At 42.2% G+C, this 72,089-nt stretch overlaps 3 protein-coding genes and 1 non-coding gene across 4 annotated transcripts in view; 2 read left to right on the top strand and 2 right to left on the bottom strand.

The window, feature by feature from the left end:
* LOC141781328 (isocitrate dehydrogenase [NAD] subunit alpha, mitochondrial-like) overlaps positions 1 to 1,575 on the bottom strand; it is a 15,742-nt gene extending 14,167 nt beyond the window's left edge. Inside the window, exons 1-2 of the mRNA XM_074657016.1 lie at positions 1,434 to 1,575; positions 41 to 121 (exon numbers count right to left, since the gene is read on the bottom strand). Of these exons, the coding sequence (XP_074513117.1) occupies positions 41 to 121; positions 1,434 to 1,460 (108 nt within the window). The 5' untranslated portion in view covers positions 1,461 to 1,575. The remainder of the gene's footprint in view (positions 1 to 40; positions 122 to 1,433) is intronic.
* A 1,181-nt stretch (positions 1,576 to 2,756) lies between these two features.
* LOC141761854 (calcium and integrin-binding family member 2-like) lies at positions 2,757 to 6,814 on the top strand. Its single transcript, XM_074625495.1, has 6 exons — positions 2,757 to 3,127; positions 3,413 to 3,447; positions 3,935 to 4,046; positions 4,197 to 4,344; positions 5,101 to 5,296; positions 6,059 to 6,814. The coding sequence occupies exons 1-6, from the start codon at positions 3,077 to 3,079 to the stop codon at positions 6,078 to 6,080; spliced, it is 564 nt and encodes a 187-aa protein (XP_074481596.1). The 5' UTR covers positions 2,757 to 3,076; the 3' UTR covers positions 6,081 to 6,814.
* Positions 6,815 to 12,612: 5,798 nt separating this feature from the next.
* Positions 12,613 to 12,684, top strand: trnaq-cug (transfer RNA glutamine (anticodon CUG)). Its single transcript has one exon. It is a non-coding gene; the product is annotated as a tRNA-Gln (tRNA).
* Positions 12,685 to 20,960: 8,276 nt separating this feature from the next.
* Positions 20,961 to 46,769, bottom strand: hsd11b2 (hydroxysteroid (11-beta) dehydrogenase 2). Its single transcript, XM_074657057.1, has 5 exons — positions 46,290 to 46,769; positions 28,870 to 29,082; positions 26,629 to 26,814; positions 25,712 to 25,849; positions 20,961 to 23,860 (listed from the first exon to the last, which is right to left on the bottom strand). Exons 1-5 carry the CDS (start codon positions 46,576 to 46,578, stop codon positions 23,448 to 23,450), a joined length of 1,239 nt encoding a protein of 412 aa, XP_074513158.1. The 5' UTR covers positions 46,579 to 46,769; the 3' UTR covers positions 20,961 to 23,447.
* Between the last annotated feature and the right edge of the window lie 25,320 nt (positions 46,770 to 72,089).

Below are 72,089 nucleotides of genomic sequence, written 5' to 3' on the forward strand. Positions count from 1 at the left end.
AGTGTGTGTGTGTGTGTGTGTGTGTGTGCGACCTACTCACCCCTCTGCTGGAGCTGGAGAAGGAGGCTGTAGAGAGAGCGGTTCTGGTTCTCCTGGCGGAGCCCGCCACCATCTGGGCCAGCTGGAGAGGTCAAAAAGAAGGTCACATGAAGGTTAAACACTCCGACAGGAAACAACTCTTCATCCTCTTTAACCTGCAGACATTAACCTGACCATAACCATAACTATAACCATAAGACATTAACCTGACCATAACCATAACTATAACCATAAGACATTAACCTGACCATAACCATAACTATAACCATAAGACATTAACCTGACCATAACCATAACTATAACCATAAGACATTAACCTGACCATAACCATAACTATAACCATAAGACATTAACCTGACCATAACCATAACTATAACCATAAGACATTAACCTGACCATAACCATAACTATAACCATAAGACATTCACTCAGTTTCCTGACAGGATTCAGCCACTAAACCTGATCTGAGTTCAGGTGCAGCCGACAGCACTGATCAGAGAACTCAAACGTTAGAAACCTGTTTCACCTGAATTCATTTAGAAGAAGTTGTCGTTTTAAACAGAAGTGTTCTGGACTGAAGCTGTTGGGTTTCTCCTAACAGAAGTGTTCTGGACTGAACCTGTTGGGTTTCTCCTAACAGAAGTGTTCTGGACTGAAGCTGTTGGGTTTCTCCTAACAGAAGTGTTCTGGACTGAACCTGTTGGGTTTCTCCTAACAGAAGTGTTCTGGACTGAACCTGTTGGGTTTCTCCTAACAGAAGTGTTCTGGACTGAAGCTGTTGGGTTTCTCTGGTGTGTTTTCAGCATTTCTAACAGAATCAGTTCATCTTTATTCTGGTCTCTAGATCAGGGCTGACCCTGCTAGCTAACAGCTAACAGCTAACAGCAGCTGACTGTCACCCGGCTGAAGGACACACACACACCTAGCTAACAGCTAACATGCTAACAGGCTAACATGCTAACAGGCTAATATGCTAAAGTGCTAGCATGCTAATATGCTATCGTGCTAAAATGCTAATATGCTAAAATGCTAACATGCTAAAGTGCTAATATGCTAACATGCTAAAGTGCTAATATGCTAAAGTGCTAACATGCTAACAGGCTAACAGGCTAATATGCTAAAGTGCTAGCATGCTAATATGCTATCGTGCTAAAATGCTAATATGCTAAAATGCTAACATGCTAAAGTGCTAATATGCTAACATGCTAAAGTGCTAACATGCTAACAGGCTAACAGGCTAAAGGAGTGTATTAAAGGAGGTTGTCATTCTCCGGATCACCGCAGACTGACAGCAGATCCGCTCACACACACAACACCACTACACTCTGTAATTGATCATCCCTCATCTCTGTGATCAGTTAATTGATCAGTTGATCAGTTGATCAGGTTATTACCATTGACCTCCACGCGCTGCCCGCCATCCTGATGATCACAGATCCTCTAACAGCCGCTGAGAGCAGGAGGTCTCACTCTGATCTGCTGCTGCTTCTTCTTCTTTTGGTAAACCAGCTTAGAGGAGCATTACCGCCACCTGCTGGACTACTGGAGTGTGGAGCAGGAGGTTGTGCAGAAACAAAATAAATAAAATAAATAAAATAAATAAAATAAATAAAATAAATAAAATAATAATGATGAAAACTCTTCTAGTCTGGCTAGAAGAGTAGATTAGAAAAACTGACTTTCATAGTAGAGATAAAGTTGAGGATTTTTATATGATGTGGAAACCTTTCATACATTTTCTGAACAGCCTGACTGTAGATCCTTGTGATCGGATAAGGATCGGTGATTACACCGTCACTCCAAGGTAGATTGTAATTTGTATTATTGCTGGAGCAGGATGAGTGTGAATAGGGAGATAGAACAGGATGATGACTGAATTGTATACTGATTTTTTTAATTCATTATAAGTGTTTTTGTATGTGTATGTACTGTGTGCATATATGTATGTATATGTGTATACAGTATATATATATGTATATATAAATAGATTTTATTTTATTTTATTGTTTTTTATTTTATTTGTTTTACTTGTGTATATTCTTTTTACTTATTTATCTATTTTTTATATGTATAATTTTTTTTCCTGTATCTATACTGGCTTATTTATATTAATATTATGTTTGTTAAGTTTCTTTGTACTGAGAATGTTACTACCGGGGACGTTTGTGAATGTTTGTTCTAATGTTTCAAATGAACAAAAAATAAATAAATAAATAAAAATAATGATGAAAACTCTAGATTCGTTTAACTAAATCAGTTTCTCTTAAAACTGAATAATTTTACAGTAAATGTTATCTGCTGTATTCCCCATATTATATTATATGTGTATATTCGTTCTTCTCTTTGTGCCTCTGAAGGTCAAATAAAGTATAAAATATAATAAAACAATCTAATCTTTCTGAATCTTTACAGTTTATATGTCTTTAGCCTGTCACAGTGTTTCTGTTAACATGTTTGTATGATTATAGATCTGGTCACGTGAGGGTTAAATAATAATTACATTAACTGGCAGACTGGTGTGTTCAGGTGCTTCTGTATTATTCAGCTCTCAGTCGGATTAATCAGAGTTTTCAGGTAAATCTCACAGTTTAAACATAAATATGAGCTGATGTTGAACTACAGAATGTTTTGTTCTTTATTTTTATGTTTTAGTGATTCGTTATATTTTAACACAGATGGACTTCCAGGACACTCTTTCATATAAAACCATCTGCAACTCAACTCAATGGAAGCTGGGTTTTCCGAGCCACCCCTGAAGGCAGCACGCTGGTACCCGCATCATCATCATCATCACCTCATCCTCCTCTTCCTCTGCAGCTGAAACGGAGGCTGAGACCTGGACCTGGACCCGGAGTGTGTGGATGTGGACCAGCTGCTGGACCGGACCATGATGATGATGAATAAGATGATGAAGATGATGATGATGCTGATGATGATGAAGATGATGATGATGAAGATGTGGTTCTGAATGGATGTGAGCGGACCAGAGAGCCTCCAGTGTGATGCAGCTGTGTGATGGGAGAGGCAGCCGAGCAGGATGGGCAACAAGCAGACAACCTTCACCGACGAGCAGCTGGAGGCGTTTCAGGTCCAACATCTGTTCATTCATAATAATAATAATAATAATAATAATAATAATAATAATATATAGTGTATATATAATAATAATATAACAACATTCAGAGATCCATCATCTTAATTAAGGTGAAGAGGAGGTAGAATAGAGCAGGCCTCTGATTGGCTGAGCCCTCTGCATCCTGCTGTACGTGATGATGATGATGATGATGCTGATGATGAAGATGCTGTGAAAGCAGATCCTCTCTGAGCTCCAGCAGCAGCATCTCTGTGACTGTGTGACTGTGTTTGTTTACAGGACTGCACCTTCTTCACCAGGAAAGAGATCCTGCGGTGAGTTTACCGGCAAAACACCTTCATCACCATGATGGAGCCGGGGGGAGGGGGGGGGGGGGTATGAATCTATATATCTCTAATAGAATAAGCAGCTGTGTAGGTTCCGCTGCCTGCAGGCCGGAGAGGAACGTTCCACACTTTAGATGCTTTAAAGAGAAACTCTGAAAATCTGCTTGATTCTTATTCTTCAATTAAAATAGAAAAAGAAGCATTTATGTCAAAATAACCAATAATCAAATAAAGAAGAAGCCGGCGGTATTAAACCGTCAGAACTCAGTGAATGAAAGGACACGATCCTCACGGAGCCACGCCCGCTTCACAAACCTGTCATGTGATGATTATTATGAATATGATTCATCCTGAGGGGAACATGAACGATGAACCACATCTCGTCTCCGTCCGTCCCACAGTAGTTGAGACGTTTCAGAGCTTCCTGTCACATGACCACCCCCCCCACCCCGATAACCACCCCGCTGTGTTGCAGGTTACACGGCAGATATCGTGAGCTGGCGCCTCATTTAGTGCCGCTGGATTACACCAACAGCCCCGACATCAAGGTTCCTCACAGCCTCATCGTCACCATGCCGGAGCTGAAGGTAGAACGCCGATTACCAGCAGTCCTCATCACCTCATCACATCCAACCTGGAAACATGAATCAATGAATGAGTTAGCAGTTTCTTTGGTGTGTATATTTTATATTATCACGAGGTAAGTGTGATTGTTGTGATTTGTTGTGTCCTGACAGGAGAACCCGTTCAGAGACAGAATCGTGGAGACGTTCTCCGAGGACGGACGGGGGAACCTCAGCTTCAACGACTTCGTCGACCTGTTTTCTGCACTCTGTGAAACTTCACCCAGAGAGCTCAAGACCATCTACGCCTTCAAGATCTACGGTAAGATGCTGGACCAGACGGTGGTCCAGATGGTGGTCCAGATGGTGGACCAGATGCTGGTCTAGATGGTGGTCCAGATGGTGGTCTAGATGTTAGTCCACATGTTGGTCCAGATGTTGGTCCATATTATGGTCCAGATGGTGGTCCACATGGTGGTCTAGATGGTGGTCTAGATGTTGGTCCAGATGGTGATCTAGATGTTGGTCCACATGGTGGTCCAGATGGTGGTCCTCAGGTCAGGACTCACTCGTGGTTCTGTGGGGTAACATGGGAAGAGTGTTGAAAAGGAAATCTTCTCAGCGTTTGAAAAGTAGTTCAAGGTCCTGGATCAGGGCTAGAAAGGTCCGGGTCCTGGCTCTGGGTTAGCTGGATCAGGGTCTTGGATCAGGGTTAGCTGGATCAGGGTCCTGGATTAGGGTTAACTTGGTCAGGGTCCTGGATCAGGGTTAACTTGGTCAGGGTCCTGGGTCAGTGTCCTGGATCAGGATTAGCTGGATCAGAGTCCTGGATCAGGGCCAGCTGGATCAGAACTTTATGGGTTGTTGTAGTATAACATAAACATTCTAATCTTCATTAATGGAGGATGCGGGGCAGAGCTGGTGTACTGGTCTGGATCAGACTGTAGGTGTACCTAATAAAGTGGACACTGAGTGCGTTAGGATGCTAATATTATCAGCACTGATGTGATCTGTCTGTCAGACGTTCCTCAGCAGGTTCCTCTCTAACGTTCTGGTTCTGGTTCTGGTTCTGGTCCAGACTTTAACAGGGACAGCTTCATCTGTAAGGAGGACCTGAGGAAGACCCTGAACAAGCTGACCAAAGGAGAGCTGACCCCCGAGGAGGTCACGCTGGTCTGTGACAAATCCATCGAGGAGGCCGACCTCGACGGCGACAGCAAGCTCTCCTTCTCCGACTTCGAGAACATGGTCTCCAAGGCGCCCGACTTCCTGAGGTACCGCAGCCGCTTCCGAGTACTAATACCACGGTTACTTCCGAGTACTAATACCACGGTTACTTCCGAGTACTAATACCACGGTTACTTCCGAGTACTAATACCACGGTTACTTCCGAGTACTAATACCACGGTTACTTCCGAGTACTAATACCACGGTTACTTCCGAGTACTAATACCACGGTTACTTCGGAGTACTAATACTACGGTTACTTCCGAGTACTAATACCACGGTTACTTCCGAGTACTAATACCACGGTTACTTCCGAGTACTAATACTACGGTTACTTCCGAGTACTAATACCACGGTTACTTCCGAGTACTAATACCACGGTTACTTCCGAGTACTAATACCACGGTTACTTCCGAGTACTAATACCACGGTTACTTCCGAGTACTAATACCACGGTTACTTCCGAGTACTAATACCACGGTTACTTCCGAGTACTAATACCACGGTTACTTCCGAGTACTAATACCACGGTTACTTCCGAGTACTAATACTACGGTTACTTCCGAGTACTAATACCACGGTTACTTCCGAGTACTAATACTACGGTTACTTCCGAGTACTAATACCACGGTTACTTCCGAGTACTAATACTACGGTTACTTCCGAGTACTAATACCACGGTTACTTCCGAGTACTAATACTACGGTTACTTCCGAGTACTAATACCACGGTTACTTCCGAGTACTAATACCACGGTTAGTAAACGTGTCTTCAACAGGTAAAACATGTTTTTATGTTTCTGTCTTCAGTAACTTCCACGTACGAATATGAGATCCTGCAGAGGACAGACGTCTCACTCCGACTCCGCTTCCCGATCCTGCCGGTCTTCACCCTCCCACCCGGACCTCAGACCCACCTCGACTCAGTGCCTGTCCTTTCTACCGCCGGCGGAGGAGAGTCTTCTTCTTCTTCTTCTTCTTCTTCTCCAGCAGAACCTGAGACCCGACCCGAGTCTGGTCTGGACTCACCGAAGCGAAGCACAGGCGTTTTCTGCCAACTTAGCATCTCAAAGACAAAGAGTTGTTACTGCATGAACTCTTCCTCTGTAGCGAGTTATAAACAGACGAGGAGCGACAAACCAAGACGGGGCTAATTTTATACCAAGAGAGCGTCTCTGCAGCAGCTGTGATGTCTCCGCCGGACACTTTTGGAGACGCTGCAGAGGACACAGGGCTTTTCTGACTTCAGTGCTTTGCAGGAAGGCCTCATCCAACCGACTGGGATCTTTAAAAACAAAGCACAGTTTAAAGGGCAAAACAGTGAAGAGCTATGCAATCTTTCTCCATGACGTGCATGTTGTAAATTGCTTCTAGCTGTGGTTGGTTTGTTCTCCTGGTATCGTGACACGTTCTGGTGCATAATGACAATCATAGTAAACTGTAGTTCAGTTGATGGAAGGGCTCTCTGTCATCTCACCTGATCTAACCTCTCTCCTGCCGATAGAACAGCTTTCAGTCGTTTTTCTGGCTAGAATCAAAATAAAAGATTCTCCTGTTGCTGCTCGATGCCTCGTGAAGCTTCTTCTCAGAGATCCAGGTTTCAGGTCTGTCCGGTAACGTTACACCAAAACATGAGTTCATCTCACCAAAACAACACAAACACTGATCTCAAAGCTTTCCTTAATGTGTCTCTGTCATCAGCAGGATGTTCCGACCAAATTCCATGAATATAGGATCAACTTTGTCCAAACTATGGCCTTCCACTAGGGACGCACCGATACCAATACCAGTATCCGATACTGTGCTCATGTACTCGTACTCGCAAAACGGCTCCGATACGACTTTACGGCACCGAGACGTTAACCTCTCGTCACCATCTTTCGGGTCCTCGTGCTCCACCCCCCCGACGGTGCGGGCGAGACGGGCCGGTTGTGCGCCCGACTCCGCGGGGCCGGGATCCCACCTCAGACGGCAAGCGCCTGTGACCCGTTCTCAAGAGTTCTCCCATCTCGTCAAATACCAATGTTTGGTCATGATTCCGACGCACCCTTTAGTGTCTGTATGAGACACACCGGGCTTTCAACTAACTCCACTGTAAACCCCTCATCCTCATACAACGGTTCTTATGATATCGGTTATTGATTCATTCATTTTTGCATTTACATCATACAGTCCTTTCAAAATAAACTTCTATCTTCACAGGAAACTACTTAGTTAGGTTTAAGAAAAGATCGACTTGGCTAGGTTGTAGGAAAAGAAGGTGGTTTGGGTTCAAATAACACCGGAAGTGGCGTGAACCGGAAGGTATAGGGAGTGACGCCGTGTAGACTGTCACCAGGAGACCACTAATGGTGCCTCGTGTGAGGCCAGAAGTCAACGTTGATTTATTTGTAACTTCTGTACTTCAGTTACAGAACTTCTGGAATAATTTTAACCCGAACCAACATCTTTAACTAAACCTAACTAGGGAGTTTTATTTTGAAAGGACTGGAGCGGAAACACGTGTCACGTGTTGCTGGACATTAGTAGGAAAACGCACGAAAAAGACGTTGTTGAAAGTCGTACTGAGCGTCACGAAGAAGAAGGGAAATTCGGGGTTTCATGTTTCAGGGTTCAGGGTTCAGGTTTCAGGGTTTGGGTCTCAGGCTGCTATTCAGAGGTGGTTCAGTTCAGGTGCAGACTCGGCGCTGCAGCACTGAACCAGCAGCGGTACATTCATCCTGATTATTCTGAGCAGCCAACTGTGGTGACGACATTGTGTTCCTGCTGCCTCAGCACATCGGCCTTCATCTGCCGGATCACAGCCTGTTGAGTTCACCGGAGGGAGGGAGGTATCAACCACTACTGATCAGCACATCAATCAATACTTCAGTATTCTCTATCTGAGAACGACGTCTACAGGTAGAGAACACTACAGACGGTTGTGGTTCCACCATAGAACCCACCGTACTCCATACAGTCATCATATCAATCTGATGGTTTGTGAATGTAAATCAGCTTTTTATTGTCACACATTGCTTTTGTTCACAGAACAGCATCTCGGTATTTAACCCGTCCTGGTATCAGGAGCAGTTCGGGGCTCCGGTGTTTTGCTCAAGGGCATCTCGAACTGGCACCTCTCCAGCTACCAGTTCACAGGCCATACTTGGTCCATGCGGGGACTTGAACCAGCAACCCTCCGGTTCCCAAGCCAAGTCCTCACGGACTGAGCTGCTGCCGCCCTGGTTTTGTGTTTTGGTGTCTGGTGTTTTGGTGTCTGATGGTTTGGTGTTTTGGTGTCTGGTGTTTTGGTGTCTGATGGTTTGGTGTTTTGGTGTCTGATGGTTTGGTGTCTGATGGTTTGGAGTCTGGTGTTTTGGTGTCTGATGGTTTGATGTCTGATGGTTTGGTGTCTGGTGTTTTGGTGTCTGATGGTTTGGTGTCTGAATGTTTGGTGTTTTGATTTCTGATTGTTTGGTGTCTGATGGTCTGGTGTTTTGGTGTCTGATGGTTTGGTGTCTTGTGTTTTGGTGTCTGATGGTTTGCTGTCTGATGGTTTGGTGTCTGATGGTTTGGTGTCTGGTGTTTTGGTGTTTTGGTGTCTGGTGTTTTGGTGTCTGATGGTTTGGTGTCTGATGGTTTGGTGTCTGATGGTTTGGTGTCTGGTGTTTTGGTGTTTTGGTGTCTGAGGGTTTGGTGTCTGGTGTTTTGGTGTCCGATGGTTTGGTGTCTGATAGTTTGGTGTCTGATGTTTGATGGTTTGGTGTCTAATGGTTTGATGGTTTGGTGTCTGATGGTTTGGTGTCTGGTGTTTTGGTGTTTTGGTGTCTGGTGTTTTGGTGTCTGAGGGTTTGGTGTCTCGTGTTTTGGTGTCCGATGGTTTGGTGTCTGATAGTTTGGTGTCTGATGTTTGATGGTTTGGTGTCTGATGGTTTGGTGTCTGATAGTTTGGTGTCTGATGTTTGATGGTTTGGTGTCTGATGGTTTGGTGTTTTGGTGTCTGATGGTTTGGTGTCTGATAGTTTGGTGTCTGATGTTTGATGGTTTGGTGTCTGATGGTTTGGTGTTTTGGTGTCTGATGGTTTGGTGTTTTGGTGTCTGGTGTTTTGGTGTCTGATGGTTTGGTGTTTTGGTGTCTGGTGTTTTGGTGTTTTGGTGTCTGATGGTTTGGTGTTTTGGTGTTTTGGTGTCTGATGGTTTGGTGTTTTGGTGTCTGATGGTTTGGTGTTTTGGTGTTGTGGTGGTTTGGTGTTTTGGTGTCTGATGGTCTGGTGTTTTGGTGTCTGATGGTTTGGTGTCTTGTGTTTTGGTGTCTGATGGTTTGCTGTCTGATGGTTTGGTGTCTGATGGTTTGGTGTCTGGTGTTTTGGTGTTTTGGTGTCTGGTGTTTTGGTGTCTGATGGTTTGGTGTCTGATGGTTTGGTGTCTGATGGTTTGGTGTCTGGTGTTTTGGTGTTTTGGTGTCTGAGGGTTTGGTGTCTGGTGTTTTGGTGTCCGATGGTTTGGTGTCTGATAGTTTGGTGTCTGATGTTTGATGGTTTGGTGTCTAATGGTTTGATGGTTTGGTGTCTGATGGTTTGGTGTCTGGTGTTTTGGTGTTTTGGTGTCTGGTGTTTTGGTGTCTGAGGGTTTGGTGTCTCGTGTTTTGGTGTCCGATGGTTTGGTGTCTGATAGTTTGGTGTCTGATGTTTGATGGTTTGGTGTCTGATGGTTTGGTGTCTGATAGTTTGGTGTCTGATGTTTGATGGTTTGGTGTCTGATGGTTTGGTGTTTTGGTGTCTGATGGTTTGGTGTTTTGGTGTCTGGTGTTTTGGTGTCTGATGGTTTGGTGTTTTGGTGTCTGGTGTTTTGGTGTTTTGGTGTCTGATGGTTTGGTGTTTTGGTGTTTTGGTGTCTGATGGTTTGGTGTTTTGGTGTCTGATGGTTTGGTGTTTTGGTGTTGTGGTGGTTTGGTGTTTTGGTGTCTGGTGGTTTGGTGTTTTGGTGTCTGGTAGTTTGGTGTCTGGTGGTGTGGTGTTTTGGTGTTGTGGTGGTTTGGTGTCTGAGCTGCAGAGTTGACGCCCGTTAAAGTGTTTCTGTCTCTCAGAATAACGTCTCATGTTTCCGTCACTTCGGGCCGATCGATGGGTTTCCTGCTGAGAGGCGTCGATGGATCCTCAGCTTCAGTTACACATCAATCTAATCTCAGCCACTCTCCTCGGCTCCGTGTTTATATAAAGACAGACAGGAAGTCTGAGCCCGTTCTTCTTCTGCAGCTTTCTATCTGGTTCAGCAGACATGGAGGCACATTCAGGAAAAGTCCTGGTTCTGTCTGGAGCTGAACCAGCTGCTCCAGTTCTCTGATGTTCTGAATCTCTTTAACCATCAGTGTGTATATATATACATATATATATATATATATATATGTTTATATATACGTGAAGTGATAACCTGTTAACAGAAGGACTCCCTGACGGTGGTGGAGAGTCTGTGGCTCAGCTTCATGTTAATGAGGCCGGTTGTCGTTAACCAGGGTTCTAATTGAAGGTCGACATCAGCTCATCCAATCAGCAGGCAGCAATCTCTTCAAATGGTCCAATCACAGGACACCAGCTGCAGCTCATCAGAGATCTATGAAAACAAGCTCTGCAGGACACAAGATCAATACTCAATATACATGTATGTTATACCTGACATAACATTATAATACTATTATCATCAATATCAGTAATATTAGTAACGGAAATTAAAAATAGGTAAAAAAGGACCCACACAAGTTAAATTAATAAATAATGATATCAAAACAACATGTTTAATATGTAAACAGGAAAATAGGAAATAATTCAGTAATTATTTTAGAAGATAGTTTATTATATGAAATGTAATTTAATTTAACTTAATTCAGGTCAGTTTTATTTACTATTATTTAATTTCATAATATTCACTTTGTCAAAACAAGCACAGGCAGTTATGTGAAAAATGACCTGGAAATGGGACATTTTTAAATAAAATAAATATTGAATAATGTTCTTTATAATGAGCAGGGTTGTAAAAATATATTGGATTATTTATCGCATAATTTTTTATTTCTTTAATTATTTATTAATTTATCCATTCATACAATTATTTATTTATTTATTTAATATTGAACATATATTCTCCATATTTGAAACATATATATATATATATAAATAAAATAGTTCCTTCCTGTAGGAAACAGTATTTTGTATAAACAAAAACTTGTCTTTGAAAACTTGAGTGAAAATAAAGAAATGAAAAGACAACAGAAAAAGACAGGAGCATGGTGAGGACAGGTGATGTGTTGTATTACACTGACACCTGGTGGCGGGAGAAGGGACTGTCAGCTCCATTATCAATACACTGATTTATAAACAGGCGGCAGGTGTCTGTCAAAAAATAAATAAATAAATAAATAATACATTAATTAATTAATTAATTAATTAAAGAACAGCAAACAAACAAAACAATTATCATCGTAGTCTTCTTATTTTTAATATTCAAATAATTATTGGCAAAAGTGTGCAAAGTTCAGTTCATTACTTTTTATAGATGCAGATTTTAAATTTTAATAAAACATTGCCTTCCCTCCAGCATTCATTTAGAATATTTTTAATATTCAGTAATACAGTGAAGACTTTTCTGTGTTTAAACACTGGGATTATTATTATTGTTATTATTATTATTATTATTATTATTATTATTATTGTTATTATTATTATTATTATTATTATTATCATCATCATCATCATTATTATCATTATTATTGTTGTTGTTGTTGTTATTATTATTATTGTTATTTTTATTATTATTATTATTATTATTGTTATTATTATTATTATTATCATCATCATCATCATTATTATCATTATTATTATTGTTGTTGTTGTTGTTGTTGTTGTTGTTATTATTATTATCATTATTATTATTATTATTATTATTATTATTGTTATTATTATTATTATTATTATTATCATCATCATCATCATTATTATCATTATTATTGTTGTTGTTGTTGTTATTATTATTATTGTTATTTTTATTATTATTATTATTATTATTGTTATTATTATTATTATTATCATCATCATCATCATTATTATCATTATTATTATTGTTGTTGTTGTTGTTGTTGTTGTTGTTATTATTATTATCATTATTATTATTATTATTATTATTATTTATTCTCTGATAAAAGTGAAGTTTTCTAACCCTCAGAAATCACCAGAATAATATCCAGTATCTGTTGAACATGTAGTACTGAACGTTTTACTACTTTATCACAGTATTTACTTATTCATTTAGTTAATGAATCATAAGAGTTAACTGTGTAACATAGATCTATGTGTTTCTTTAAATAGCAGACCTCCGCCCCCTGCTGACCACACGGTTCCATGGTGTAATGGTTAGCACTCTGGACTCTGAATCCAGCGATCCGAGTTCAAATCTCGGTGGAACCTGATTATTAGTATTATTATTTTCTTCACAGCGTCAGAAAAAACAAAGTTTACTCACTTTAAAAGTAAAGCTGAACTTTAATGTTTCCATCTCAACTCTTCTCCGGTATGACGTTTCTATACAGAATGTTACACGGATCATTTATTTGTCATTTTACTACACAGGGTTACACCATGGAATGTAAGTTGTAACCCCTTCATGATACTCACACATAGAACATACACATATTTATAATTAAATAAAATCAAATTTAACTAAACAAAAAAAAAAGCTGCTCTCTTGTTTACTGCTTGACATGTTTTTATGTATATATATATACACACACATTTATATACATTTGTATATATATATATATATATATTTATATATATATATATATATATTACAAATAAATATAAAATATTATAATATTATAAAACAAATTAAATTTTTTTTATTTATGAAAAAAGATTAATGCAAAAATAAATAAATGAATTCAAAAATTAACAAAAATAATTAAACAGAAGAGTAAATAAATATGAGAATTAATACAAAGACAAATAAATAAAGAAGCAAATTAAAACAGAAACAACAATTTATGTCACATTTTATCAATTAATTAATGGCTACATTTATTTTTTATATTATTTTTGCTGCATTTAATGACATATTTATCTGTTAATGTATCGAGTCATTTATTTATTTATTTATTTTTTACATTTTGGCAGGTTCCTTCCTCCATAAAGGTTAGACTGCTCCCTCCAGATATACTGTATATCCACTATATCTCTCCAATTGATCTTTATTCTCACTTTGTTTAATCTTTTCACATCAGTTTCCATCATGTGTCCCCTCCTCGTCTTCAGTGTAGGAGTCTGAATGTAGATTTACTCCGGAGACTCTCTGCTGTAGGTCTCTGAAGCAGCAATGATGATGATGATGATGATAGTGAGATAATGTGTTTACTGCTGGGCCTCTATGGTGATATTTAATATTTAATATGAGGAGAGCAGCAGGGCAGAGAGGAGGAGAAATGAGCTCACAGTGTGCTGTCCTATATTCAGTGAACAGGACGTCTGCAGCCAAACACATGAAGACATGAAGGGACGTCCTCGCTTTGTTACGGCTGAACTGGGTGAACCACACCGACGCTCTGCTGAGTCCATTAAGCTGTCTCATCACATCAGAGCTTCTAGAAATCATTCTTCTGGGTCCACTTCAGTCCAGTTCAACATTAAGCTACAAATAATGATGAGTTTAATGTGATTAACCTGCAACACAAAGACAGGAAGTAGAGGAAGTACCAACACGTCATCATCACTGTTAGGATAGTGTTTATAGCTAACTGTTGCTATGGTAACCACAAAGACTGAGTTTATAGGCTAGCTGTTTAGAGCTAACTGGACGACTCTACATATCTGATCTTTACTACTAGACGTTATTTTGTTTAGTTTTCACATATTTTTCTGATATTGTTGTTTTTACTATTTTTTCACATATTTTACTAATAATTTCTGTAAAATAATGTAAAGATAATTTTCACTAATAATGTTCGGCAAATCTTTCTGATATTTTTCACATGTTTATGAATCATTTCTCATCCTTTTAGAAAATCCTCTTTACAAAATAGATGTTATTTTGTTTAGTTTTAACATATTCTACTGATATTTTTCAGACATTTTTTGGATATTGTTAAATATTTATTTTTCACATATTTTATAAATAATGTTACTACATTTTACTATTAATAATTTTTGGATATTTTTCACATATGTCTGAATGGTCTTTGATGCTTTTAGTTTGTAGAAAGTCCTCTTTACTAATAGATGTTATTTAGTTTAGTTTCCACATATTTTACTAAAAGTTTCAGACATTTGTTTTGGATGTTTACACAAATTTTTCAGACATTTTTCACATATTTTCTCAGATTTTTTTTGTTGTTGATATTTTTCAATATTTATTTCACATATTTTATTAATATATTTCATACATTTTTCCAATAATTTTCACTAAATTCCGTAAATTTTTCAGGTCTTTTTCACTTATTTATGAATGTATTTTCGTGCTTTTAGCTTGTAGAAAGTCCCCTTCACTAATAGCTGTTATTTAGTTTACACATATTTTATTGATATTAATATAATCATTTCTATAACATTTTTAGATCACTAATAATTTTCGGACATTTTTCAGATATTTTTCAGATATTTATGATATGTGGATCGGCACCCAATGCACACTGGTTAGATTTGTGTCCGACTTGCTCTGACGTCGTGCACACGTGGGGCAACGATGACCTCACGAGATCGAGGAGGCTGCAGTTTTTAGAGCCAGGACGCAGCAGCTGCTCTCCACCGACTGCAAGACCCAGGGGCATGATGGGAAACGCCTGGCTGTCGCCTGATCAAAGAGCATCTATTGGCTCTTAGTTTTGACAGCAAACAACTGAACTTTCTGTGTAATTGTAAAGGATAGAATACAATGTCAGATACACGCACATTTTCACATATATTTACAAACAAATCTAAATAAATCAGATCTAACAGGAAGTCACTTTTCCTGTGACTTCCTGTGAACTCTTTGAAGGCGGCTGGAAACTGTCCGACTCCTCTGGCGGGGGAACGTTACGGCCTACTGAGCGTTTAAACCTCATCAGCGTTTCCTTCCAGCGCTGATGGAGGTGTCCTCTGTCCTCAGAACTAACGGGTCAAATGAGGAGAGAGCAGAGAAAAGTGTGTGTTTTAGGGGGGGGTGGGGGGGGTGGTAATAGTAAATCATAGTGCTCTGTGGAGATTGTGAGTGAGAATCAAACCCAGTGACTCTGTGAAGCAGCCAGCTGGTATCCCACAGAGCTTTGAATAATGTGAGTTATTTCCATCCCTTGGCTGGGAGCTGGTTCTTGGGGAGGGGGGGTGGGGGGGGTCCAGGCTTCTACAGGGACCACATATTTTAATCAAGGGGAACATTTGGACTCCCTCGCTCCCGATGGAAACGAGCCGGATTTCCTCAGCTGCCGCTCTGCCAGAGTAAACGCTCACACACATGGTGGGCCGAGCGAGCTGGAGGTGAACGCCGACACTCTCTCCCAGTCCGCGCCGGGTCGGTCCAGTTAAGCTGCTGGGTCTGGACCCTGGACCCCGGAGAGCTGAGCCAACAGCTCAACCCACTGACCCAGCTGCTGCTGGACCGGATCCACCACAGAGCAGCTGAGGACGCACACCTGGTTTATCCTGAGGAGGGTTTCCTAGAAACCAGAGAGACGGACCATTAAATCTTAAAGACTTCTGTGTACAAACTAAATTCAAGGAAACGTCCGTTGAGATTCTTCATGTTGAAACTCCGACCAGCCGTGAATGTCGCTACGAACTCGTATCCAAACACCGCCGTCTGGTCAGTACCCTTCGGCATCGGAGACCGACGCACAGAGGAACCCTTTAGTAACAGTGTGTGACTGTACTGACACTGTAAACCCACCCGCTGCGTTATTCGAATGGTTGAAGCAGTGACGTAGTATTAATAGCGTGAGAGTCCGTTCAGGGCGGGAGGGAGGGCAGGTGGACGGGTCAAACAAACACAAGACTTTCAACCAGGAGAGCCATGTTGGTGCCCCGTGTGAGGCTAAAAATAACTTATTTTGTCACGTCACTCTTTAGTCACATGACTCGTCGGTATCGTCAGTCCTGTGAGTCGTTAGTCAGTGAATTTAACGTCAACCACGACCGTTTCCTTACTCTAATTAAAGAACGTATATCTCTAAGAAGTGAAGTCAATAGTTGGTTCCAGCAGCAGAGCTACACTTCCACCATTTTGGACTGAAAGGGACAACCAGATGGTAGTAAAACGTCCTCCTACAAAGAGACGTACTAGAGTAAAACTACATCATTTCTATTCTATTGTCATATTCTACTGAAATGTCCTATGTTGAACAATAACAATATTATAAATATAATAAGCGTTTTTACTCCAAAATGGCGGCAGCGGCTGTTGTCACAAAAACATAAGAGTTTCATCTCTGTGCGTCTAAACTCTTTGACCTAACTAAGTGGTTGTGTTGCCTAAACTTAATTTCCTGTGAAGTTTTTTTTGAAAGCGATGGTAATAATAATATATATATATTTTTTGTAGCGATGGTATATTGACACACCGTCCCTGGTCCTTCCAAACGTTAACGCTAGAGGGGTACCCTGTGCCGTTGTGTGGTTCCAAACGGTGGTATTTGACGAGTTGGGAGTGAGAACGTGTTGATCCGCAGCTGAAAATAGTCTCCAACAAAGTCCCTATTTCCTCCTGCTGGTTTGATAGAAACTACAGTGAACCAGCCCGTTCGCACGAAAAGGTGTATAAATGCCACGATAATGGGCAAGGCGTTTAGTGTGCAATAAGCAATATGAAAAAAAGTCTATAAACATGAATTATCTGAGCAAAAGGAATTAAACTAAACTAAATATCCTATAAAACACAAATTACTTTGAATTTCCTCTATCTTCTTAAATACCTTGTTTCTTGTCTTAAACAATTACTTTAGAATCAACACACAAATGCATCAGTGATTAATTACACAAACAAAAAGGTTCAGGTTTAAACACAAATGTACATTTTACAGTCTCATACTCTGTCTTTCTTGGCTTCACACCATCTCCTTACACATACGATGAGGGCACTAGAGAAATCCGTTCTTTAATAAGAGTAAGGAAATGGTCATGGTTGACGTTAACTTCACTGACTAGCGACTCATGAGATTGATGTAACAAAATAAGTCAACGTTTCTTTTAGCCTCACACGGGGCACCAATATGTGTCTCCTGGTTGGAAGTCTTGTGTTTATTTGACCCGTCCACCTGACCTCCCTCCCGCCCTGAACGGACTCTCAAGCTATTAATACTACATCACTGCTTCAACCGTTGAATAACGCCGCGGGTCGGTTTACATTGGATTTAGTTGAAAGCCCGACATCGTGTGGGGCGTCATGACAGCGGCAGACCAATCGGAGCTAAACTAGCTTAAAACAGTGATTCAATTCACGCTCGTAAAATGTCAATAAAACTTACAAAACACTCGAAATTCAGTTAGCATATTAATAAAACAGAACAGAACAACTTGGCAAACATATCTCAAAGTTCGAGTATAAAATACTTGTTTCTTTACTTGAATAAGGTAAATATTAGTATTGACACGATTCTTCCTCTCTGGCAGCTTCATAGAGAATGAGGCATCGTGGTCGAGAGCCTCCCCTTCTGGCCTCGACAGGTATGACAAATCGATCAAACAAAAGACTCAACAGGTAGATCACAGATAAGCTACTGACAGGAAGATATCCTGACATTTACAGAGGTTTTAACCAAAAAAAACTTTTTAAAGTGTTTTTAAAAAACTTTGTTTTTAACACTCAAACGTTTTAAACGTTTGTAACCCTTCATGAATTTCAGTTGTTTTTATGACCCATTTAACGATGAATTCATCTTTTATGTCAATACAACTACTTTTATTACCTAGAAGTTAATTTATAACCGATCAGCTTTTTTCAATAAAAGTCCACCTATCACAGGCGCTGATGTTGACGTGGAACCAGGAGACCGGTGTTCAAGACTGTAGTTTTGTTTTGTAAGTTACGTCAGTGACGTTTGTCATGTTTTTTATTGATGTTTCCGTACGAGTTTTACTTAGTTTACGTACTTCTTTTAAGCCGAACCGTGACATTTTCCCTTACCTTAACTAAGTTGTTTTTCTGTGGACGCGAAAACGCGTCCTCATGACACGCAGAATGACGGTGTAATGTTAAGTACTGTACTCAAGTATGCTTTGAGGTACTTGTACTTGAGTATTTCCTGGAGACGGAGGGGGATATTGTACTTTTGTACTTTTTACTCCACTATATTTATTTGCCAGTTACATTTCAGATTAAGATTTGACAAACATCTGAGTTTCACTAAATAACGAACCAGCAGTGAATAAAGAACCTAAACTTGGCTTCATATAATTCACATTATCCAGGAAGTGAAGAAAGAAACCAACAAAAAGACACAGATTTCATCCGACATGATAGATGGAGGACAATAGTTAAATAAGGCCGTGTGTTGTGGTAGTTATACAGTAAGTACTGGTTGTGTGAGCTGTAATCTGGAGCATAAAAAAAGTTAAAGTTATTGTGAGAGAAAATACAGCCTGTTGGTTCTCTGTAATTATCTCCACCGAGGAGGTCGTGGTTCTGTTTGTCAGCAGGTTTACTGAAGAACAACTGACCCAACTCCCCCAGTGCCCTTCTAATTATAGATAAATTATACACACAGATGTAAGAAGTAAGAAGTTATTTTTATTGGAGCGTCTTGTCGTGGAACACCTCCGATATGAACCGACCGCTCTCTCTCTCTGCTCTCTGATGAGATGTTGTGTGGCGGCGTCGGGAGGCCCGCTGAGGGAAATGAAACACACACCGGGTTAAAGGTCACCGCCATGCGGTCGCCTTCTGACTCCCACGCGGTGGAGGACGGCGAGTACGGACGGACGGTCAGCCTCTCGGGCCTCTCAGAGTTCTCAGAAAAACGTAAACGCTGGCTGGAGTCGTTCTGTGAAGAATAAACACCGATTCCATCTTCCGATAAACGGACCGCAGCTGTTACTGATGTTACTCATCTAATCATCACACAGTAAACGTGTCATCATTTCACTTTTATTTATTTTAATATAAATGTTTTAAAATGTATATCTACAGGTAAAATATAGACGTATAAATAGGACTCAGGCTGTCAGTCAATTGAAATAGTTAATCACAATTAATCACACGTTTTATCTGTTCTAAATGAACCTTAAAGGGAGATTAGTCCAGTATTTAATCCTCTTATCAACATGGAAGTGGACAAATATGCTGCTTTATGCAAATGTATGTTGTAAGGATTTGAGTGTGGTTAGTCCTTACAACGAGGATGCAAACCCAGGCGGGATGGAGCGGTATGACGTGGTCTTTTTACTGGTGATATTCAGCAAGTGACAAAAAGAACATCCCAATCTCCCCGGTGGTGAAACAGGCAGCTGGACAATGAAACCGGTTTCTTTCAGGTCACACAGACTTCAGTGACTGAAGAGACATTCAACCTGCTCCTCTGACCCACAGGCTCCTTTAACAGCTGGCCTAATTAGCAGAGGGACCCTCCCAACAATAAAGGGCACCTGAACAGCCCAAATAAATTAATTAACTGTATTTACAAATAAATCATCACCATACTAATATATATAGAAAATACACACGACTATACAGTCTAACACAAGTTCACTATTATAAACTGAAGAAACAAACAATCCCAACTTAACAAAGAAACACCACTACCCTCACCCCTCTCCTCCTGTCACTTGGTTTGGTCCAACTAGGTGATTGATGGCAGCTGGAGACCTCAGAGAGAGTGATTAGTAATAATAATAATAATAATAATAGCTTGGATTTATATAGCGCCTTTCATGAAACCCAAGGACGCTTAACAAAGACATAAATAAACACAACAAATGTAACAGTAGCTAGAGGCCATAGGCCTTGGTGAAGAGGTGGGTTTTGAGGAGTCTTTTGAAGGTGTCCAGAGATGGTGCCAAAATAAAAGCACAACATAAGCATAATCACTTCCTGTATTAGATTTTTTGTCCAACTTTACACCGTCACTGTGCACCTGAGTGTCTCTCCACCTTGAGTGAGGGAGATGCTTTCCAGCTCTCTCACACACATATATATATATTTATTATTATAAATCAATTAACAACACAAAACAATGACAGATATTGATCCAGAAACCCTCACAGGTACTGGAGCGTTATTTAACCTCCTTCATGACCAGCTAGTCTGACATGGCTGGTACCGATGGATTCATCAGGTTCTCTAGTTTCAGATGATGCCAGTAACGCTAGTGGCATTAAAATGAATTTGCGTTAACGAGTTATTAACTTTGACAGCCTAATAAATACTTTGAAGAAGTTCATATTTTAAGTGGATGGTTTGATTTAATGTCACTGTGTTGTCATAGCAACACATAGCTCATAGCCTCAAACATGCTGCACTTTTTTATTTCATTTGAACTTTAATGTTTTAACGTGTTGAGTTTTAAGAGTTAAAATATAAAAATCATATATTGCAGATTCCAAAGTGATTTTATGTGTTAATAATCTTTTAATCTGGTTTTATTTTGTGTATCTTGAAACTGCATTTTACTTTTTATTTTCGATGAAAACCTGATCTATAAATCACCAGAGGAAGCATAGTCTGAAAAAGTCGACTTTATTTCTATCAAAGAATGAACCAGGTGAACATTTACATCATATTTGTGTTTTTTTTTGTTTTTTTTACATTCTTTTAATACAAAATTCACAGTTTAAGTGATAAAAGAAAATATGTCATAAATAGTTTGATTCAAAAAGAGAAAAGTGGGCAGAAAATAATAATAATAATAATAACTAGAAAAGCAATTTCTGAAGAAATTGCGGTGTGAATGCTGGTTGCTGAAGAGCTGACGCTACGCTGTAATGCTGGCTTAAATGTTGTTAGAAGAATGTGAAGTAGTAGGAATAGATGGAAAAGTGGGAATGGGTTTAATTTTTATGAATTTCATTGAAAAGTTGAATAATACCAATAGTGTATAAAAGATGTGGAATATTTGAAGGTTTTTGAATAGCTGATGCTACACTGCGTTGCTGGCTTTAATCTGTATGAAGAAGGATACAGAATCAGAATCAGAAAAATATGAATCAGAAAATAAAAGTTGTAATTGAATGAAAAGCAGCTGAAGATTATAAATAGTTAGTTCTGAGTTCCCTGTTAAGAAGGTTACCTTATGGGGCTTTTATTTTGAAAAACTAGGTGAATCCCTAGTTTCCTGTTAACATACAATGAAAGTTGGGGGCTTTTATTTTGTAAAAGTAGTCTAATTGGGAGCTTCCTGTTAAGAAATAGTCACTCTATGGGGCTTTTATTTTGAAGGGACAGGTTAGGGGGAGGCATAATAAGACTATCTGATATCCACAGGGACAATATTCCATAAGAAACAGGTATGATAGGCCTCATTGTGAGCCTCCTTTTAAGATACAGTTACTGTATGGGGCTTTTATTTTGAAGGGTTTTGTGTGCGTGTGTGTGTGCGTGTGTGGGTGAGGGGGGAGTCAGACAGAAACGGACTGTGTGAGGTGGTATGATAGGAAAAGGCCCTTTGGCCTGTTGGCTTCTTTTAACTGTGTGTGTGTGTGTGTGTGTGTGTGTGTGTGTGTGTGCGTGTGCGTGTGTCAGCCTGCTCTGATTACTTCATCTATGTCACCTGAGTACCATCAATCAACGGTTACCAAGGAAACCTTTGATCTTAACTGCTCCGATGTTACTGCTAAAATGATTTCCAGTATTTCCAGCATTCACACCAATAATAATAATAATGTTGGAGGTGAATCAGACAGAAACAGTGCAAATATATATTCCAGAAACATTCACTTTCTAACATCGTTGTGTATTTATGAGCACAATAAATAGAGCTGTTTGATCTGGAACATTCATCACTGCTACGTGTTTTATTTCTTTATGTTGTTGAATCATTAAAATCAGGACACGAGGTGACGAAACATTCAAAGATCCTGAATCTGATGAAGTCAGAGTTCAAACCGTCAGACGGGTCTGTGTGTTGTTTTCTGACAGAAACAAGGAAACTAAACCTAAATATAACTAAATGATCTGCTTTTATACAAACTACATCATCAGCAGGGGCTCACCTTTACTTGCAGTTCAGTATTTGGTGCTTTTATTGTGAAGTTTAGTCCAAACAGGAAGTCTGATATTCATACTTATACTCCCCCCGTCTGAAAAAACAAATAATAAAGTTACTCTATTTTGGTTTTGTGAGTATAAATCAAACACATAACTGAAATGTGTACTTTTGTTTTGAAAATATTCTGTTTCCTGTCGCTGTGAAGCAGAAAACAAACACAGAGATCAGATGTGGGAATGTTTTCTTTAGATATTTCTGTTGTTATCTGGACGTTGATTCAGAGATGGAAATGAATCTGACGACGTCGCGACAGCAGCTGGTCTCACTGAGCGCGCTCGTTTCAACGCTCCCGACGGACCACACGGGTGGAGATAGTTCACATTCTACGAAGGAGACATCTCAACCAAGTTTTCATTATCAATTAACCGATCAATTAACCTGTCAATCATTTTGATTGGTTAATCCAGGAGTTCTCTGATCTGCTAATTAGGCTGATCTAATCCTGATTGAATCCTGATTTAATCAGATTCAACCCTGATTTTGATTGAATCTGGATTGAATCCTGATTTAATCTTGACTTTATCGTAATCCTGATTTAATCCTGACTAAATCCTGATTTACCTCTGAAAGTAAATGACTTCTTTAAATCTCACTTTTATTATCGTTGAGATGTGATGCCGCGGTGACATCATCAGACTCTTTAACGCCGCCGCCGGTTAACGACCAGCTGCTGTCGTGAGGATCCGCCATCTTTCCTCTCCGTGTGATGAAGGCACGAGGCGTCAGTGTGAAGTCAGAGCGGCTGATCTCGCTGACGGAGGTGAAGTGTTCTCAGATCGACCTGTGGCTGCGCTGCTACCTCTACCGGGCCCCGCCCCCTGATCCCGGGGGGGCGCCACCGAGCCGGACGACGACAGAGACACAAACAGAAACCATTTTGGTGCATCACTATGATCCCTTCAACAGTTAGAAACAGCACATAGAGAAGGACAGGATGGAGCTCTAGGAGTGCGTTACAGAAGTGATCCTTTATCCTGCCGGATGCCTCCGCCTCCGACCGCCTCGCCGCTACTTCAGCTTCTCCTCCGCCTCCTCCTCGTTGTTGTTGTTGTTGTGGAGGCTCAGGTTCAGGTCGAAGCCCGAGTGCTTCCTCAGAGCGCGCGGCATCAGCTTCTTCTTCACGAACAGTTTCTGGAGGAAGCGGTTGCTGATGCTGAAGGGGCAGTAGCTGTGGATGAAGTACATGAGGCCCACGCCGGGACCCGCGAAGTAGCGCGCCCGCGGCTGCGGCGACAGCAGCGCCTGGACGATGGTGTCGACGACGGGGCTGAGGTCCGGGTTGGCCTGGCTGGCGTGGCTCTGGAACAGCTCCTTGGTCTCCGTCACGTAGTCCTCGCCGTAGTCCTCCAGCAGCGCCGGAGACAGACTCTGGAGCAGCTGTTTGTGCTGCTGCTCCCAGTAGACGCTGTTACTGGACTGACCTGCAGAGACAACACAGACCGGCGTTACCACCACGAGACACCGGAGACACTGAAGACAGCGGAGACACTGGAGACTGGATTTCCTAGCCTACTGCTAGCGTTAGCCTCCAGCTGACAGCGTGACCTCATCATGACGTCATCACTAAAAGGGGCCCAGTTTGTAACACAGACTGCATGTTAAACATCTGTAGGCTGATGTTTCATATTGACAGTATGAAGTGTTTAGATCCTGCCAACAGGCCGCTAACAGGCTGAGCATCGTGTCGTAACGTATTCAGGATAGAAGCTGTGAACAGGATGTCAACACACCGTCAGGATAGAGTTCCTCCAGCAGAGCAACAGCAGGATTAAGACTTTAAACACGAACCTGTTCCTTCAGGATAAAGTGTCCCGGCTCAACTGTTTACACCACACAGCTGATCCTCTAAATACGCTCCTCTATCTCAGGACCATGAAGCTGTGAGTTCAGTGTCTTTGTAAACGTCTCCCGGAGACACGTTAGGACATGATGACATTGTGTTTTTCAGCCCCACACTAAGAATCCACACTGAGGAGAGGAGCGGCGCGAGGCCCACGTGAAGGTTTCCTATTGGCCAACGGCGTGTCGGCGCTCTGATCACATCCAGCCTCACCATCAACAGTCGGCAGCAGATGGTCCGGCCCACATGTGGTCCTCATTAGGACAGTATTCTGCTCAGCGGGAGGCCTGTCATCATGTCCAAAACCACAACACAGTACAAGGCCCGGAGGAGAGAACAGCAACAGGAAGAGCAGAGCAGTTTACTCCTCCTGACCGATCAGGATCAATAACAACATGATGGGCTGTTTCTGTGTGGCGCTGGAGAGGTCAGAGGTCAGAGGTCAGTGCTGCTGATTGGATCCCAGTCAACAACTCATGGAACATATAACGTACGTATAACTGAGGATCAAACCTCAGATCTTTAGTCAAGTTTCCCTCTAAAAATGTTATGATTTAATCCTGATTTAATTCAGACTGAATCCTGATTTAATCCTGACTTCATCCTGATTTAATCCTGACTTCATCCTGATTTAATCCTGGCATCATCCTGATTTCGTCCTGACTTCATCCTGATTGAATCCTGACTTCTTCCTGATTTAATCCTGACTTCATCCTGATTTAACCCTGACATCATCCTGATTTAACCCTGACTTCTTCCTGATTTAACCCTGACATCCTGATTTAACCCTGACATCTTCCTGATTTAACCCTGACATCATCCTGATTTAACCCTGACATCATCCTGATTTAACCCTGACATCATCCTGATTTAACCCTGACTTCTTCCTGATTTAACCCTGACATCTTCCTGATTTAACCCTGACATCATCCTGATTTAACCCTGACTTCTTCCTGATTTAACCCTGACATCATCCTGATTTAACCCTGACATCATCCTGATTTAACCCTGACATCATCCTGATTTAACCCTGACATCATCCTGATTTAACCCTGACATCTTCCTGATTTAACCCTGACTTCTTCCTGATTTAACCCTGACATCATCCTGATTTAACCCTGACATCATCCTGATTTAACCCTGACTTCTTCCTGATTTAACCCTGACATCATCCTGATTTAACCCTGACATCATCCTGATTTAACCCTGACATCATCCTGATTTAACCCTGACATCATCCTGATTTAACCCTGACTTCTTCCTGATTTAACCCTGACATCATCCTGATTTAACCCTGACATCATCCTGATTTAACCCTGACTTCTTCCTGATTTAACCCTGACTTCATCCTGATTGAATCCTGATTTAATCCTTGCAGTGGTAAGTGGTGTAGAGGTGTAGTAATGGGTGGTGTAAAGGTGGGTGGAGTTACCTGTCTTGAACGAGGAGGGCAGGACGGTGGACACCTGGACGCCCCAGGGCTCCAGCTCGTGTCTCAGTGTGTTGATGAAGAGGTTGAGGGCTGCTTTCGACGCTCCGTACGCCGCCAGGCAGGGAAACGGCTGGTCACCTGGTAAACACAGGTAGGACGTCACCATGACGTCATCATGACATCATCATGACATCACACACAGACTAACCAATGAGCTTTGTCTACGGCACGACGTGATAGAAACAGAACATGCAGTAAGAAGCCTCCACAAGAGGAGATCTGAGGTCAGCTGAGGTCGCTCTCAGAACAGCTGAGTCATAAAACTTTATTAGTTATGTTTTATAACGTCTCCGTTTCCATTAAGAACTGTTAAATATGACGTCGTTGACCGATATTAGAGCCGGCGTGGCTCCTGAAGAGCAGCAGAACCTTCCAGCCTCACATCGTCTTCCTCTTCACCACATTCAGCCCAAAACTGAGAGTCGGCACATTTCAGATGATCCAGCAGGATGAAATCTGCTGATCACGTTACTTCTGTCGGGGGGGGGGGGGGGGGCTCTGCGACTGACTTGGTCGTACTCTGATGTTTTGGCGAGATGTCAGTTGGAAACGAGCAGCGGAGAGACGAGCAGCAGCTCTGTTTGTTTAGTTTGGCAGCTTGAAGGCAGCAGTCAGTTCATCTGTGGTTCAGTTCTTCTGGAACATTCAATTAACATTTACTACATCATCTGTGTGTGTGTGTTCGTGTTGGTGTGTGTGTGTTCGTGTTGGTGTGTGTGTGTGTGTGTGTGTGTGTGTGTGTGTTCGTGTTGGTGTGTGTGTGTGTGTTCGTGTTGGTGTGTGTGTGTGTGTGTTCGTGTTAGTGTGTGTGTGTGTGTGTGTGTGTGTGTGTGTGTGTGTTTGTGTGTGTCACACACCGGCTGGGCTGGAGATGGTGATGATGCGACCTTTGGCCCGGCGCAGCAGCGGCAGGAAGCTCTTGGTGACGCTCAGCGTGCCGAAGAAGTTGACCTCCATGCAGCCGCGGAAGTTTGACATCAGCGACAGCTCGGCGTCTCCGAAGTTCACGCACACGCCGGCGTTGTTCACCAGACCCCACAGACCTGCCGGGCAAGCACACACACACACACACACACACACACACACACACACACACATTATACAGGTGTGAACGAGTCCTCACTGAGCTGAGGAACAGACTGTGTGAAAGGTGACATCATGTGTGGCGTCCCTCAGGGCTTGACACTCGGCCCACTGCTGCTCAGTTTCTACTAAAGCCTCGTTTCCACCGCAGGAACTTTCCCCAGGAACTAAGAACCTTTTGATGAACTCATTATGTGACCAGAGTCTAAATTAAGTCACTGGGACATTTTACAAATTTATAGCAACATTTACTCTCCGTCCCTGAAACGTTTCGCCGATATTGTAGCTCGCCAGAGCCTCCGATCACAGTTAGTCATCTCAAAGTCATCTCAAAGTCATTAGCTAACGTGTTCAGAGAGTTATTCTGCCTCCGCTTAACGCTCCGCCCACTAAACCCGTCACCATGGTTACCAACAGAACAGGGTTTTATTTCTGTACTCTGACTTGTACTGGAGTATATTTATACTGTGGAGTTACTACGGTGTGTTTGCTGGTTATATAAGACGTCCTACAGTCTGACTGTGTGTAGATAAGACTGTAATCACAAACACTGCAGACTGCCAACACACTCAGAGCACCATGAGGTCAACCCCTCTCTCTCTAGTGTAAACAAGCCTCGCTCGTCCTTATCTGAGGCGGCTGACCCACAATCCTTTGCTTTGTTTTCTTTACGAGCCGCTGTGGGAACTTTGTTTGGGTCTGAACTGTTCCAGAGCTGATGACAGATAACCAGGAAGAGAACATCCAGGCTGGCAGACAGACGGTAAAAACACCTGAACGACCCGCCCAGGTAACTTCCTGTCTGCCGTCAAACTGATAAAAAGTCATAAAAACAGACTTTGGACAAATAAAAACGGCTTTAGTCAAACGAAGACGAGCTTTTTTATTGAAGCAGGATGGAAGATCGTTTTATGATAATGAGCTTTAGAAATGTGTTTGTTGAAATCACACTTTCATGGTTATATAATATATTTTTAGTATTTATTCGTATTATTATTATCATTTTATATAATATATTATTATTATTATTAAAGGTGCTCATTATCAGGTTCATGCGTGTATTTTGTGTTTCTACTAGAACATGTTTACGTGCTGTAACTAGGGATACCACTTTATTCAGACCGAGTATAAGTACTTACATTAGGGTACTCTCCGATACCGAGTACCGATACGAGTACTTCTCTGAGCCTAAAGCCCCTCGTTAACAGCCAGCTGGAGGGTGTGAGCGACACACGGCAGGCTGGGGAGTCCCGTATACGAGGCGGTGCGCCGCCACCGGCTCTAGGTCGGGCTCGGAAAGGCTTGGGGAGAAGGTGGCTCGCGGCCGCAGCTTTACAGCGCTCCCCGCCTGGACCTCGCCGCACCGTGACGGGGCTCCCTGCTCCCGGTGCGAATGACGCCCGGGGCGGACTGTCCTCAGTGCGCCTGCTGAGGTGGGATCCCGGCCCTGCGGGGTCGGGAGCCCCGTCACTTCACAAGACACGGGAAACCTCTGTTGGTCTGGAGGAGCTGCAGCAGTTATTTCTGCACAAACGTCCACTGAACATTCACTAGATATTCTCAGAGCTAAACTAACTCTTCTGCAGTGTGGAGTGAGCAGCATGCACGTGAGAGGTGGAGAGAGAAGGAGCACGGTGTGTGAGTGAAGGCAGGCAGAGGAGCAGAGGAGCAGAGGAGCAGAGTACAGCAGAGACTCCGGTCCTGGAGACCAAAGCTACGGTCTCCCCCGCGTCCTCCGACCGCGGCCAACACTGTTTAACAGACGGGCTTCACTAGATATACTCATACACTCCTCTGTTACTCCTCAGTTACTCCTCTGTTACTCCTCATATACTCCTCCGTTACTCCTCACATACTCCTCTGTTACTCCTCCGTTACTCCTCATATACTCCTCCGTTACTCCTCACATACTCCTCTGTTACTCCTCCGTTACTCCTCATATACTCCTCAGTTACTCGTCACATACTCCTCAGTTACTCGTCATATACTCCTCAGTTACTCCCGTTAGTCCTTACCTTTGAGGCCCAGCTTGGCCTTGGTGTCCAGCAGCGCCTGTTGGACCTGCTGTGGTTGGGTGATGTCCACCTGGAGGACGGTGAGACGGGGGGAGCAGGTCTTCTGCAGCTCTCTGGCTCCGCCTCCCGACAGGTCCATCACCGTGGCGAACACCTGGAAGCCCAGAGCGTCCAGACGCTTCGCCGTCGCGTTCCCAAAACCAGAGTCGCATCCTGCAGGGACACAAAGACCGACATATCATCACCTGTTTGACACCTGCTGAGGTCATGAGGTCATGAGGTCATGACCCACAGAGAGAGACCTGCTGTACATACAAACTAATCAATCAATAAAATCATCACACAAGGAAAGATAACAACTTGAGGGATTAAATCGTGTGTGAGGGCGTCACTTCCTCTCTGCAGGTCGGCAGGAGAGACGAGCTGATTGGATCAACGTGTTGAAGCCTAATCTGAGGTCACAGAGATCAACTTTCACCTGCTGGCTGTTAAACCGAATCCTCGTCCTCGTTTTCCTGCTGCTGCTGCAGATGTTACCGGCTCATCGCCCAGCAGATGTTTGGACGGAGACTGATCCGACACAGATTAATGAGACGTTTAGAGAGATATACTGTGACTGTCTACACTGTTAGCATGTTTCCATCTGAATGAAGTTCAGTCAGGACGACTCATTCATTCACAAATCTCTCTCCATCAGCTGACTGGACGTTCACAGCCAATCACATCACTGAAGTCTAATTTCAAATAACAAACCTGAGTATCTGTCTGGACCGTGTTCGGTCAGTCTGTCAATTTGTGTCTTAAGTGTTCCACTGATAGTCAGCAGTCACGTCTGTGATGTTAAATCCAGCGGTATATGTCCACCAAATCACAAGTCAGGACACTAGAGGACAAAAAACGTATATCTCTAGGAAGTGAAGTCAATAGTTGGTTCCAGCATCAGAGTTACGCTTCCGCCATTTTGGACTGAAAGAGACGACCAGACGCCAGTAAGACGTCCTCCTACAAAGAGACGTACTGAAGTAGAACTACATTATTTATATTCTATGTCAGATTCTACTGAAATGTCCTGTGTTGAATGATAACAATATTATAAATATAATAAGTGTCTTCAGTCCAAAATGGCGGCAGCAGCTGTTGTCAAAAAAACACCAGAGTTTCGTCTCTTTGCTTCTAAACTCTTTGACTCAACTCAATCGTTGAACGAACCTGATTGGTCTCTGGTTTTCAAACAGGAAACAACATGGCGTACTGCTCGTAAACTTCCTGTTATTCCGTCTAAACAATCCACCGAAATCTACTTCTGACAACATCTTCTGTTGACGAGAAAAAAAAGTCGTAATATTACGGGAATATAACTTTACGAGAAAAAATGTCGTAATATTACGAGAACCGTAAACTTCCTGTTTTTTCGTCTAAACAATCCACTAAAAATCGACTTCTGACAACATTTTCCAAACGCCTTTTCATTTTGAAATAGCAATGAGAGCCAATGAGGAAACTCCAACAACACTCGGCCGAACCAATCGCGTAACTTCATCACTCATTCGCCCTCTGAGGTCTGGCCGATAAACCGCTCTCCGCTTTGCTGTCAGTTGTCGTTTTAGTAGGAACGGACGTGACCCTCCTCCACCCCGTTCACCTCCAGCTCATCAGCTCATCATCCAGATGTTCATTATCACCTCTCTGATGTCACTTAAAAAAAGTGCAAAGACGCTCTACAATTCTACCTTTACTGAGCACCGTGTAACACATTTATTCCTTGTTATTCGTTCGGTTATTTATTTGTAATGTCCTTTCCGAAGCATCAAAGAGAGACGTGTTTCCCGTGTGAAGCGTCCCGAGCAGGTCAGATCTACGACTCCTGAACGGTTCAGAGTTTGGTGCAGAGAAACAAGAAGCAGACGTTTCCTCAGAGAGGGGGTCCCTCAGGATCTGTCACGTACCCCACGCAGCTCTCCCCGGTTTCCCAGAAGTCCCGGCACCTACAACCTGATCCCTGGCGGTACTCGCTGTTCTGTTTGTTCTTTTGTGCGGCGGCCGGGTGTCTGAAAGAGCTCTGCTGGCGAGAGCGTTGGAGGCGTTGGCACGCCGATTCACACCGTGTCCTTGGAGGATTTCCAGTCACGTCCCCCGAGAAGAAAAATAGAGCGAACGAACGCTGGCTCCAGAAATAAATACCAGAGCTCTCTACTCCACATGACAGAGACACAGTCATAACCTGATCACAGACACACAGAAGCAGATAGAAGCAGATAGAATCAGATAGAAGCAGATAGAATCAGATAGAAGCAGATAGAAGCAGATAGAAGCAGATACACAGTATATGAATGACTAATAAAATAAAAGAGGGGTTTATCTTCTTGCTCAGAGAAGGATTTTGTTGGAGTGGAAATGGGAACGTCGACCGAAATGACCTGATGTTATTCCTTCAGTTAGAAAAGATGAAATATTCCCAACCCCCAAAAGAATTCCACACAACACGGGACGTTTTAGTATCTTATTTTGAAAAAATTAGCCAGGCACGTTAATAACTGATGGTAAATAAGCTTGAACATCCACATTAAGTGAAAATGCTTGATGTTAAATTTCTTTTAATTACGGCCACATTCAGGAAAAAAAACATCTGAGATTTCGAGAATAAAGTCGTACTATGAAGAAAAAAAGGTTGTAATATTACGAGAATAAAGTCAAAACTTTACGAGAATAAAGACATAACTTAACGAGAATAAAGACGTAACTTTACAAGAATATAGACATAACTGCGAGAATAAAGACGTAACTTTACGGGAATAAAGACGTAACTTTACGAGAATAAAGACGTTACTTTACGAGAATAAAGACGTAACTTTACGAGAATAAAGACGTAACTTTACGAAAATAAAGACGTAACTTTCGAGAATAAAGACGTAACTTTACAAGAATATAGACGTAACTTTACGATAATAATGACACAACTTTACAAGAATATAGACATAACTTTGTGAGAATAAAGACGTAACTTTACGATAATAATGACGTAACTTTACGAGAATAAAGACGTTACTTTACGAGAATAAAGACGTAACTACGAGAATAAAGACGTTACTTTACGAGAATAAAGACGTAACTTTACGAGAATAAAGACGTAACTTTACGAGAATAAAGACGTTACTTTACGATAATAATGACGTAACTTTACGAGAATAAAGACGTTACTTTACGAGAATAAAGAAGTAACTTTACGAGAAGAAAGACGTAACTTTACGAGACTAAAGACGTAACTGCGAGAAAAAAGACGTAACTGCGAGAATAAAGACGTAACTTTACGAGAATAAAGACGTAACTTTGCGGGAATAAAGACGTAACTTTACGAGACTAAAGACGTAACTTTGCGAGAATAAAGAAGTAACTTTACGAGAAGAAAGACGTAACTTTACGAGAATAAAGACGTAACTTTACGTTAATAAAGACGTAACTTTACGATAATAAAGACGTATCTTTACAAGAATATAGACATAACTTTACGAGAATGAAGACGTAACTTTACGAATAAAGACGTAACTTTACGAGAATAAAGACGTAACTACGAGAATAAAGATGTAACTTTGCGAGAATAAAGAAGTAACTTTACGAGAATAAAGACGTAACTTTACGAGAAGAAAGACGTAACTTTACGAGAATAAAGACGTAACTTTACGTTAATAAAGACGTAACTTTACGATAATAAAGACGTATCTTTACAAGAATATAGACATAACTTTACGAGAATGAAGACGTAACTTTACGAATAAAGACGTAACTTTACGAGAATAAAGACGTAACTACGAGAATAAAGATGTAACTTTGCGAGAATAAAGACGTAACTACGAGAATAAAGATGTAACTTTGCGAGAATAAAGAAGTAACTTTACGAGAATAAAGACGTAACTTTACGAGAATAAAGACGTAACTTTGCAAGAATAAAGACGTAACTTTGCGAGAATAAAGACGTAACTTTACGAGAATAAAGAAGTAACTTTACAAGAATATAGACATAACTTTACGAGAATAAAGAAGTAACTTTACGAGAATAAAGACTTGCTTTACGAGAATAAAGACGTAACTTTACGAGAATAAAGAAGTAACTTTACGAGAATAAAGACTTGCTTTACGAGAATAAAGACGTAACTTTACGAGAATAAAGAAGTAACTTTACAAGAATATAGACATAACTTTACGAGAATAAAGACTTGCTTTACGAGAATAAAGACGTAACTTTACGAGAATAAAGACTTGCTTTACGAGAATAAAGACGTAACTTTACGAGAATAAAGACGTTACTTTACGATAATAAAGACGTAACTTTACGAGAATAAAGACGTAACTTTACGAAAATAAAGACGTAACTTTCGAGAATAAAGACGTAACTTTACGAAAATAAAGACGTAACTTTCGAGAATAAAGACGTAACTTTACAAGAATATAGACGTAACTTTACGATAATAATGACATAACTTTACAAGAATATAGACATAACTTTGTGAGAATAAAGACGTAACTTTACGATAATAATGACGTAACTTTACGAGAATAAAGACGTAACTTTACGAGACTAAAGACGTAACTTTACGTGACTAAAGACGTACCTTTACAAGACTAAAGACGTAACTGCGAGAATAAAGACGTAACTTTACGAGAATAAAGACGTAACTTTACGAGACTAAAGACGTAACTGCGAGAAAAAAGACGTAACTGCGAAAATAAAGACGTAACTTTGCGGGAATAAAGACGTAACTTTACGAGACTAAAGACGTAACTTTGCGAGAATAAAGAAGTAACTTTACGAGAAGACGTAACTTTACGAGACTAAAGACGTAACTGCGAGAAAAAAGACGTAACTGCGAGAATAAAGACGTAACTTTACGAGAATAAAGACGTAACTTTGCGGGAATAAAGACGTAACTTTACGAGACTAAAGACGTAACTTTGCGAGACTAAAGACGTAACTGCGAGAAAAAAGACGTAACAGCGAGAATAAAGACGTAACTTTACGATAATAAAGACGTAACTTTACGATAATAAAGACGTATCTTTACAAGAATAGACATAACTTAACGAGAATAAAGACGTAACTTCACGAATAAAGACGTAACTTTACGAGACTAAAGACGTAACTGCGAGAAAAAAGACGTAACAGCGAGAATAAAGACGTAACTTTACGAGAATAAAGACGTAACTTTGCGGGAATAAAGACGTAACTTTACGAGACTAAAGACGTAACTGCGAGAAAAAAGACGTAACTGCGAGAATAAAGACGTAACTTTACGATAATAAAGACGTATCTTTACAAGGATATAGACATAACTTTACGAGAATAAAGACGTAACTTTGCGAGAATAAAGAAGTAACTTTACGAGAATAAAGACGTAACTTTACGAGAATAAAGACGTAACTTTGCGAGAATAAAGACGTAACTTTGCGAGAATAAAGTATCTTTTCGAGAATAAAGACATAACTTTACGAGAATAAAGAAGTAACTTTACAAGAATAGACATAACTTTACGAGAATAAAGACGTAACTTTACGAGAATAAAGAAGTAACTTTACGAGAATAAAGACTTACTTTACGAGAATAAAGACGTAACTTTACGAGAATATAGACATAACTTTACAAGAATAAAGACGTAACTTTGCAAGAATAAATAAGTAACTTAACGAGAAAAAAAGTTGTAATATTACAAGAATAAAGTCACAAGAAGCTCCACATTCCTCATTTTCACACTATTTCCCCTCTAAAATAACACGTACAATTACTACTTTATAATATTATGACTTTTATTTCTTTTAAACTTCGGACTTCTTATTCTCGAAATCTCAGATTTATTTGTTTTTCCTGAATGTGGCCCTGATCCTCCGTCGTAGCGAATGATGTTGCTTTTCTTAAATAGACGGCTGAGTTTCAGAGAGACTGACGGAGACGAGTCGGACTCCCGGCGGTCCTTATGGGGGCCACCAGCCGGGGGTTTCTCTCCGAAACATCTCAAGTGTAAACGGAGCAGAAGATCCGTCTCCATTAAACAGACAGTTTGGGGTCGTCGCCGCCTCTCCGAGGAGGAGTGGTGTTATGTAACGGACGCCGGAGCTCCGAGGGGCCCCTCGGATGAAGAAATAAACGTGGATGTGTTGCAGAGGAGAGGTCAGAACACACATCTGTCTCTGGGCGGAGGCCTCGACATCCTCAACATCTGCACCGCGGCTCCGCCCTCACGTACAGACTGTCAACTACTCAGTATGATTGGTTCTGCCGTGGTTCTGCCGGGGTCCGTACAGGACGACGAGCGTGTGAGACGTCACTCAGTGTTTCATTAAAAAGCTTCAGGAGAGCCAAGTGGCAGCGGTTGAAAGGTCAGGATGTCTTACTCTGCACCTGGAAGTCATCAGCGCTCCAACACACATCACCCTCGATGCTAATCGCTGCTGTCAGAGAACGTCATCATTCACACACAGGAACCCTCCGAGGAACCGGAGCGGGTCGGACAGAGTTCAGAACCTCTAAACGGGCCTCATTCACCGACAGCTACTCAAGGGTTCTCTTACACGAGTTTCTAAGAAAGGTCGAAAAGGCAACGTCAGATTTATGACGTGTTGTTGAACCGCAGGAATGTTCACACCTGAGTTCTTATAATGATGAACATTCTTATGATGGCGTTCTCATGATGGCGTTCCCATGATGGCGTTCCCATGATGGCGTCACCATGCTGGCTTTCTCATGGTGGCGTTCTCATGATGGCGTTCCCATGGTGGCGTTCCCATGGTGGTGTTCCCATGCTGGCGTTCCCATGGTGGCGTTCTCATGATGGCGTTCCCATGGTGGTGTTCCCATGCTGGCGTTCCCATAGTGGCGTTCTCATGGTGGCGTTCCCGTGGTGGCGTTCCCATGGTGGCGTTCCCATGCTAATGTTCTCATGATGGCGTTCCCATGATGAGGTTCCCATGGTGGCGTTCCCATAGTGGCATTGCCATGGTGGCGTTCCCGTGGTGGCGTTCCCGTGGTGGCGTCCCCGTGGTGGCGTTCCCATGCTAATGTTCTCATGATGGCGTTCCCATGATGACGTTCCCATGGTGGCGTTCCCATAGTGCCATTGGGGTGGTGGCATTCCCATGGTGGCATTCTCATGGTGGCGTTCCCATGGTGGCGTTCCCATGCTGGCGTTCCCGTGGTGGCGTTCCCATGCTAATGTTCTCATGATGGCGTTCCCATGCTGGCGTCCCCATGCTGGCGTTCTCATGATGGCGTTCCCATGGTGGCCTTCCCATGGCGGCGTTCCCGTGGTTGTTCTTGAGGGGGCGTTCCCATGGTGGCGTTCTCATGCTGGCGTTCCCATGGTGGCGTTCCCATGCTGGCGTTCCCATGCTGGCGTTCCCATGCTAATGTGTCAATGCCGGCGTTCCCATGGTAATCTCTGCCATGTTTGTAAACAGTTAAAGTGTTCCTGGTGTTTGAACTTTGAAACCGGTGATGTCGTCCAACTGTGAGCAGAGGTCATGTGACCGGAGGAGGAACAAACGCTGGTCATCAGGAGCTCTCCAGAGTTACGTAACGTCCTCTCTGAGGGCCGCTGCCGCTCATCGGTGTGTAATCAGATACAATCAGCTCTTCTTCTTTCTGTCGACTCAGCGACTCCGATCGCCTCAAATCTGCATGAAACTGAACTCCTGATGAACTTCCTGCTGACGTCAAGTGACTGAGAGGAAGATTTAAGAGAGAGAAAGGATGGAAAAGAAGGAGAGAATAGATAGCTGCAGGGATGCATTTCTGTAGGCCAACAGGAAGTGACCATCACCCTGGTTCCCTCCACTAACAGGAAGTGATCATCTCTCTGGTTCCCTCCACTAACAGGAAGTGATCATCTCTCTGGTTCCCTCCACTAACAGGAAGTGATCATCTCTCTGGTTCCCTCCACTAACAGGAAGTGATCATCTCCCTGGTTCCCTCCACTAACAGGAAGTGATCATCTCCCTGGTTCCCTCCACTAACAGGAAGTGATCATCTCTCTGGTTCCCTCCACTAACAGGAAGTGATCATCTCTCTGGTTCCCTCCACTAACAGGAAGTGATCATCTCTCTGGTTCCTCCACTAACAGGAAGTGATCATCACTCTGGTTCCTAACAGGAAGTGATCATCTCTCTGGTTCCCTCCACTAACAGGAAGTGATCATCTCTCTGGTTCCCTCCACTAACAGGAAGTGATCATCTCTCTGGTTCCCTCCACTAACAGGAAGTGATCATCTCTCTGGTTCCCTCCACTAACAGGAAGTGATCATCTCTCTGGTTCCTTCCACTAACAGGAAGTGATCATCTCTCTGGTTCCTTCCACTAACAGGAAGTGATCATCTCCCTGGTTCCCTCCACTAACAGGAAGTGATCATCACATGAGCGTGAATACACAACAAGGCTATAAAGGAGGACGAGTTGGCGTGATGACGTTTAGTCGTCTCTTTTAGACACTTGTTAGCTTCCATCTTTTTTAAGACACGTAAAGGCTTAAAAATTCACCAGTCGGATATTTACTGACGTATTTTATATCGTAGAACAAAACGGTAAAATCTCTTCAGCTTGTGTTAACCACAGACTTGATTTCAGGTCATCTAACTAAAAACCCGTTGACTTCCAGACGAGGGAACAGGAAGTGATAAAACTAATTTCCTGTAATGCTCTTTGAGTGACGAAAGACAGAAAGTTAGAAGAAGGAGATGTGGACGGGATGAGAGTAAAAGTGGCAAAGAAATAGAAGAAAAAAGGAAGGAAAGTAAAATATTGGGGAGGGGTAATAATGTCGGGATGGGAGGAAGGAAGAGGAAAAGGAGATAAATAAGAAGAAAAGTGAGGAGAATAAAAGGATAAAACAAAAGGAAAGAGAAAGGAAGGACGAGTCAGAGAGGAGAGGACGGATCGGAGCAGCTCAGAATAGAACTGTGATGTTTAAACTGACGTTCTTGTGTTGTTTCTGTTGGACGAGGTTGACTGCAGCTGTGTAAGTAAACCTCTGGACCAGAGATCAGCGTCTCCTGAGAGTCTCGACTACCAGCCACAGACTCTAACTCTGAAAAACCTTCATTCCTGGAGGCCACGCCCCCCTCCTCCTGCCTTTCCCACCATTTTCAATCAACGTCCACGACTCTGTTAAACGTCTCAACAACTGTTGGATGAAACGTGGTTCATCGTTCATGTTCCCCTCAGGATGAACCGTAGTAACTTTGATGATCCTCAACCTGATGCCTCTATATCAGAGCCACGGACCTGTTCCAAGATAGAGAACATACCAGTGACTCATGAACGTCCCTTGGAGTAATTTGACGTAGCCTATTTTTAACATTTCTATAGTCTTAGTTATGTGAAAGAACAACACAAAGAGAAATGTATTAGAAAGGTATTAGTATTGTATCAAACATATTTATATATTTTAAGAGTTATAGATTTGTTGGCATTATACGATTCTGCAAACCACGGGATGCGTTGAATGTGGACGTTTCTGAACCCCAAAAAAGTTTCATAAATATGTTTCATATCAGCCTCGTATCAACATTGACACAAGGTTAACGTTGTGAAACGATTGGTTAAGGTTAGAAAAAACATTGTGGTTTGTGGTCAAATAATAATGTTACAACATACATAAGACTGTAACAAAACAAGGTAACCTAACAAGGTATTCTAACAATGTAACGTAAGAACATAACCTAAGAACGTAACATAACAACGTAACTTAAGAACGTAACATGACAACGTAACATGGCAACGTGACATAACAACGTAACATAAGAACATAACCTAAGAACGTAACATTACAACGTAACATAAGAACATAACCTAAGAACGTAACATTACAACGTAACATAAGAACATAACGTAAGAACGTAACGCAACAACGTAACATAACGTAACATAACAACGTAACTTAAGAACGTAACATGACAACGTAACATAACAACGTAACATAAGAACATAACCTAAGAACATAACATAACAACGTAACATAAGAACATAACCTAAGAACGTAACGTAACAACCTAACGTAAGAACGTAACGTAAGAACGTAACATAACAATATAACATAACAACGTAACGTAAGAACGTAACTTATGAACGTAACATGACAACGTAACATAACAACGTAACATAAGAACATAACCTAAGAACATAACCTAAGAACGTAACGTAACAACGTAACGTAAGAACATAACCTAACAACATAACATAACAACGTAATGTAAGAAGGTAACGTAACAACACAACAGAACAACGTAACAAAACGTAACATAACAACGTAACATAACAACGTAACATAAGACGTAACGTAAGAACGTAGCCTAACAACATGACCTAACAACGTAATCTAACAACGTAACATAACAACGTAACCTAACAACGTAACCTAACAACGTAATGTAACAACGTAACGTAACAACGTAATGTAACAAGGTAACGTAACAACGTAACGTAACAACGTAACGTAACAACGTAACGTAACAAAAGAACGTAATGTAACAACGTAACCTAACAACGTATCGTAACAACGTATTGAAACAACATATTGTATCAACGTATCTTAACAATGTATTGTAACAATGTATCGTAACAACGTAACAAAACAACGTAACGTAACAACGTAATGTAGCAACATAACATAACAACGTAACATAACGTAACAACGTAACAAAACGTAAGGTAACAACGTAAGGTAACAATGTAACGTAACGTAACGTAACGTAACGTAACTTAACGTAACGTAACAACGTAACGCTACATAACAACATAACGCTACATAACAACGTAACGTTACATAACAACGTAACATAACAACGTGATGTAACAACAAGACCAACAATTACGGGAGCGCGCCGCAACTCTCCTGATTCTATTCTGACATTGGAAATACGTCTGCGACAGTGAAACCGCTTGAACAGTGGTTTGGTGTGACCCCAGATTCCTCTGGTCACACAAAAAATAAACATCGACATCCAGTCCTGGATCATCAGCGGTTCGGTCCGGTTTTCTCCACAGAACCACGAGTGTGACGGGTCTGAAGGTTTCCTGAAGCTGCGGCGCTGCCCGGTCAGCGAGCCCTGTGACTCCAGCCCTCATCCCTCCAGGAATGTGCCTCTTTGTACAACAGTTCAATTAGCTTTCTAAGAGGTTTACTGAGGCCTTTTTTCCACCCTCTGCTCTTATTTCCAGGGTGACCTCTCACCGACCTTCACCAGCTTTCCAGCAGAGCCAATTAAGAGCGAGCTGTTGATTGAGATCTCGGCTCTGGATCGGTTTTAAATCTTAGATATCGCCTGTTTTACTGCATCGGAGCCAAACGCTCGCTGGGCCACGAGAGCAGGCCGGCTTCCAGACTGTAATCGGACCTAAAGTACCGTCTGTTTGTTTACTGAGCTGAAACCTGGAGCTGTTGCACAACTCCTCTGTCTCTGGTGGCTCTTTGTGTTTGCACATGCAGATATGTTGGGCTTCTTGTAGAGGCCACGTGGAGAGAGGTGACGTTCGGACACGGCCTTGTGGCGAATCTCAGGGATTTTGAACCGCGTTGCCATGACACCAGACAACCGCCTGCAGCTCTCCGGCTCGGCTTAGTCTGCAGTATACGTTGGTCGGATTACCTCGGAACGCCACCGAGACGGATGTTCATGACCAGTACTCCATAAGTATCACATGTGAATATTCAACTCAGTCTCACAGCAGTTTGTAAAATAGTCACTAAATTTAATCTATATGATTCGTGTACATAGACATTAATTTAAAATAATTTTTTGTGATGCTCAGCACGACTTTCAACAATGTATTTTTCGTACGTTTTCCTACGAATGTCCAGCAACACGTGATCACTACTTAGTTAGGTTTAGGAAAAGATCGACTTAGCTAGGTTTAGGAAAAGATCGACTTGGTTAACTTTAGGCGACAAACTACTTAGTTAGGTTGAGAAAAAGATCGACCTGGTTAGGTTTAGGAAAAGATCATCCTAGTGAGGTTTAGGAAAAGATTGACTCGTTATGTTTAGGCAACAAACTACTAAGTTATGTTTACGAAGAGATCGACTTGGTTAGGTTGAGACAAAAAACGACTTAGTTAGGTTTAGGAAAAGATCGACTTGGTTAGGTTTAGGAAAAGATCGTCTTAGTGAGGTTTAGGAAAAGATTGACTCGTTATGTTTAGGCAACAAACTACTTAGTTAGGTTTAGGAAAAGATCGACTTGGTTAGGTTTAGGCAACAAACGTCTTAGTTAGGTTTAGGAAAAGATTGACTTGGTTATGTTTAGGCAACAAACCACTAAGTTATGTTTAGGCAACAAACTACTTAGTTAGGTTTAGGAAAAGATTGACTTGGTGAGGTTTAGACAAAAAACTACTTAGTCAGGTTTAGGAAAAGATCGACTCGGTTAGGTTTAGGCAACAAACTACTTAGTTAGCTTTAGGAAAATATTGACTTGATTAGGCTTCGGCAACAAACGTCTTAGTTGGGTTTAGGAAAAGATCGACTTGGTTAGGTTTAGGCAACAAACTACTTAGTTAGGTTTAGGAATGGATTGACTTGGTTAGGCTTAGGCAACAAACCTACTTAGTTAGCTTTAGGAAAAGATTGACTTGGTTAGGCTTCGGCAATAAACGTCTTAGTTAGGTTTAGGAAAAGATCGACTTGGTTAGGTTTAGGCAAAAAAACGACTTAGGTTTTGGAAAATATTGACTTGGTTAGGCTAAGGCAAAAAAACTACTTAGGTTTAGGAAAAGATCGACTCGGTTAGGTTTAGGTAACAAACTACTCAGTTAGCTTTAGGAAAAGATTGACTTGGTTAGGTTTCGGCAACAAACGTCTTAGTTGGGTTTAGGAAAAGATCGACTTGGTTAGGCTTCGGCAACAAACGTCTTAGTTGGGTTTAGGAAAAGATCGACTTGGTTAGGCTTAGGCAACAAACCTACTTAGTTAGGTTTAGGAAAAGATTGACTTGGTTAGGCTTCGGCAATAAACGTCTTAGTTAGGTTTAGAAAAAGATCGAATTGGTTAGGTTTAGGCAAAAAACTACTTAGGTTTTGGAAAATATTGACTTGGTTAGGCTAAGGCAAAAAAAACTACTTAGTTAGGTTTAGGAAAAGATCAACTTGGTTAAGATTAGGGAACAAAACTACTAAGTTAGGTTTAGGTAAAGATGGTGGTTTGGGTTAAAATAACTCCAGAAGTGCTGTAACTGAAGTGCAGAAGTTACAAATAAATCAACATCGACTACTGGCCTCACACGGGGCACCAACATCGGTCTCCTGGTGATAGGCTGGTGTTTTTAGACCCACCCATCCACCCCGACCTCCTCCCTACACACCGTTCGCCGCTCTCTATACTTCCTTGTTCATGATAACGTTGATTACATAGGAATTGATTTTGTGCTGACCGTCATAAGAAAAAAAGCGAAATGTGTGTCTGTGTACACGAATCAATACATTCAAGTTCGTGACTATTTCACGAACTGCTGTGCGACTGGGCTGAAATAGTCTCCTTTGAGAGTCAACAAACAAGACGTTTGAAGATGTCACCTTGGACTTTGGAAACTGATCGATAAAACAAAGAAATAATCAAATTAATCGATGATCAAAATATTCATTAGTTGTAGCCCTCATAGATGGAGAATCAAATGTCCCCATAACTAGCTAATACCTTCTAAAAATCATCCAAAGACATTATTCTGACACACTACGGAGCAGTTAAACTACATAATATATAACTTAATGTTACCCAAACAAAATGTTAAAAGGCTCTGCAGAATGCATACTGTGGTATCGACACTACGAGCTGCTCATTTGGTATCCATTCCTTTTTAAAAATATCAATACTAAAATGATATAAACAAAACGTGGGTGGCTGCATCACTTCCGGTATGTTCGGTAACCATGGTGCCCACTCCTTTATTTATCCTTACTGGACAACAGTGTGTTTCTCCGACCTGGCCGTGGGAGCTCCCACCACAGAGATGAAGGTGAGTAAACAGAGTGACGGTGGATGATTCTCTCAACAGTTCACTGATGTTTATGTAACCTAGATTTCTCTCCACCTGATCAAACAAGCACTCCTTCCTGCATGGGAGGTGACTGCCGCAGATATGGACCTTTGTTCAAAGTCTAACAATGTTTACACACATAACCACTGCTGGAGGAGGTTCAATCTGTGGCTAAGACTCATGGGAGATGTAGTTATTGAATACTAACCAAAGAGTTGGTATGTGATAGTAGTGTTCATAGTGTACAACTTCAGATGCTCCACGTTCCTAATTTTCACACTATTTACCCTCTAAAATAACACGTGAAATTACTACCTTATAATATTATGACTTTATTCTCATAATCTCAGATAAAGGTTTTCCCTCAGTGTGGCCCTAATACTCCGTCGTACTATCAAACCTTCCAGTGCTTTAATAAAACCCGGACGGAGAAAACAGCCGGTAACAACACAACAGCTCAGTGAGCGAAGCGTCCGCCCGTCTCCACGGCGACGGCTGCGTTCTACCTCTCAGGTAACCGGAGGACCTAGTGGGTGACGTTTCTACTACGAGTCTCTTCCTGTGTAGATTACATGAGAGTACAGTTACACAGCAGCAGAGTGCTGCTATTAAACATGATTATCTCATTAACCAACACACAAAGAGCTCCCAGCCAGCTGGCCGCCGCGACCACCGCCACCGCCGGGCTACAAGAATGTGATTAAGTCTAAAAGGAGGCCAGAGCACACGCACGCACGCACGCACGCACGCACGCACGCACGCACGCACGCACGCACGCACGCACGCACGCACGCACACTGATCCATAATCAGTGTTATCTGGCTCATTTCAGTGTGATAACAGAAAGTGTGTCTGTGATCTGTGATCACCAAGTTGATGTTTACCTCTTTGTCTTTTAGCGGGAATCCCCCCCCACCGCAGGCGGCCATTGTTTCCTCATCTCACACACACACACACACACACACACACACGCTGAGTGGGATCAGATCACCTCCCTGATAGGATGGTTTGTAGACGTGGGTTCAGAGCAGCGTGACCTCGTCTGTGATCATTTACACACTAAAGACACGTTTAACCCCTTACAGCCTGGTTTACCCTCAGAGTCTCTCCTTTAAGTCTCATTTACTAACTCTTAACCCTCGACAACAGGGTTAAGAGTTAAAAAATTTGTATTTTGTACACTTTGTTAATGTATATAGTATGTAATTGTTCACTTTGTTAATGTATATAGTGTTATTGTACTCTTTGCTAATGTATATAGTGTGTTATTGTTCACTTTGTTAACGTATATAGAACGTTATTGTTTACTTTGCTAATGTATATAGTACGTAATTGTTCACTTTGTTAATGTTTATAGTATGTTATTGTTCACTTTGTTAATGTTTATAGTATGTTATTGTTTGTTAATGTTTATAGTATGTTATTGTTCACTTTGTTAATGTTTATAGTATGTTACTGTTTGTTAATATTTATAGTATGTTATTTTTCATTTTGCTAATGTATATAGTGTCATTGTACACTGTGCTAATGTATATAGTATGTTATTGTTTACTTTGTTAATGTTTATTTTGTTAATGTATATAGTATGTTATTGTACATTTAGCTAATGTATATAGTGTTATTGTACACTGTGCTAATGTATACAGTATGTTATTGTTCACTTTGTTAATGTATATAGTATGTTATTGTACACTTTGCTAATGTATATAGTATGTTATTGTACACTTTGTTAATGTTTATAGTATGTTATTGTTTGTTAATGTGTATAGTATGTTATTGTTCACTTTGTTAATGTATATAGTATGTTATTGTTCACTTTGTTAATGTATATAGTATGTTATATTTCACTTTGTTAATGTATACAGTATGTTATTGTTCACCTTGTTAATGTTTATAGTATGTTATTGTTCACTTTGTTAATGTATATAGTATGTTATTGTCCACTTTGTTAATGTATATAGTATGTTATTGTTCACTTTGTTAATGTATATAGTATGTTATTGTTCACTTTGTTAATGTTTATAGTATGTTATCTTTTACTTTGTTAATGTATATAGTATGTAATTGTTCACTTTAATAATGTTTATAGTATGTTATTGCTTGTTAATGTTTATAGTGTGTTATTGTTCACTTTGCTTATGTATATAGTACGTTATTGTTTACTTTGTTAATGTATATAGTATGTCATTGTTCACTTTGTTAATGTATATAGTATGTTATTGTACACTTTGTTAATGTATATAGTATGTCATTGTTCACTTTGTTAATGTATGTAGTATGTTATTGTACACTTTTTAATGTTTATAGTATGTTATTGTTCACTTTGTTAATGTTTATAGTATGTTATTGTTCACTTTGTTAATGTATATAGTATGTTATTGTTCACTTTTTTAATGTTTATAGTATGTTATTGTTTACTTTGCTAATATATATAGTATGTTATTGTTCACTTTGCTAATGTATATAGTATATTATTGCGGTGGGTTATTTTATGTTTATAATTTTTTTTATGCTAGTTGTCGGGTATATTTTTTATGATTTATATTCTATGGATATCTATCTATATATCTATCTACAAATAAATTAAGTTTTTGAGATCTTTGGGAAACTTTTGCTGGAATTTTAACTTTTGACAAAACAACATGAGGTTTTAATAACTGAGGGCTGATTTCTTTTCCAATTTTAGGAAACAATGTCGCTCATGTGTGATCAGTCAGCAGATGAGTGTTTTCTTAGAAGAGCTGCTGCTGAAGTTACAGTTGGACGACGTGCTAAACTTTCTTCTCAAGCACAGCTCTTTAAAGTCTAAATTATTATCTACAATTTTGGTAGTTTTTTATGCTTTCAGATCAGCTGCAGGAACTTAAACTTAAAGTTTAGAATATATTATACTTTATTGTCTGTTTTTAGCGTACAAAAGGCAGACATTTGTCTTTGGTTTCACATGTACAAAAACGGCTATTAAAAGAGTTCATTTAAACAACACATCACCTCCAGACAGGACACATTAAAACACATTAAAACACATTAATGAACACAATAGAAGCTGCATTGAAAAGGAGCACCAGGTACCAGGACTGATTAAGGTTGAATAAATAGATATAAAGTGCTACATCCAGGTACATACATGAGATTTATCCCATATGAAGCCTATAGGAACACCAGAGTAGAACGAGGGGTTCAGTATTTCGCTCAACGGCACTTCAACTTGCAGACAGTAGGAGCCGGGGATCAAACCGCCAACCTGCCGGTTAAAGGACGACCCGCTCGCCCCCCTGACTCAACATCAATCTTTTCTAAGAAGGAAGTATGTTTTGGAGACACCACAACTAAAAAACATGAGGCGTAAAGAACGACTGAAATAAGCAGTTTGTTTTTTTTACATCTGAGAAAGTGGGAGGAGCCTGTTCCTACCTGTGATGAGGACGGCCTTGCCGTGGGCGGGCAGGGTGGCAGGCGGCAGTGGGGCGGTCCTGGTGGTGGCGTACAGGCAGCAGGCGAGGCCGAGCAGCGCCAGCAGCAGCAGCACGGCCGGCAGGCAGAGCGCCCACAGACGCTCCACCAGCACGGTGGCGCCCAGCCACGCCACCAGGGGGGGGGCGGCGCTTAGGTGGGACGCCAAAATCTTCTTCATGGCTCCGGCGACAAACACGGTGAGGACGCCCAGGTAAATCCAGAAGGGGAGAGTGTAGTCGTCCATCATGAGAGGAGGAGGAGGACACCTGATGTACACCTTAATCTACCTGCTCTGTCCTTCCTCTTCCTCCTCTTCCTCAGCGTGTCTCACAGTGAGTTGTGTGTGTCTCTCGACCGCTCTCCCTCTCTGCTGAACACACACTCCCTCTCTCTTCTCTCTGTGAGTGAGTCGGTGCAGAGCTCGTCCTCTCCGTCTCTCTCAGTGTATATATAGAGGAGAGCTGCAGGGGGAGGAGGAACTACAGGCTGCAGCCCTGCATCTAATCTGCAACACCCCCCCCCCCCCCCCCCCCCCACCACCACACACACACACACACACACACACACACGAGAGTTTCATCTGAATGATGTTTGTTGTTGAAACATCAGAAACTAGAAGATCAGACTCCGTAGAGTTCAGATCTCCACCAGGTGAGGCTGTGATGTTTGACTCTGACTAACCGTCTAGACCGCAAACTTAAAGCTGGCTCACACTAACAGATGTTTCAGATGTTACCAGATGTGTAGAATGTGAGGGAGCCCACACACAACGACACATTCTGTTAAATTTAACAGTTTAGTTCCTTTAGAGAGCCGAAGTCCCGCCCCTTCCTGTGACCACCACGGGACCGGTAGTCAACGGAGAGATAAATATTGTTTGGATTTTGTTTGATTTGCTCCACGAATCACACAGATGATGTTCGTCAATTTAAAAGATCATTTATCGAGTCCAGAAAGTCCCTCAGTTTGTCTTAGTATCATTTAGTTTAGTGTGAAACAGTTCAGTTAACTAGATCTCTCATCTCACACGATATACGTCACCAACGCCAGCTAGCTGACTTAGCGATGTTCCCCGTCACCAACACTAGCTATCAGCGACTCCTGGTCGTTTTATCAGTCACGAAGGATCAGACCTGTTGATGGTGTGAGTTTATCCCAGTAGGAAACACAGACATCGTAGCTGTCGGTAGCTGTCGGTAGCGGTCTGGTAGCGGTCTGGTAGCTGTCGGTAGCTGTCGGTAGCTGTCGGTAGCGGTCTGGTAGCTGTTGGTAGAGGTCTGGTAGCTGTCGGTAGCGGTTTGGTAGCTGTCGGTAGCGGTCTGGTAGCTGTCGGTAGCTGTCGGTAGCGGTTTGGTAGCTGTCGGTAGCGGTCTGGTAGCTGTCGGTAGCAGTCTGGTAGCGATCTGGTAGCTGTCGGTAGCGGTCTGGTAGCTGTCGGTAGCTGTCGGTAGCGGTCTGGTAGCTGTCAGTAGCTGTCGGTAGCGGTCTGGTAGCGGTAGCTTCAGGGAGAGAGAAAGGCAGAAAGTTATGACGTCACTACCACACTTTAGGCTGTGTCGTCTTTTATAATGATGTATCTCGAGTAGTGCGTAAATTTCAACGGGGTAGGATCGTCTCAAATCGAATACTCTGCGGCGCGCTGACCGGAAATGACGATCGCAACATTTCACCGCGGCTCGCTATCCGCCAAAATATCTTCTTCTTCTTATGCGGGGTTTTACGGCAGCTGGCATCCTTTGTGTTGCTGCTGCCTCCTTCAGGTTTTACCCGTCAACTACCGCCAAAATATCTGCCTGCTTTGTTGAAGAAAAAAATGAAAGCAAAGTGGAAATTACGTTTCCTCCTGTTGGCTGAAAATGCACCGGTATGTTTACGTATTGTTTTATTCTGTTTTCTACGTATGTTTGAATAGTGGTCGTGGCTCCGCCCCTTCCGCTACGTAGCCAAGATGGCGACAATTGAGTGTTAAACGTGTCCAGTGTTCCACACTCAACGATCTGACCGTTTTGAGTACAACATCCGGGTACTTTTAGTGCACTGCATTTTTCCGTACTTCCCAGTGTGAACGCACTTATGCACTCAGAATAGTAAGTGTAAGTTAAGTACAGAAGTACGCGGATTGGAAAACACTCTATGATCTAAAGACCCAACAAGAGATCCCCCATAAGTATGCATCGTTATGCAACAATGGCAAATAGAAACTCCACTTTAGCGGGCAGAACCCGGCTCTGGGTGGGCGGCCAGTAGGGTTGAGTTACAGGAGAGACATGATGAATCTGTTCTAATAAAGTTCTGACATGAAACATTTGTACAAACAAACATAACAGAGAAAAATCTGAGCGGTTTAGATGAAGAATACAACATGATTTCCCCTCCAGGGTTTTATTCCTGCAGAACCTCATGTCAGGAAATAACATTCAGATGACCTCAGTATTTCTAAAACAGTGTCCTTGCTGACCATCATGTTGTTTTGTTTAGTTTGGAGCTCACCCTCGATGACTTTGGCGATCAGGATCAGGTCGACAGCACAGCGAGCGCCGCCAACCTGTCTGACACGATTACCTGCCGCTGTGAACACACCTGCTGAGCCGCTCTAACCCCTTTCCCTTAATCTGAGCAGCGTTTGACACGCATCACGTCCAGCAGCTTTACCGGTCACACGGTGACCCCCGGCCTCGCCCCGGATGTCCCACGACCTGCGGATTAAAGACAGGAGACGCCACAGGAACCTGACCGCCAGATATACAGGCGGCATGCAGAGGGAGAAGGACACAGATATACGAGGGTGAAGCTGTTAGTTAAACATCTGTTGTTCTGGAGATAAAGCCACACAGTTTGCAGAGATTAAAGCCCAAAAGAAAAGAAGAAACTCACTCACTTTAAACATTAGAAAAGACTATAATATCAACAGGGTTTTGAATATGCACAAATATCACAACGCTGAAGGAATGAAAGAGGGAGACTGTTCGCACGCTAGCCTCCAGTCTTTCCTTTGGTTAGCCTCCAGCTAATGTTAGCCCACTGCTAGTGTTAGCCTCCAGCTAATGTTAGCCCACTGCTAGCGTTATGGTGTGTGTCCACAGCCTCCGTGCTTTCCACGCTTCCCATTCATTTTCTATGTAAGCAGCCGCGCAATGCATTCTGGTAGCGTGGCGTCGCGATTCGAGACTAGGCGTCACGACGCCCGCTCCTCATCTGCATAAAGTTGAGGGCTCGTCTACTTTATGTGAATCACGAGCGTCCGACGTGACTCGCCGTCTCTCCAAACTCCCGAGAATCCTTTAAAATAAACGTTGTCGATCCAAATGAAAGACAGATTCATCAACTGCATGGATTATTTCTCACCTCAAATGTTTCCAGAAACACATTTCAGTGAACTATTTACGTGAAATAAGAGAAGAAAGTTTCCAAACGAGCCTCCAGACTGGTTCCGGTTTGAAAGCTGGGAGCAGCAGCCAACGCGGGAAAGCGTTCGTCCAATCAGGAGCCTAATGCCTTGTTTCTAGGGACAGCACACCAAGCGTCCAATGCTGGGAAGCATCGCGTCCCCTCACGATAAAAAACGCCTCTGTGGACACGTACCGTTAGCCTCCAGTGTCTCCTTTGGTTAGCCTCCAGCTAATGTTAGCCCACTGCTAGCGTTAGCCTCCAGTGTCTCCTTTGGTTAGCCTCCAGCTAACACCGTTATGACCTCATCTTGAACTCTGCATGTAAACAGCTTAGTAGTAATATTGTCTTTTTCGTAAAAAGGGCAAAAATCGGATTCATTTGATTATTACAATCAGATTTAATGCAGGTTTGCAGAAAATGACTAAATTGATGAGTTAAGAGTTTTCATCTCCATCAAATTAGGATCAGGATGTCCTGTGAGCTGTCATACGTATAACCATAAAATCAGTTTTATCTGTGTTATCTGATGTCCTCGCAGCAGCTGAAACATCAGCTGTGTTCAGGGACGGAATCACGTCTTCTGTGTTTGACGTCACTTTTCAAGGTGGAACGTACAGAACTCGCTTCATGACGGAGAGTGATTGACACCAGTCGTTCTTGAACTTCGACATCTTTGGTTTGTCAGATCTGTTTTCTGGAATACATCCTGGTTTCATCGTTAATGTTTGAAATGAGTTAAGCTAAATCTGAATGGTAAATGTTTCAGATAAAATGCTCTGTCACCGGCAGGAACAAGGCTGTTTTCTTTTCTGCTGCGTGTGGGCGACAGCACCAGGAGCTGCAGAATATTATAATATAATATTAGAAATGTTTCTGCTGACGAACAGACTGAAACTCTCCCAGCAGACATTCTGAACCACTGCAGAGTTGGACAGCAGCCCGCACGAAAAGACGGATAAATGCCACGATAAATGCACAAGGCGTTTAGCGTGCAATGAGTATGTGTACGTCGTGTATCCTGTACTGACTGCGATGTAAACACATCTGCATATAAATGCTACGATGAGAGTTAGTGACGTAGAATAAAAAGCAAGAAAAGGTCCAACAAACACCGGACTTTTAACCAGGAGACCGCTGTTGACCGCTGTTTGGTTTTGTTAGTTACGTCAGTGACGTGTTTTCCGTAGTTATTTCCGTACGTGTTTTACTTTGTCTTCTTCCTTATTTTAAGCTCAACCGTGACGTATTCCCTTACCCTAACTAACTACGTGGTTTTCTTGCCTGAACCTAACTGCGGACGTTTGCGAGGCAAATGACTCGCAGAAATCTCTTCCGTTAGAATCACGTTAAAAAGAGTTAATGTCCAGTAAGAAGGAGAGGAAAGATCATAGCAAGAAAAAACTGTTTTAACTGACACACCTGTATTATTTATTAATTATTCCTGGTTCAAATTCCAACGGACTGGTTTCCTAAAAATTACGCTCCCAACTAAACTGCATCAGTATTAAGAGAACTGGATACAGCGTTGGAGCTCCCATTCATTCCTACTGTATGAGAGTGTCTTAGCCCGCGGTCCAGCCCGCGGTCCAGCCTCAGTCTGGGTCTCATTCACATGAACGGAGGGAGGGAAATAATTCTCTCTAATAACTCTGGATTCTGGACATTTTTTAAAACATTTTTTTCTGATTTTTTTTTGTGGACATTTTTCAAAATTGTTTTCACTTTTTAAAAACTTCTTTTCTGACATTTTCTTTTAAAATGAAACATTTAGGACCTATTTTTAGAAACACCCTACAGTCAATCAGAATAGAGTTTTCACCAAGACCCCATGGTATAAAACGTTTTAAATGTCGCCTCTCTAATATCTTTAATGAGTCGCTGCTGTGACATGTGAATCCCCCCCCCCCCCCCCCCCCCCGGGGCTTAATAAAGTTTTATCTAATGTTTACAATCACACTCTGTATACATTAACTTTACTACTGAGCATAAATCTGATTCATCAATAAGCTAACACAGAGCACCCAGTGTCCTTCAGAATTAAATGTTTCTGGATCTGTTGACTTCGTGGATTTTCTTCGTCACAAAGACCTGATCCCTCACCGGCTTCCCATCATGAACGGTTTTAACTGTTCAAATCCCAACGGACTGGTCTCCTAAAAATTACGCTCCCAAATAAACTGCATCAGTATTAAGACAACTGGATACAAAGTTGGAGCTCCCATTCATTCCTATTAGTGTCTCAGCCCGCGGTCCAGCCTCGGTCTGGGTCTCTTTCACATGAACGGAGGAAGGGAAGTAACTCTGGATTCAGCTGTTAGTGCGTTTTAATAATTTAAATAAGGACTATTAGAGTGTTCGTACTGGGGAGTTGATTCACCTCAAAATAAATGATCCTCTGAGTTCCAGACGTCTCTTTCCCAATGTAAGTCTATGAGAAAAACTCTTTTTGGGCCCGATGACATCACGTGACGGACACGGAGGTTGTAGTACCGCCGTTTGACCACTACGAAATTAGCTTCAAAGCCTGGCACGCTTCCTGCGGGCTTGGCGGGCGCACCTACCCAGTATACCTTGCGAGAAGACCCGCCCCCTGCTCAACTCTGATTGGCTACTGGCTTCTGAAGCTAAACGCTAACGGTAGGTAGCCTAGCTATGATGCTAACCGGAGCTACGAACAGGCAACCCGGTCCGAACACCGGTATGTATGAATTCATTTTTGAGTCAGGAAATCAACTTGTGTAGATTTCGAATATTGTGTTGTGTTATATTTTATGAAAATTGATTTATGTTTTCAATTTTCGAGTTGAGAAGCTCTACAAACTGGCGCGACAGCGAGCGAGCGAGGCCCGGCACGCTGACAGAACCCGTTCTCTCTAGACGTCTTTTATTTCCCTGTTGACGGACCACTTTTACACATTATTACAGTCCCATATTGTCGTTATTATTAGAAGCTACCAAATTGTCTTGACAAGAGAATTTTCAGTTTTTTATTATAATAACGTTACGCCAGAACGAGGCAGATAACCAGAGGTTCCTGTTCGTTCTATAATGGACATTTGGTCTGTGATAATAACTAAATGTCTAAATTATAGCCAACTGTCAACAGGGAAATAAAAAACCTGACGCACTTTGCCGGCACGTCTTCCTGACATCGTAGTTTATTTTTACTTTGCTCTTAAAACCCTGGATAAAAACAGGATGTTGGCATGGTTACGCATCAGTGTCGACGTAAAATGCTGTTAGATCCAGCAGATAGTTCGGTCTCTAGTGATGAGTTAGGGTTAGGGATACCAGTATCAGGTATCGGGTCCGATACTGTGCTCATGTACTTGTAATCGCAAAACGGCTCCGTCCCCAGCCTGCCGTGTGTCGCTCACACCCTCCAGCTGGCTGTTAACGATACCGGTGCTCGGTATCGGAGAGTACCCAGATGTAAGTACTCGTACTCGGTCTGATATAAAGTGGTATCAGTGCATCCGTAGTGAGGGGAAATGAAACAGACTGAAGATGGACACGGAGTGTAACCGGTTCTATCTGATATCAGGCAAAGTTTCCTGAGAAGTTCCTTTAAACTGATTATAAATAATGTTTCTCTACTCTGTTCTTTTATGGCTGACGGCTCCATCAGATGCATTCAACAGGTTTTTGGGATCTCCACTGGAGTTTGAATAAGTTGTGTGGGTTTGAACAATGTTTGCACAACATGAGACTGTACAAATACTTCTCAGAGGGTAATTAGATAAGAATCTGATGTTACGTAATGAGGCGTCCCAGTGCCAGAGTGTCTCCGTCCTCCCAGGACCGACTCGTCCCACAGCGGACCTCTCACGTCCCCGCTCGCCGCGGCCTCGGTCGAGCTGGGTCTGATTGCAGCTCGTCGTGCCAAACATGCCTCCGGCCTCGCTGTGAATAAAAGCAGCCTATTACAGCACGGCGTCTCCGAGCCAAGAGCAGGCTGGCAGCGACAGAAAGCATCCCCCGTCTTCTTCAGTCGGCCGGGCCGGGCCGCTCCGAGAATCCGGTGGGCCGCGTTTCACAGAACTGCCTAAATACAGACTGTGATACGATTGGCTGTTTGTTTTTGGTGCACATGTTGGCTGCTGCAGAGCTTCAGACCTCACAGAGGAATCACAGAGGAACACCGCCTGATCCCGACTGTAGAGGGCGACCGGTCTGCTGCTGCTGCTGCAGGTGGACACGAGGATCTACCACCATCACCAACACTCTCTTATATATACATACAGTATATATATATATATATATGCTTGAATATAATGTGTATGTTGTACTTAGTAATACCGATATACTTGTATACTAATGTATTGTAATGTATGTTATGTTGTTTAAATAAGAGAAATGCCAGACAAGGTGTCCGTCCCACCAAAGAGGCGAAACTGGTGCTTTTTTGGTGCCATTTTGGACTGTAAACCACCACTGAGTGTGTGTCCGTGGATGTATAAAGAGACGTCTGTAAATCAGAGGATAGAAATCAACTTCCAGTAGGAACACTTAAATAGCCCTCAATTAAATCACTATGTTCTTTGTTTTGATTGTTTTTTTACTTTTTCGGACATTTTTTAAAAACATATTTTCTTTGACTATTTTCCGGATATTTTTTTTAATTTTTTTTACATATTTCGACTTTTTCTGACGCCTTTTTAAAACTATTTTTCTGACTTGTTTTTAAAATGAATGAATGAACTTCCCAGTAGGAACACTTAAATATCCTCATTTAAATCATGATGTCCTTAAAGTAGTAAAATAAACTAACAGCTGAATCCAGAGTTATTCTCCTCGCCATAATGAACGCTCATCAGACCCACGGGACCGCACCGCCGTCCATACTCATATGACAGCTTCCTGCACGCTCATATGACAGCTTCCTGCTAGCTGTAATTCATCACTTTATCTTCTAATACACCAATGATAAGATAAGATAAGATGAACCTTTATTAATCCCTAGAGGGAAATTCAGGTGTCAAAGCAGCAACATCAGCAAACAGAGTGAAACACAGGAGAGGTAAAGGTATACAAAACAATTATAAAAACAATAATAGAGATATAAAAGATACAGAGTGAATGGGTGAACATAGTGTGTACAGTCAATAAATAAATGTAGAATGGGCAATAAATAAATGTAATATGTACATATGTGCAGTCAGCAGTAAAGTGGTAAATAGGATGTATAATGTAAAGTGAGTGTAAAGTGCGCCAGTGGTTAGAGTCCAGGATGGTTGCAGATAGTGCATGTTAAAAGGTAGGTAGTGCATGTTAAAAGGTAGATAGTGCATGTTTAAAGTTCTTAAAGTCCTAATAGTTGTCATATGGGGGTCAGCCTTGGTTGTGGAGCCTGATGGCTACCAGCATGAAGGACTGACCCAGGCGCCTTGCATTGTGCCGAGGGGGGATGAGTCTGTGGCTGAAGGTGCTCCTCATCATGACTAGCTCATCATGGAGGGGGTGGGAGGAATCCAGAGTTTCTCCAGGATAGCGTCCAGCTTCCTCCTCATCCTGCCCTCTGCCACCACCTCCAGATCGTCCAGCTCAGATCCAACCACAGAGCCAGCCTTCCTCACCAGCCTGTTCAGTCTGTTGGCATCCCTTGAGTTGGTGTCACCCCCCCAACATACCACAGAAAGAAGAGAACACTGGCTACTACAGACTGGTAAAACATCTGCAGCAGCCTATTACATACATTAAAAGACCTGAGCCTCCTCAGGAAGAACAGTTTGCTCTGTCCCTTCCTGTAGAGGGCCTCGGTGTTATCAGTCCAGTCAAGTCTACTGTTCATGTGTACTCCCAGGAACTTGTAGGTGTCCACCACCTCCACCTCCTCTCCTCAGATGGTGATGGGAGTTGGAGGCCTCTTGCTCCGCCGGAAGTCCACCACCAGCTCCTTGGTCTTTCCAATGTTGAGCTGGAGGTGATTGTTATCACACCACCCTATGAAGTTCTCCACCAGGGCTCTGTACTCCTCCTCGTTGTCATCTGTGATGCAGCTGACGATGGAGGAGTCATCGGAGAACTTCTGTAGGTGGCATGTACCCGAGTGGAAGCGGAAGTCGGAGGTGTAGGTGGTGAACAGGAAGGGAGACAGCACAGTTCCTTGGGGGGCGCCGGTGTTGCTCACCAGCACATCTGACAGGCTGCCCTGCAGTCTGACATACTGTGGTCTGCTGGTGAGGTAGTCCGTAATCCAGGCCACCAGGCCATGGTCTACCTGCATCGCTGAGAGCTCCTCAGCTAGCCGGAGTGGCTGGATGGTGTTGAAGGCGCTGGAGAAGTCGAAGAACATGATTCTGACGGTGCTGTGCGGCCTCTCCAGGTGTGTGTAGGCTCTGTGGAGAAGGTAGATGATGGCATCATCCACACCGATATTTGGGGGGTCCAGGGAGTCGCTCACAAGGGGCTTGAGGTGCTGCAGAACCAGTCTCTCAAAGATCTTCATGACGTGTGACGTCAGAGCAGCTGGCCTGTAGTCATTGGGGGTACTGGGGTGTCCCTTCTTGGCCACCGGGGGCTGTATGCTGTCAGCCGTTACCGTGGTGGATGGATTAACCTCTCTGTTCATAAACAACCGGCTATCGGTCAGTAGCTAGTAGTGCTAGTAGCTAGTAGTGCTAGTAGCTAGTAGTGCCAGTAGCTAGTAGTGCCAGTAGCTAGTAGTGCTAGTAGCTTGTAGTGCCAGTAGCTAGTAGTGCCAGTAATGCCAGTAGCTAGTAGTGCCAGTAGCTAGTAGTGCCAGTAGTGCCAGTAGCTAGTAGTGCCAGTAGCTAGTAGTGCCAGTAGTGCCAGTAGCTAGTAGTGCCAGTAGCTAGTAGTGCTGTGACAGTTTCATTGGGACTACTTAGTAATAATAATAATAATAATAAATTGCCTTTCAGAAACCCAAGGACGTTTTACAAAGGGGGCACACAAAATCATACTAATAAATAACACAGAGTAGTTTACATTATCAGGATTAATAGACACCCTGCAGCCAATCAGAATAGTCAATAAAGTTTTATCTAATGTTTACATTCACACTCTGTATACATTTACTTTACTACTCTTGCTGAGCATAAATCTGATTTATCAATAAGCTACCACAGAGCACCCAGTGTCCTTCAGAATAAAATGTTTCTGGATCTGTTGACTTCGTGGATTTTGTTCATCACAGAGACGAACACTCAGTTTCTGTTTCCCGCCGGAAACACCGGAGACACACTTAAACTGGCGCCTCGAGTTATAAAAAACCTTCATCTGATCTCCTCGAGTCTCCTCGGATAGTTTCATCTGTTTTCTTCTGATGAAAGAGTTTAACAGCATCCTGCCGCTGATGATGCATTTAATAAAGTTCAATCATTCACTCTAAAACCAGAACGAAGTGCAAACGGGAGTCAATGTTCAGGGTTTACGCTAGACTTTTTTTTGACTGCCAATATGGCCGTTAATATTCCAGAAATCTGGCCATATAGAACAACTACCAGACGTATGTTTTTAATAGCCATATAATAGCCTCCATTTGACATAACTTGAAAATACATGTGACGAAGAAGCAATCTAAAAAATTAAATAACAGGCTGGTAGGTCCAAATTCCGCGTTTGTCAAATTGAAAATAGTGTTGTGTGGCTCGTAGCCTACCGAACAGTTTGAAGCTTCATTCATAACTTTAATGTAAATTATTATTATTGATATCATACTGAAACACTGCATGCAATAGTCCACCTCCTCTTCCTCTCTCCGTCTCAAACACACTCACAGCGAGCGCGGCGGCGCTCCTCGCCTTGTCTCAGTCCGAGAATTTGCCTTTTAATGGCCATTTAACTTCATGATAAATGTGATTTATATTTATTTTAGACAGAGAAAGGTTAAGAAACGTGTGCCAATTTGTAAATAATAGAAATAATCCCCAATTAAAGCTCCGTACTATATTCATTCATGGAGCTCTCCAAGTCACTGCATGTTCTACAACACTGTCCGGCACATATTTCAGAATAAAAGCCTCATGTTAACAAATGAAGGGATTCTGTTCATAGAAAAAAACGCTTGAGGGCTTTTATTTTTAAATGAAAGCAGGATGTGTTGATTTAAAAATAAGTCTTAACTTTTTTTCATCTCCGTAACATATTCTACAGATAGACCTCAAAACTGTATTAAAGTCTTGCTGATATGATGTCAATATACAGTCAATAGATCACCTTCCCTGTCTGTTGCTGATGTGAGACGCAGCTGAGACACGAGCGGCTCACGTCAAAAATAGGCGAGACCTCTATTCTATAAAAGAGACGCAGCTGAGACCGGCGTGAGGCGTGCGTCTCATGCGGGCAGTGTCGCTGCTCTAACCTGTTAACACGGACGGCGAAATAAAACAACAGGTAACGCAGCCGCCACGCGCTGCTGACGTTGGATGTGTGTCCACGCTGTAAGATTAGTTGAGGTTTAACGAGGTGAGACACCATGTGAGAGGAGATGATGTAGTCTCCGTCAGACCTAAAGAAGTGGTCGTATATAAATAGATGTTTGCCTCTTTGTGTCTTTATTAAAGACTCCACAGTGAGGACATGGACATAAACATGGACATGGACAGACAGGAAACTACCTATTGGGTGTTGGGGGTGATCATGTGACCACCTATAGAGCGTGGAGACAAAGCGGTGAGAGCTGGGCCTCTCCGGTGGATCTACATAGCCGGACTCAGGGAACAATTGAGCAGCAGATTGAGGTCAGTGTGTCACAGATTTCATCAGGTCTCTGCAGGCCGGTCCACACCAGCTGCTCACCATGGAAACCAGTGGGTTTGATGGGGGGGAACCTCGGACCAAGCCTCCAGGAAGAGCGCCGGTCAGTCGTACTACAACTTCCGTGTCCGTCACGTGATGCCATTGGGCCCAAAAAGACTTTATCCTGTTGACTTCCATCGGGAATATTATTATTTTCCTTCCTCCGTTCATGTAAATGAGACCCAGACCGAGGCTGGACCACGGGCTGGGAGGCGGAGTTAAAGGAAACGCTACTGCGCCTGATCTATGGACCCAATGGATAAGGAAGATCGCCGGGTGATCCGGGTTCTTTATCACTCGGCAGCATGGATGTATAAAGAGAATTGGATCCAGCGTTGGAGGCGGGCCCCCATTCATTCCTATCAGAGTGTCTCGTGGTAAACACTACACATCCAGTAAAGGATGGAAACGCTTTGGGTTTCACACATTGACAGGATAGCAGAACTAGACAGAGCAGAGCTAAAGCTGCATGCTAACGTCTAAAAAAAGCCGAAATGTTTCCGAAAATAAGTCAGAACCAAGGCAGAAAAATGTCTGAAAATCTTTAAAAAAAAAGCTGAAATATGTCAGAAAAAAGGCAGAAAAAATGCCAAAGTATGTCCGAAATATGCCCTGAAAAAAGGAAAAAAGAAATATGTTCAAACAAAAGTCCGAAATATGTCCGAAAAAAGGCCGATATATGTCTAAATAAAAGTCTGAACATTTTTTGAAATATTTCCGAAAAAAGCCGAAATATGTCTGAAATTTAAAAAAAAAAAGGCTGAAATATGTCTGAATAAAAGTCTGAAAAACATATTATATATGTAATATTTCCGAAAAAAGGCAGAAAAATGTCAGAAAAAAATGAACAGCTGATTGTAAAGTGAAAGTGAAACTTAACACAGGGGACAGTACCAGCGGTCTCCTGGATGTGAAAGCTTTGTGTTTGTTGGACCCAACCACCTTCCCTCCAACCCGCCCGGTGTGTCTCTTTCACTCTTTAAACTACGTCACCACAACACTTTCCCTGAGTGAGTTTACTGTCGCTGTAGATGTGTTTACATTATAGTTAACGTAACGCCCGGTGCGTCTCTTACCGGCGCTAAAGGGTACCGTGTGCGGCGGTATCGGAACGCTGACAAAGCGTCGTTTTTTGGCGCCCTGCTGGGAATGAGAACGGGCTGAATATCCAGTAGCAAGTACGTTAAATATGTCCTGGTTTTATGAACCCCCTTCATGTTGTGTGTGTGCTTCAGGAGGATGAATGCGGTGTTTGTGATTTTCCCTCCGAGGTAAAAACACTATGTATAAATACTCTCGTGCTTCGACCACATGACGTGCACAGAGACAGACTGAGACTGTTGAAAAATGAAAACCTCCAGGAGACGGGTTTGACTGTCAGTATGTGGAAAATAGTGTTTTGTATTTTTATACAGAACGTTTTGTCTTGAATTTATTCATGACTTTAGGTGATAAAAAGAGTTGAACACTCAGATCTCATCCTGTCGATTTAAAAGAATTCCGAATTAGACCGGATCTCTAAAATAAGATGACAGCAGATCACTTGTATGAACAAGTGTTTGTAGATTTCATAATAACCTAAACTAAATAAACGGTGTGTTGTTGGGTGAAGCTTTCTGAACCTGGTAAAGTCTTTATGATCACATGTGATTCAGCTGAGAGTCGGAGGTCAAAGTGGTGACTCAACAGTGAGTTTGAATGTTCATGTTTTTGAGGGTGTTTGTGCATCTTTAGTGCCATGCGAGGAAACATGTGACACAATCAACCCCCCCGCAGGAAGAGCGCCGGTCGTTGAAGCAAATTTTCGTAAAGACCAAAATATTGTGCATCATAAATTGTTATAATACTGCAACCCGGTCTCACAGGAAGGCGTATAAATACCACGACATTACACGGACACTCCGCGTGTCATGAGTACACATTTTAGTGTTTTTGCGTGTCATTTGTAAATTAAGTAAAACACGTACGGAAACAACTACGGAAAACACATCCCAATCATCAATAAAAAACATGTGACAAACACGGGTCAACAACGTTCTTGAGTGTCTCCTGGTTAAAAGTCCTGTGTTTGTTGGACCCGCCCACCATCAGCGGTCTTTCTCTCTTTTTATTCTACGTCACTAACTCTCACCGTAGCATTTATACGCGGATGTGTTTACCTCGCAGTCAGTACAGGATACACGGCGAACAAATCACACACGGAAATCAAGAAAGGCGTTCTTATTGGACGCTAAACACCGTGCACATTCTTATGTTTTGTACACCTAATTGTTTTAATTACTGAGGTTTGGGCTGCCGTGTTTGACTGCATTAGTTTTAGCCGTACTCATTCTTTCACCATCACAGCCCGACATCTTCTCTGGCGTCGTTCTAGTAGCTTCACTCTCCAGATTAATTACAGCTGATCCTGCATTTAAACACATATTTTATTCTGTTACTAGAGCTGTCTACATTTATTTAAGTACATTAATAAGGCATGGTTGTGTTATAACTGTCAGGCGTGACTTGGTCATGTGTTTTTACTCTTTATCTTGAAAATAAAAATGATTTATACATGATGGAGCTGCAGAATTTAACGCATCTTTTCATTATTCCCTGCAGACTTGGCTGTGATTTGCTTAAAGACTTGCTGGTGCATCCCCTTTAATTCATAGTTTTCATGTGACGTCGCGGCCCTATGGGTACACCCACCTGGAGGGCAAAACAAAAATACCCTCCACTGTCGGCTAATGACAGCTCAGCTTTTACAAAATGTTAGATAGTTGTTGTTGAACTTGATGCACAAACCGAAGAGAAGACGAGTCTGGGCTGTGTTGCTGTTCGACGGACACCAAGGTGAGTCGACTGGGGCTCCCGGTCCAGACCGCGGCCCACTAAGTTGGTCCGTGTGTGTGTCGGCTTGGGAGTATAACCAAGTTACTGTATAGATAGTTATTTAGTTAGCTAGCTGAAGGAGAACAAGGGTAACATTAGGCCAATAATTGGGGCCCGAGCACCGACAACGTCGGGCCAGAGAAGGCACTATTGAAACTGTAGGAATTATTCTTTTTCTCTCAAATGAATCGCCTTTTTGACAACCTTAATTCTCAAAAAGTTGTTAAACTTGGCACACGTATCAGACGCGGTTAAAAATTTTATATTTTAAGGGTCTCGGGCTTGGCTGTTGCTAAATGGCTCGCTAGCGCCCCCTAGAAAATTGGAAAAATTGAGCCCCGCACTCCGGTTTCACCTACATGTATGAAATTTGGCAGACTGATGTAACATGTGGAGACGCACAACAAAGCCTCTTGGAGGTATGCCCAAAAATCAACAGGAAGTCAGCCATTTTCGAATTTCGACCATTTTTTGCGATTTATAGGGCGTGTACTTTAACGAACTCCTCCTACAGATTTAATCAGATTGACTTGAAATTTGGTCAGGACCATCTTAAGACATTAAGGATGAAAAGTTATCGAAATGGCGAGTTTTCACTTAATGACCTGACGGTGGCGTAGTGGCCATTTTGAGCCATTCGCCATGAAACAGGAAGTTGTTGTGACTCAACTGTACATAGTCCGTTCTGCCCCAAATTTCTCAGGCATGATAAGGATCCAGTCCTGATGACATGTACATGCAAAAATATACTCATAGCCCTGCCCCAAGACGTTAGCCACGCCCCCTTTCATAACTCATGAACCGTTTGTCGTAGAGTCTTTAGGGAGGTTCCGGTTTCATCGTGCCTGGCCGCGTCAGTCGGCATCCGGCCAGTACCCCCGGCGCGCGGAAAGGTGCGAGCAGCCGTTCATGTGTCTTGTGTGTCGTGTGTTTTATTTGGTGATAAGTTTTACTTTGTGACGGGAGTTTTGGTGTGCTAATGTTGCGCCGTTAGCTAGCTAACTAGCAGAAGCTACCGGCAGGTTACGTAAACAAACGCTATAATGTGGGCTTCAGAATCTCAGTTTCAATATCAGTTTATGAAATAGACTTATTCTGTCAATATGAAGACACAACAAGGTCAATAATATTCATTATTATTATAAAAAAAACATAGATGCTTTCTAGAGGGTTCAGTGAACCAACGCAAACGGTGGTTTACGTTCTTATTTTAAGCCTTCATGTTCTTCCCAAACATAACTAAGTGGTTTTGTTACGTAACCATAGCGACGTTGAATAAGAGCTCTGTAGATGAAGAAGAGGAAGATGGAGGTCAGTGGATCTCAGCTGGACTCCGGTCTGGATGTGAACACTCTGACCTGGTTTCAGCTGTTTTCAGGATTCAGACATAATTCGGGTGAACATGTGAAGGGGGGGGGGGGGGGGGGGGGGGGTCACAGCAGTCAGCATGACGGGATGAAGAACGCTCTCTTTGTGGAGGAGGTGGAGGTGCTGGTCCAGGATCAGTCTGTGTTTATAGACTCTCATTAGAGGATGGCGTGACACGAGGACCTCCTCCAGCGTGGTGGACACCAACCCGATTCAGAAGCTGTCAGAACGCCGCATGTAAACAGGAACAGGAACAATAGCACGCCGCCACAGCCTCATTTAACAATTAACTGCTGCAGCAGTAAACAACATCATATCGTCTGTGTGAGCGTTACGTTCAACTGATTCTGGATCAGATCTGGAGGTTCAGAACGATACTCAGAGTTAGACTTCGTACTTTTATATAGATTAGATTAGAGTCAACTTTATTGTCATTGCACATAGTACAAGTATATAGATGAGACAGTGGATAACACCATTATAGCAGTGATGCCACGCACAGAGACGCCACTGAATTCATTCAGCAACTCCTCGACTACAACTGAGCCAAAGCAGATATAAATAACACAAAGCACATAGATTCTACAAAGGTTTTAGTCAGGATAGGACCAGGAGGACTCTCCATTTGGACACTTGGATACCCCGAGTGTGCCAAATGTGTTTTCTACCTCTTGAAAGTGAATCTGGCTCTAAAATACTCCTGATATCCACTACAGGAGGCGACGTGACCACAATGGAGCCTTTGGCCATGACCTTTACCATGTGCCTCATCACATTCTACCATTGTGCATCATCACATTCTACCATTGTGCATCATCACATTCTACCATTGTGCACAGTATAACATCAATAAAAAACAACTAAATTGTGTAATTTTGACTCCAAATGGAGTAGTTCTATTTGAATAATGAAATATGATCAAGTATATAATAACAAATAAGATCAATAACAATGTAAATAAGATAACAAAGTATAATAAGGTATAATACAAGTATAATAAGAATCCTAAGTGAAGTATTTACATTCAATATAAAAATATTATAAAGTAAAAATACAATTTATCGTGCGTTGATTTCCTATCTAAAATATTGAAATTGTTGCCGAACAAACATTGTTTGGACTGAATCCACTCTGAGTGTTTTAGTCGCGTCAAGGCCTCGACTTTTAGACAGTATTCAGAGATAAACACCATCACAGCATTTAATGAAGTTTTTAAACTCGGTACCGGGCCCGTCGGGTAAAAGAGGCTACCCTGACGTGCTCCATTAATCCTCAGGAGGAGACTTCCCTCCCGCTGAGGTGTTGCTGCCGGATCATCTCGTTAACAGTTAATGAGTTAATGAGGGTTAAGTGAGCGTTCGTTATGCGTCATGTGAAAGGATCTCTCTGTTGTGGTGTCCTCTGGGGGATCAGACCCGGACACATCATCAACAATAACGGACCATCCTGTCAGACAGCGCCGAGGGGTCACATCGCTCAGTAAACGGAGGAATCCGCTGTCAGATTATTTAACGGTTAATCTGTCAATGGGCCGGCTGGCACCGGCTGAGCCTCAAAGCCTCTGATCCCGAGGCCATTAGTGTCCATGACTGAGACACTAATACCTGTCCCAAAACCAAAATCCTGTTCTTGGAGCGAAACACTTATTTACTCCGCTGCTCAAACACCTCGAGGTTTCCCTCCGTCTGTTTGTGTGTGTCGTGGATTGAAAGGTCGAAGTCCAGCGGAGGATTTAATCTGCTCGCAGGCGTTCAGTTAGAAACTGTTTCCTGTGACCTGACGTTCACCTTGAGCAGGACTCTGGGTCTTACTGGACCTGTAAGTAGCAGTGATGCGTTTGGATAAAAGACTAATTATCTCATTGCGTTGGCCCGTAGGAGCACACTATTAAAGATAAAGACTTCCTGTTGTTGTTGTTCACCTTCAGACAAAGTGAAATAAAATACAAAATGAATGAGATTGACAGATAGGTAAACTTAAAACTATACCTGATACCCCCTGATGCCCAGGGTCGGTCCTTTGGCGGCCCACCGTCGGTCCTTTGGCGGCCCACGGTCGGTCCTTTGGCGGCCCAGGGTCGGTCCTTTCGCAGCACATGGTCGGTCCTTTGGCGGCCTAGGGTTGGTCCTTTGGCGGCCCACGTTCGGCCCTTTGTCGGCCCACGGTCGGTCCTTTGGCGGCCAACTGTCAGTCCTTTGGCGGCCAACTGTCAGTCCCTTGGCGGCCCTCTGTCAGTCCCTTGGCGGCCCACGGTCGGTCCCTTGGCGGCCCACGGTCGGTCCTTTGTTGTTGGAGCAGCTGAAGAACATAAAACACATCTAACGTCTTTTAGTGGACTAACTTTGTTTGAAAAGGTTGAGTTTTTCAACCTAGTTTAAGTGGAATCCTCTAAACATAAATTATAGTGTTACAGGTTTACAGGTGAGGTGTCACCACAGTGTTGGACGATTATTTATCTCCACCTGGAACCTGGATTCATCTGCAGCATCAGCTTAAAGAAAGATGGAGATGATTTCATACTTAGGTCACATGACAACCGATCTACTGTGCATCTCACCTGTTACTTCTTCTGGTTTAAACGTGTTCAAGTTTTTCTTGTTTAAAATGTTGTGTGTTTACTTCAGACTGGCAGACGTTGAGAGGAAGCCTTGTGTTCCCTCTCAGGAACCAGTTTTGGATAATCTGCTGTGAAAAGAGTTCCCAAACAGAGAGAGAGCTGGATTAAAGGCCGAGGAAGGACAACATGGCCGTTACATAAAGAGCGGGGGTTGTTGTTGTTGTTTTGGACGAGGTGTAAATACTACTTCTCATGGTTACTATTCCAAACGTCATGTTCCTGATGGGGTGGGGGGGGGGTAGTAGGTGAGCCGATAAGCAGGTTGGCAGTAGTAGAGCTCATTGCATCAAGCTTAGGTGGAGCGTACCGAGATAGTAGACAGCTTTAGCAGGATTGAACTGAACCTTTCCAGAAAGCAGGTTGACCCAAACGTCGGTGCTGAGAGCTGATAAACACTTTATTACTCTGCTACTCCGCAGCTCATCAACGCTGAGGTTTCTCATCAAACGAGACAATCACAGCTCTGTGCTTCTGGGTAATAATAACACACCGTACAGCTCATTATGGTCTGCACCGCCGGCAGCTTTAAAAACCTGCTCCTCAAACATCTGCTGTCGCTGCTGCAGGTCGGGACGTTCTGTCCAGACAACAGGCCTCCGTCTGCCGGTCTCATATCGTTAATGAGCTCGCAGCGGGATCCTTCGTATACATCAGCACAACATCATGCTGAGATAATACCCGGCACACACTACGCCAGAATCTGGCCCATTCTGGGCCCCTCCAGATAATCATCAGCAGAGCTCTGATTGTTTGATGGATCTAAAGATGATCTCTCCAGATGTTCCTGTGGTGTGAGCTATGTTCAGAGTGTTTTTTACATCCTCCGATCGGCCTCTCAAATGATAAATATTAAACATGTTCCATATTAACGATAGGATATCTTGTTGTGTGTGGGGAACCCAGAGGACAGCCGATGACGCAGTCACGTGAGAAAGAACTGCAGCCAATAGAGAACCAACTGACTGAAGAAGGAAGGACGACCACTGCCGTCATGGCGGCCGAGGCTAACGCATGAGCCAATGGTAAACGTGAAGCATAAAGTAGTGGTAGGATGGAGCTCAGAGATGGAGGAGACACTTTTTTTTCAGTACAAAGTAGAGCAAATGTGAACTACATCTACTGTACGTCACCAACACTAGCTCGCTAGCTAACTCAGCTATGTTCCACGTCACCAGCACTAGCTTTACGAAATGTAATAACTTTACAAGAAAAAAAGGAAATAACACGTAAAATTACTACTTTATAATATTATGACTTCATTCTCTAAATCTCAGATGTATTTTTTTTCCTCAATGTGTTCCTAATACTCCGTCGTACCGTCGTACCATAGACCTACAACAATGATCAATAAAAATGAAAATGTAAACAAAGAACAGTTCTTCATTTCCATTTTTAAACCTCCACAGGGAGCCCTGGAGAGGAGCTGAAGAGACGCAGGTTGCTGACCCCTGACCTCTGACCCCTGGTATAAAGAGTCAGACACTGCCGGTAAAACTTTATGGTTGTTTTGACGGCCCTCCGATGTGGCGGCCCACCAGGATTTGTCCCAGTGGGCCAGACGGTCTCTACACCAGCGATCAGATGTGTGTCTCATGGAGGTGAAAGAAGAACAGCCTGACAATGACCAACACTTTATATGAGAGAGGACTTCCCTTTGAGTCGTATTATAACCACTACGGTAATAACCACTCACACACACAGAGTCCTAAACTGATAATCAAATCAGCGGGAACACGCTGCTTTTCTCTCGTCAATTACTCAGAACAGCGTGAACGTGACCAAAGTGTTTGAGTTGCCAGGAAGGACTGGATTAGTGTGTGAGTGGAACAGGGACGCCGTGTCCTCCTGACCCGACCAATCAGCACGGATCACATTTAACGGAATGGGAGGTCCTGGTCCTCACTGAGACCAGGAGAGACCGTGTCAGTCCAGTTCTCAGATTTTACAACTAGGACTGTGTGCTGGCAACAATCTGGTGATACGATGCGTATCATGATGCAGAGGTTACGTTTCAATATACTGGGATACTGTAAGCAAGGAGATAATATTCTTTTTAATCTAATTTTAGGAAAACTATCATAGTTAAAGAACACACCGGCATCTGAATGAATCTGAGTAGAAAAGTTGACTTTTTTATGCAATCACAACAGTGGATCTGCTTTTGCATTTATCAATGTAACATCCAACATCACAACACTTTGAGAGGACTCATATCTGTGCAAATGATATAAAATATAGACTGAGTTCATCTTTGCATACAAACTATTAAACATTATATAAAATATAGTGTTTTTGATAATCGATACAGTATCACGAAACATGATACAGCGATACTCAATATTTTCCTACACTCCTACTTTCAACACAGCCTCACGGCAGTTTGTGAAGTAGTCACAAACTTTAATTTATCTGATTCGTGTTTATAGACACAAATTTCACTTTTTCTCGTGACGCTCAGCACGACTTTCAACAACGTATTTTTTGTGCGTTTGCCTACGAATGTCCAGCATGACGTGATGCATGTGTCAATTTTCATCACCAGTCTTTTAAAAAATAAAACTCCTTAGTTAGGTTTAGTTAAAGATGGTGGTTTGGGTTAAAATAACTCCAGAAGTAACTGAAGTACAGAAGTTACAAATAAATCAACGTAGACTTCTGGCCTCACACGGGGCACCAACGTGGTCTCCTGATGAAAGTGGTATCTTCAGGACCACCCATCCACCCCGACCTCCTTCCTACACGCCGTTCGCCGATTTCTATACTTCCGGGTTCATGATTACGTGGATTATATACAAATTTATTTTCCTGCTGACAATCATGAAAAAAATTTAACATTTGTGTATTTGTACACGAATCAATACATTCAATTTCTTGACTATCTCACGAACTGCTGTGAGACTTGGCTGAAATACATTAAATAACGATAAACAACTCATGAATTCACATTTAAAGAACTTTGAGCTCTCAACCTAAATGGAAAATTACATATTAATATATACTAAGGCTGTCAAAATTAACGCAATAACGCGTTAACGCAAATTTGTTTTACCGCCACTAATCTCTTTAACGCAATCGATCTTTCAGAGGTTCGGTAATAAATCAACGTTGATTTCTGGCTTCACACGGGGCACCAATATCGGTCTCCTGGTGACAGTCTGGTGATTTTAGACCCAGCCATCCACCCCCATCCCTTCCTACACGCCGTTTGCCGCTCTTTATACTTCCTGGTTCATGATTACGTCGATCACATAACATCATCCTCTGTCATAGAGGAGGAAAGAAAACAGAAAATAATCTCGTTTAAAAAGCTGCAATCAGAGAATTTAGACTTTTTTTTTAATTGGTTATCACAATAGTTGGTGATTAATTTAGTAGTTGACAACAGATCGATGAATCGTTGCAGCTCTAAAGACTTCATCAACTTTTTTAATAAATCCTTAAGTCTTTTGTTCTGGACTGGCACATTTACAGTGTGACTCACTGACATTTAACTGAGTCATAAAAGACGTTTTTTAACGGGCCAGAAAATGAAAAGCAGCAGAGTTCAGTCTGTTGAAATGATGCATCTTTTTAATAAACCCTCTCTTTTATGACTGTGTGGGCTCTGTGGGTCATAAAGTCAGTTTATGGAGCAGAACTTTGTCCCAGAAACAAACACAATAAACCTGCAGTGTACATCAGGACAGCATGTTAGCCGCTGTGAGGACAAAATGCATCTCTGAACCTTTGTTGAATCCACTGAACACGAATCACAGAGCTGCTGACAGGTCCTTTTAATAGTTTTACAGTTCATCATGTGGCTTTATTTCTTTATTCGTCACATGCACAAAGATTACAGGTTGGCGATGACATTCTTCCTCCGACAATGCTGCTACAATAAAAAGAAAATCACACATGCAAAAATGAAGACATAAAACATAGCGCACTAATTTCTCTCAATATGTTGAGAAAGTTAACGTTAACCAACGGGACCAGATTAGACCGCTACGCCGCTGGAGACGACTGCAGGAGAAGTCGTCTCCTGGCGGCGAGGAGTGAGGCAGAGGGACCGCGACCCGGCGCTGTCCTCTGTTGGACTCATTTCCTGTAGCATGGTGTAATTAGCGAGCTAAGCTAGCTAAGTAGCCGGCCGTCCGACCAGCGGGCCGGTGACCAGCGGGCTGGTGGCCAACGGCAGCGCTGTAAAGATAAACTGAGGGCGTATAAATCTGTGGATGTCTATAGTTAACTATCCTTCAGTAAAGTCAGTCACAAAGAGAGACGGACAACATGTTAGCCCACTGCTAGCGTTAGCCTCCAGCTAATGTTAGCCCTCTGCTAGCATTAGCCTCCAGCTAATGTTAGCCCTCTGCTAGCGTTAGCCTCCAGCTAATGTTAGCCCTCTGCTAGCGTTAGCCTCCAGCTAATGTTAGCCCTCTGCTAGCGTTAGCCTCCAGCTAATGTTAGCCCTCTGCTAGCGTTAGCCTCCAGCTAATGTTAGCCCTCTGCTAGCGTTAGCCTCCAGCTAATGTTAGCCCTCTGCTAGCGTTAGCCTCCAGCTAATGTTAGCCCTCTGCTAGCGTTAGCCTCCAGTCTTTGCTTTACTGCTCGTGGTTCAGAGTTTATATATAGTTTGTTACACAGTATACCTTTAATGTGTGTTTCTGCAGAAGCCCATAAGAGTTCTGAATGTATATAATATAATGAACTACCATCTTTGTGCTGCTGTCAGTAAGACATTAATAATAAGCTGTAGATCTTTACAGGAGCATCAGATCTCCCCTGATGAAAGCGTGTTCTCTGTGGAGGTGTCCTCTCCGCTGGCAGCGCTCCATTATTGACGCAGAGAATGTGACACAGATTTGCAGAACATGTTGTTCTGGTGGAAGAGCCGCCCCCCCCCCTCGCTGTGTGGGCGGAGCGCCGGCCCGAACACATCCAGGCTTTGTCCCGCTGCAGAGCGCCGAGGGGAGGATTACCAGGACCAGACACCTGTTGTTGTTCAGACAGCAGATATACAGTGTCACTGTCACACTATCACTTCATCACAAACAACACAGTCATGTGACCCTTACTGTGAAAATCCTCACTTCCTGTCTGAGAGTCACTTCATTCTGTCAAACTGGGAAACATTTAGTCCAAATCAGACACCAGTTTCCTCCTCCAGCTGAACCAGTGGAAGACTAAACGCTCACTAAAGTGTCTTTTCACATCACTAGTTAAGTAGTTATCACATCACTAGTTATCACATCACTAGTTATCACATCACTAGTTATCACATCACTAGTAAACTAGTTATCACATCACTAGTAAACTAGTTATCACATCACTAGTTATCACATCACTAGTTATCACATCACTAGTAAACTAGTTATCACATCACTAGTTATCACATCACTAGTTATCACATCACTAGTTATCACATCACTAGTAAACTAGTTATCACATCACTAGTAAACTAGTTATCACATCACTAGTTATCACATCACTAGTTATCACATCACTAGTTATCACATCACTAGTAAACTAGTTATCACATCACTAGTTATCACATCACTAGTTATCACATCACTAGTTATCACATCACTAGTAAACTAGTTATCACATCACTAGTTATCACATCACTAGTTATCACATCACTAGTTATCACTAGTTAACTAGTTATCACATCACTAGTTATCACATCACTAGTTATCACATCACTAGTTATCACATCACTAGTTAACTAGTTATCACATCACTAGTTATCACATCACTAGTTAACTAGTTATCACATCACTAGTTATCACATCACTAGTTAACTGGTTATCACATCACTAGTTAACTAGTTATCACATCACTAGTTAACTGGTTATCACATCACTAGTTAACTAGTTATCACATCACTAGTTAACTGGTTATCACATCACTAGTAAACTAGTTATCACATCACTAGTTATCACATCACTAGTTAACTGGTTATCACATCACTAGTTAACTGGTTATCACATCACTAGTTAACTGGTTATCACATCACTAGTTAACAATTATCACATCACTAGTTAACAATTATCACATCACTAGTTAACAATTATCACATCACTAGTAAACTAGTTATCACATCACTAGTTATCACATCACTAGTTAACTGGTTATCACATCACTAGTTATCACATCACTAGTTAACTAGTTATCACATCACTAGTTATCTCATCACTAGTTAACTAGTTATCACATCACTAGTTAACTAGTGAGGTCAAAATAGACCCCAGCTAGTTAAGTAGTTACATTCTAAATGTTGTCGAGGAAAAACTGTCATGTCCATGTTCAAAGGGGTCCCTTGACCTCTGACCTCCAGATCAGTGAATGTAAATGGGTTCTATGGGTACCCACAAGTCTCCCCTTTACAGACATGCCCACTTTATGATCATCACATGCAGTTTGGGGCAAGTCATAGTCAAGTCAGCACACTGACACACTGACAGCTGTTGTTGCCTGTTGGGCTGCAGTTTGCCATGTTATGATTGGAGCATATTGTTTTATGCTAAATGCAGTACCTGTGAGGGTTTCTGGATCAATATCTGTTATTGATCTGTATTGTTCATTGATTTACAATAATAAATATATACATACATTTGCATAAAGCAGCATATCAGTCCACTCCCATGTTGATAAGAGGATTAAATACTGGACTGATCTCTAAGGTTCATTTAGAACAGATAAAACATGTGGGATTAGTTTGCGATTAATCATTATAGTACTTAAAATAAGTAAGTACTTGTGGTTTG

The sequence above is a fragment of the Sebastes fasciatus genome, chromosome 2 (genome assembly GCF_043250625.1).
Source record: "Sebastes fasciatus isolate fSebFas1 chromosome 2, fSebFas1.pri, whole genome shotgun sequence".
Lineage (NCBI taxonomy): Eukaryota > Metazoa > Chordata > Actinopteri > Perciformes > Sebastidae > Sebastes > Sebastes fasciatus.

Excerpts from the sequence above, each read along its gene's own strand:
- LOC141761854 (XM_074625495.1), top strand. The coding sequence starts at position 3,077 with ATGGGCAACAAGCAGACAACCTTCACCGACGAGCAGCTGGAGGCGTTT. Across the intron at positions 3,128-3,412 it reads AGCAGCTGGAGGCGTTTCAG|GACTGCACCTTCTTCACCAG; the intron begins GTCCAACATCTG and ends GTTTGTTTACAG. Across the intron at positions 5,297-6,058 it reads AAGGCGCCCGACTTCCTGAG|TAACTTCCACGTACGAATAT; the intron begins GTACCGCAGCCG and ends TTCTGTCTTCAG.
- hsd11b2 (XM_074657057.1), bottom strand. The coding sequence starts at position 46,578 with ATGATGGACGACTACACTCTCCCCTTCTGGATTTACCTGGGCGTCCTC. Across the intron at positions 25,850-26,628 it reads CACCATCTCCAGCCCAGCCG|GTGACCAGCCGTTTCCCTGC; the intron begins GTGTGTGACACA and ends TGTGTTTACCAG. Across the intron at positions 23,861-25,711 it reads GCCCTCCTCGTTCAAGACAG|GTCAGTCCAGTAACAGCGTC; the intron begins GTAACTCCACCC and ends TTGTCTCTGCAG.